The sequence below is a fragment of the Cnephaeus nilssonii genome (assembly GCF_951640355.1).
Source record: "Cnephaeus nilssonii genome assembly, chromosome: 23".
In the NCBI taxonomy this organism is placed as follows: Eukaryota; Metazoa; Chordata; class Mammalia; order Chiroptera; family Vespertilionidae; genus Cnephaeus; species Cnephaeus nilssonii.
In genome coordinates, this window is record NC_137094.1 from 18666243 (window position 1) to 18738055 (window position 71813).

The 71813-nt window shown below is 54.0% G+C and overlaps 1 long non-coding RNA gene across 1 annotated transcript; it reads right to left on the reverse strand.

The window, feature by feature from the left end:
- Positions 1 to 2167: 2167 nt before the first annotated feature.
- On the reverse strand, positions 2168 to 29270 carry LOC307094756. The gene is made up of 3 exons (XR_013813118.1): positions 29040 to 29270; positions 3217 to 3367; positions 2168 to 2353 (listed from the first exon to the last, which is right to left on the reverse strand). It is a non-coding gene; the product is annotated as an uncharacterized lncRNA (long non-coding RNA).
- Positions 29271 to 71813: the final 42543 nt, after the last annotated feature.

Below are 71813 nucleotides of genomic sequence, written 5' to 3' on the forward strand. Positions count from 1 at the left end.
CCTACGAACCCAGAGCATCTCCGGGTCTTTAACACAAAGCCCTCTACAGCCCAGTCTTCTTTATGGTCCCTCAGGAGCGCCTTTAAGTTTTACCTTCATATATATATATATATATATATATATATATATATATATATATAATTATTATTATTGATTTTTTACAGAGAGGGAGAGAGAGTTAGAAACATCGATGAGAGAGAAACATCCATCAGCTGCCTCCTGCACACCCCCCACTGGGGATGTGCCCGCAACCAAGGTCCATGCCCATGACCGGAATCGAACCTGGGACCCTTCCGTCCGCAGGCCAACGCTCTATCCACTGAGCCACACCGGTTAAGGCTAAGTTTTACCTTTCACCTAAATGCCCTTACTTCCATCCACAACCCTTAAGACTCAGACATTCCTATTCTAGCCCGGCCAGCGTGTCTCCGTGGTTGAGCGTCTACCTAGGAACCAGGAGGTCACGGTTCGATTCCCGCTCAGGGCACATGCCCGGGTTGCGGGCTTGATCCCCAGTGGGGGGCGTGCAGGAGGCAGCTGATCCATGATGCTCTCTCATCATGGATGTTTCTCTCTCTCTCTGCCTCTCCCTTCCTCTCTGAAATCAATAAAAATAGATTAAAAAACACACAACAACACACATACGAACAGGCGGAGGGGGATAGGGCAGAAGAAAACAAATTCGCAACCTGGTTTAAGTGATTAATTCGAATAGAAGCCAGCTTGATCAGCTTACCCCGCAGACCAGGGTTAAACGACCATCTGCTCCATTTTTTCCAGCGACGGAGAGAAGCGAGGGCAAGCACAATGGCACGCGTGTTTAGCTGGGACGTCCTGACAGGTCACAACACGGGGTCCCATCAGGCAACGCGTGTTTTGACGGGGCGGCCACGGAAGGCTGTAATTTACATGCCATCGAAGACGCGTGAGCTCTGGCGTGGGGACGGGAGCCCTGTACACATGTCTGGGTCGGCCGTCGGGAGGCAGATAACACGCGGCCTTTGCTCTGGCCCGGCGGGGCCTGCGGGCCAGGAGGGAAACGCTCTGTGCTCCGTCCCAAGCTGAGCGAGATTCCCTTTCCCGTCGGGGCCGCGTCGCGAACGCCACACGGAAAGCCGGGTGTGCTTTCCCGGCGGCGCGGACTCTCCCCGCACTGCTATGTTAGGCGACCCTGTGCCGATGTCCTGCCCCAAACATGTGCCCGGAATACACACCTCTGGGCTTACAGGGGTGAGACGGGAGCTTCACACGTCTCCATCTGGGCAGTCCCGTGGCATTTGTAGCTCCGGCGGGAAGAACACGGTAGTTTTTCTTCTTGAAGAAGAGGGTCGCATTTTGTGTGTAAGACTCAGCAGAACACACACACACACACACACACACACACACACACATCTGACGTCTGGTAGGAACGGACCTTTACGGCTAATCATCGGGAATAAAACACATGCCACGCCGCCCTGGCCGGTGTGTCTCAGTGGATAGAGCGTCGGCCTGTGTACTGGGGGGTCCCCGGTTCAATGCCCAGGTTGCAGGCTCGATCCCCAGTGTGGGGCGTGCAGGAGGCAGCCGATCCATGATTCCCTCTCATCATGGATGTTTCTCTCTCTCCCTCTCCCTTCCTCTCTGAAATTAATAAAAATATATTTTAAAAAAACAACAAGCCCTAGCCAGTTTGGCTCAGTGGATAGAGCGTCGGCCTGCGGACTGAAGGGTCCCAGGTTCGATTCCGGTCAAGGGCATGGACCTTGGTTGCGGGCACATCCCCAGTGGGGGGCGTGCAGGAGGCAGCTGATTGATGTTTCTCTCTCATCGATGTTTCTAACTCTCTCTCCCTCTCCCTTCCTCTCTGTAAAAAAAAAATCAATAAAGTATATATTTTTTAAAAAAACACATGCCACATTGCTCTGGCTGGTGTGGCTCAGTGGATAGAGCGTCAGCCTGCGGACTGAAGGGGGTCCCAGGTTTGATTACGGTCAGGGCCCATGCCCAGGTTGCGGGCTTGATCCCCAGTGTGGGGCGTATAGGAGGCAGCTGATCCATGATTCTCTCTCATCATTGATGTTTCTCTCTCTCTCTCCCTCTCTCTCTCTCTCTCTCCCTTCCTCTCTGAAATCAATAAAAATATATATATTTTTAAAATGTCTGAGGGAGGAGTTACTGCCTAGGTTTAAGGTTACCCACCTGCGGCTCTTCCTGAAGACCTGAGAGCTGTCCCAGCATGCCCTGCACCGCCCCCAGCTCCACCCATCGTCACGTGATCAAAGGCCCCACCTGCTGATGGGTGAGGGGCCTCCCTCCTGGACACCGTTTCCGTGGCAACGCAGAGTCCATCGCTGGCATTGCACCCAAACTTCTGCAAAACAGAAGTGATGGGTAAAAAGAAACGCCATCGGACCAAGATAATTCTGCTTCCTGATTCTAAAAGGCATCTCTCCATGGAAGAATGTCCCGGAACCACCCAAGACGGGTGCGGAATTTCCCAGGATTCCGTGCACAGCGATGACTAGTGAATTATACGTGGCCCCCGAAGGGCAGCCATAGAAAAGGCACCGGGTAGATTGTATCTGATTTCGAAAGAGTCTTTTAAAAAACAAAACAAAAAACTCATATTGCCCGGCCGGCGTGGCTCAGTGGTTGAGCATCGACCTATGAACCAGGACAGCGGTCGGCAAACCGCGGCTCCCGAGCCACATGCAGCTCTTTGGCCCCTTGAGTGTTCTGACGCCACTTCTTCAAAATAGACTCGCCCCGGCCGAAAACCGACTTCCGCGCATGGGCCACGAAGTTTCCATTGCACTGTACGTGCGCGCCCGCACGTGGTATTTCGTGGAAGAGCCACACTCAAGGGGCCAAAGAGCCGCATGTGGCTCGCGAGTCTCGGTTTGCCGACCACTGAACCAGGAGGTCACGGTTCGATTCCCGGTCAAGGGCACATGCCCGGGTTGCGGGCTCCATCCCCAGTAGGGGGCGTGCAGGAGGCAGCCGATCCATGATTCTCTCTCATCATGGATGTTTCTCTCTCTCTCTCCCTCTCGCCCTTCCTCTCTGACATCAATAAAAAATATATTTTAAAAAATATAAAGGACACCTGTCAGTGACAAAGGAAAGGAAGAGAGACGGGAGTGGGGGTGGGGAGGGAGGTGGCCGGGGGAGGGGAACAGTGATCCGTGGTGGAAAAAACCAAGAATCTCAACTGACCCAGGAGGAAGGACCCACCTGAGCCACATCCGCGTCCTGGGCCCGATGGGGACGCTCCTCTTTGGGGCCAACACGTATCTCTTCCACGCTGGGGGGTCCGCCATCAAAGATGTCGATCCACCCGCCTTCGGTGTCCTGGGCGGATCTGCCCGTCACTGTGCCAACATCCCTGCCCAAACACAAGGAGAGCGACGGTGTGACCCAGGCCAGGCCGGGCTCGGCACATGAGCTCCACTGGCGTCGCAGCCTCGGGTGGGAATGTGTTCCAGCCCGACCCTCCACAGACCCCCGCCAGCTGCTCGGACCCCGCGGTTTCCCGTTTGCAGGGGTCCCAGGTGGGCCCCAGAGAACGTGGCTGGGGGCCCGCCCTCATCAAATACGTCTTGTCAGGGACCCAGGAAAAGACGAACCCCGCCATTTGGGCGGCTCCCGCGACGCTCATTAATTATGAGAATATTCGCTTTCCCTTGGATGCGTTTCCCTTGTTTGACATGATGAGACCCGCTCAGTGCCTGGGTTAGATTCACCCAGACTCTATTCCCAGGCCTAGGAAATGCACGTGCCTTGCTTTTTATCATTTAATGTCAGCAAAGGGACTAATGAATCTCTCTGTGTGAGGCGATGCTATCTCCGTTTCACTCCTCGAGCCCAAGATAGCAGGCCTTCCTCCCTGTCAATTAGCCCAGCGGTCGGCAAACTCATTCGTCCACGGAGCCAAATGTCAACAGCACAACGATTGGAATTTCTTTGGAGAGCCACATTTTTTAAACTTAAACTTCTTCTAACGCCACTTCTTCCACATAGACTCGCCCAGGCCGTGGTGTTTTGTGGAAGAGCCACACTCACGGGGCCAAAGAGCCGCACGTGGCTTGCGCGCCGCGATTTGCCGACCACGGGGTTAGGCTCAAGGTAGACAAGCCAATGCGGGCCTTTGCTGTTTGCTATCGGATCCGAGAATCCTGGCGTTTTGTTAAAGCAATCCCTTAAGAGACGCTGTTTAGAACGGTGTCCGTTGACCTTCTCGGGTGGAGGATGCACTTCTATTCCTGTCATTCATGTTTTTTGGGGTTTTAAAAATATATACATATTTTTTTTATTGATTTCAGAGAGGAAGGGAGAGAGAGAGAAGCATCCATGATGAGAGAGAATCATGGATCGGCCGCCTCCCGCACGCGCCCCACTGGGGATCGAGCCTGCAACCCGGGCCTGTGCCCTGACCAGGAATCGAACCATGACCTCATGGTTCACAGGTCGATGCTCAACCACTGAGCCACGTCAGCCGGGCAAAAGATGATTTTAAATTAATACTTCAAACTCCCTCCCCGCCCATCTTTCCTCCTCCCCCCCACCCTCCCTCCTCTCTCTCTCTCTCTCTCATCGCTTGTGGAAATGTTATCAATGAATTCCCTAACTCCTCATCCCATTTTTCCTTTTCCCACATATTTCCCTTTTCATCTCTTTTTAAAATATATATATTTTTATTGATTTCAGAGAGGAAGGGAGAGGGAGAGAGAAACATCCATGATGAGAGAACCACCGATCGGTAGCCTCCTGCACGCCCCACACTGGGGACCGAGCCCGCAACCCGGGCCTGTGCCCTTGACCGGGAATCCAACCCGGGACCCTTCAGTCCGCAGGCCGACGCTCTATCCACTGAGCCACACCGGCGAGGACTCCCTTTTCATCTCTGAACGTCGCCCTGGCACAGGGGAGCTCAGGCAGCCAGACGCACAAGCCCTGCCTAGCGGGATCCCCTTTCTCTGTCCGATCCCCCCCACCCCTTCACACCCTCTGCCCGGCCGGGCGGCGTGGCCAAGCAGACGGCCCTGGCTGTGAGCGCCCCAGCGCCAGCCCACACGAGGCTGAGGTGCGGGGTTTGCAGCCCCATAACCCCCTCGCCGCTGCCTGGCCGATGAGGATGCCCCAGGCCCGTGGTCGGCAAACCGCGGCGCGCGAGCCACAGGTGGCTCTCTGGCCCCTGGAGTGTGGCTCTTCCACAAAACACCACGGCCTGGGCGAGTCTATGTTGAAGAAGTGGCGTTAGGAGAAGTTTAAGTTTAAAAAATGTGGCTCTCCACAGAAATGTCAGTCGCTGTGCTGTTGATGTTTGGCTCTGTGGACGAATGAGTTTGCCGACCACGGCCCTGGGCTGCGGGGAGGAGAGTCTTTTCATAGGAAACCCACTCATTGGGGTTTCTCTCCGAATTCCCGCTGAACCCTCTGCGACAACAGGGTTGTGTGTTTTGTGTGTTTGCTTGTTTTTACCTTCCCCCCTTTATTGGGGGGTGGGGGGGAGCAGGGATGGGAGCAGAGGCAGGCATCCATCTCTCTCCTCAGCTCACTCCTCGCTCCACCCTAGCCAGGTGCTCGAGGAGAAATAAAATCACTCGGGGGGGGGGGGGGGCGGGGGGGGGTGTCGGGTCTGTTTGCAGCTGGAAAGGCTTCTGGGTGAAGCATTTGTTGGGATTGGAGGCGCCTCTGTCCCCCTGCCCCTGAGCGTCCGACTCTCCTCCCTGGCCTTCTGCACACGAACCCCGTTTTCCCTGAGAAAAGCGGGGGGCCCTGGTGTCTGTGTCTCTCAGGCATGTGCTGGCAGGGCCTGGACTGTCGGGGTACCGGGAGTCGGGGGGAGGGCCCTGGCAGCCGCCCGGCAGCTTTGGGGTGCCCTCAGCAGTCTCGGGGGGCCCTAGAGAGGGGGCCCGGATGGCGGGGGGCGGGGGGCTGGTCACACTCTGAGGACTGCCCCTTGCTGAGGACCAGAAAGAGGGCAGCGTCCGGGCCCCGTTCCTGCTCTCGAAGGACAGAGATGTCCTGGAAACCGCTCGTTCCCACAAGGGCGCGGGGTCCCCCTTTTTTCTCAATCTGGGTGGGGGCGCCCCTCTCCGGATTGGGTGACGGTCCCGTCGTCCCGTCGCGCTCAGCTTGGCCGGGGCCCAGGCGACGACTGTCATTTTCCGTCCCTGGCTGCTGGTTCCTCGGGCCTGACTGGCGGCCGCATTCAACATCTGCATTTTTAAACCCGGACACCACTCCCCCCTCCCCCCCTCCCCCCTCCCCGCCCCCTCTCACTACTTCACTTTGCTTCTCAAACTTCCAGATGTGCTGGCTCCCTTAGGATCCGCGTGCCTGCGGGCCAGTGTCCTGGCCGCCGTTTCAAAGGTGGAGAGAGAGGTAGACGGGCGGGCCACATGTCTCCATGGGAGAGGCTTTATATTAGAATAGGCCCTATTACCGTCTTTTTAAAAAAACATATATTATTGATTCCAGAGAGGAAGGGAGAGGGAGAGGGAGAGGGAGAAACATCCACGATGAGAGAGAATCATGGACCGGCTGCCTCCTGCATGCCCCCTACTGGGGATCGAGCCTGCAACCCGGGCCCGTGCCCTTGACCGGGAATCGAACCCTGACCTCCTGGTTCAGAGGTCGACGCTCCACCACGGAGCCACGCCGGCAGGGCTCGTCACTGTGTGTTAGCATGCTCCCGTTTGAGCGGATTCTGAAAACCTTTCTGTGGGGTATTCAAGCGCTCAACCCTGCCCTGGCCGGTGTGGCTGCGTGGATAGAGTGTCGGCCTGCGGACTGAAGGGTCCCGGGTTCGATGCCGGTCAAGGGCATGTACCTTGGTGGCGGGCACATCCCCAGTGGGGAGTGTGCAGGAGGCAGCTGGTCGATGTTTCTCTCTCATGGATGTTTCTAACTCTCTGTCCCTCTCCCTTCCTCTCTGTAAAAAAAAAATCAATAAAATATATATTTATTTTTTTAAAAAAGAGTTCAACCCTTCCTGCGGGGATCTGCTCATTCATTGACTGAAAAAAATCCCCGATTCTGTCCTGTCCACGCCGAGGAATGGGAGCAGGAGCTGCTGGGTTTATTTATTTATTTATTTATTTATTTTCTGTCTTTTATTTTTTATTTCTTCTGGGAGAGAGAAGGAGCTGGCAGCGGGGTGAGGCAGCAGCGTGGCGTTGTCCCCCGGGTTACCCCCTCTGCGCCCCCAGAAAGGACGCACACCAGTCCCAGGCCTCGGAGGGTCCGTGCGCCCGCTCGTTGAAAACGTCTCCCATTTATTTCCAGAAAAACCTGTTTCCCATCATTCACGACAGGAAGCGGGGCGAGCAGACGGCCGCTGACAAATGAAACCCACGGGGTCACGTCCCCTCGGCGGCGGGCAGGGAACAAAGACGCCTTGTGTGGGGAGCCCAGACCCCGGCGCCCGGCCCGGCCTTCCTGAGAGGCCCCCGCAAACCTCCGGGAACAGGGGCGGCCGTGCCCCCCCCCGTCCAGGGCGGCTTCCGACCAGCCGACCAGCGGAGCACAGGCCTGCGGAAGGCGACCCTCCCTCCCTCCCGCCGGCCACGCCTTGCAAGGGACCTGGGGCTGTGGATTCGCTCTCTCACGGAGGCAGACAGGCCTGACCTCCTGGAATATCGATTTCCCCCCCGACGGTCCAGGAAACGTGAAAAAAAGGGACAATCTTTTCTTTATTAAAAAAAAAATGAGGATGAGATTATAGTCGAAGGCCATTCTTGCTGCACACACACTTCCGGAGATGAGAACAGCAGAGAGGGTGGTGTCTGTGTGTGTGTGTGTGTGTGTGTGTGTGTGTGTGTGTTGTGTTTTTTGTTGTTATTTTGGCGGGCGGGAGGGGGCTATATTCACGAGGTCGTAGGCAAACGATGCAAGTCCTTAAGGAGACAGACGCAGAGGGTCCCTGGGCCACCTGACCCACTTGCGCCCAACGCCCCAGACAAAGCATCGCCGGGAAGGAACGCGTCGGCAGCCCCCAGTTGCATCGTGGGCCGGGGACCGCCTGACCTTGGCTCTGACCTTGAAAGCAACCGGCGGGCGTGACCCGGGGGGTCTCTCGACGCCTCAGGAACGCGGAGCCCCCTCTGAACCCGGAGGCTCCTCTCTTCCCAGAGCGAGCTGCTGAACTTGCAGCTACTTTTTAGGGATGAACGGCTGGATCCTCCGAGCGAAGACAACATTTTTTTATGTCTGTTTTAAAGGCGACTCGCCAAGAACTGGTGAATGTAAAACTACGATGAGTCGAGCGCTTATTTCTGGGTTTCTGAAGGATGAACGGGCGCGTGAGGACTGAGGGCAGACGTAAGGAGATGTGTGTTTTAGGAGGCACTAAATCAGTCGTCGGCAAACTCATTAGTCCACAGAGCCAAATATCAACAGCACAATGATTGAAATTTCTTTTGAGAGCCAAATTTTTTAAACTTAAACTTCTTCTAACGCCACTTCTTCAAAATAGACTTGCCCAGGCCGGGTATTTTGTGGAAGAGCCACGCTCAAGGGGCCAAAGAGCGGCGGTGAAAGTGGATTTATTTTGAGAATCTCAAACGCACAAAATCATGGGTTGATCCAGGTCAACCATCAACATCAACTGCAAGGCCAAACTCGCGAGCCGCAGTTTGCCGACCACGGGTCTAAGAGAAACGGGCAGAGAAGATTCTTGGGGAGAAAACATGGACATCGCTGATTAAAATATGGACATTGGCCTCAGGCTCTAGCATTCTAAGTACTAGGTGTACCGGTTAATAATGCGGATTCTTTTCCATAGATGGAATCACACATATGTTGATGTATATGCGCTTTGATATGTATGCTATTTTGTTGTATTGACAACACGCTTCAGAACTTCATATGTCAAATTTTCTGAAGCTGTTAACATTATAGGTATTTTTAACGCTTAAAAATGTCAAATTTCGTGCCAAAAAAAGAGCATTTGCGGGAAGTTTTAATTCATTACTTTATTTTGAAGAAAAAGTTATCCTATACTTCAGGAAGCTTATGGTGAATATGCTCCATCTCAAGACACTTGTGAACGCTGGTTTAAACGCTTTAAAAGGGATGATTTCGGTGTGAAAGACAAAGAACGTCCAGGTCAACCGAAAAAGTTTGAAAACCGACAATGACAAGCATTCTTGGGTGAAGATGCATGTCAAACTCAAAAACAACTTGCAGAAAGATTAAACGTTGCTCGGCAAACAATGTCCGATTGTTTACAAGCAATGGGAAAGATTTTAAAGGAAGGAAAATGGGTGCCACATCAACTGAACGAAAGACAAATGGAAAACCGAAAAGTCGTCAGTAAAATGTTGCTTCAACGTCACGAAAGAAAGTCTTTTTTGCATCGAATTGTGACTGGCGATGAAAAGTGGATTTATATTGAGAATCCCAAATGCACAAAATCATGGGTTGATCCAGGTCAACCATCAACATCGACTGCCAGGCCAAATCGCTTCGGAAAGAAGACAATGCTCTTCGTTTGGTGGGATCAGGAAGGTGTGGTATATTATGAGCTTCTCAAACCGGGTGAAACCGTGAGTACTGACCGCTACCGACAACAAATAATCAATTTGAACCACGCTTTGACCATAAAACCACCAGAATGTTCCAGAAGACACGGCAAAGTAATTTTGCTTCATGATGACGCACCAGCACACACTTCAAAACCAGCTAAAGACACGTGAAAAGATCTTGCCTGGGAAGTATGAACCCACCCGCCGTGTTCACCAGACCTCGCTCCTTCAGACGACCCCTTGTTCCGACCGGCGGCACACGCACTTTCTGATCAGCCCTTCAACACGTACGAAGAAGTGGACAATTGGGTCTCTGAATGGTCTGCCTCAAAACAAGAAAAGTTCTATTGGGGCGGTACCCACAAATTACCTGAAAGATGGGGGAAATATGTAGCTAGCGATGGACATCACTTTGAACAAAGCACTTTTGATGTTTCTCTTGAAATTATCGTGTTTTCTTTGATTACAAAATCCACATTATTAACCGGTAAAAAGTCAATCTGAATTATTAACCGGTATCCGCATTACTAACCGGTATCCACATTTTTAACCGGTAAAGGGTCAATCTGCATTATTAACCGGTACACCCAGTATAATAGCCGCTAACATGCTCCAAGAATACTGACATTGTTATCCAAGAGCAGAAAAGAGAACATGGGCTAGAACCCCAACGTTCGGACCAGGCGTCCTCAAACTACGGCCCGCGGGCCACATGCGGGTGTTTTTGCCGTTTTGCTTTTTAATTCAAAATAAGATACGTGCAGTGTGCATAGGAATTTGTTCATAGTTTTTTTTTAAACTATAGTCCGGCCCTCCAACGGTCTGAGGGACAGTGAACTGGCCTCCTGTTTAAAAAGTTTGAGGACCCCTGGATCGATACAATAAAGCCCGTTAGCTGATTGGTTCCTGTTTTGGAGTACATGCGTAGGGGATTCAGAAACTTTTCAGAATTTAAAAACAAACAAACAAACAACAACAGACCATTGCCTGATATTCCAGAATAAATACACACACGTGTAGTCAGGCTGAGCAATGCCTCATGTTTTTCACTCGTAGAAACAGTCTGTGAAACGGTACCTTCTACTCTCTTAGGAACCCTTGAAGGTTAAACACACGTGTGCCCACGGGGCCACGCGCGGACCACAGCACGCACGGAGGGTGAGCCTCCCTCCCCAGAGCCCGCCTCTTGAAACGGCTCAGCTGTGAATCCTTGCGTTCGTGTGCAGGGCTAAAAAAAAAAACTCGAAGAACTGCTAACAACCACCGCTCTGGTCTCCAGCACCGAAGATGCCAATGACTTTTTGATGAAGCCAGCCAACCATTCCGTCCGCACTCAGCATTCCCCCTGACGCTCAAAAAGACGCAGCCTCTGGCCTCTCGGATCAAAACGCCCCCTGGGTTCGCAGGAGGAAAATGCAGACCAGGGATCGAATGGCTGGACCTCTGGGGCCTGGGGCCTGGGACCTGTCCCCCAGGCCTCTCTGAGAAGGGGGTTCATCCTAACAGATGAGCCCTCACGCCCCTACCCCCCAGAGAGCGAGCGTGAGGGGAATTGTCACGATAAACGTGATACCATGGAGGCCCCTCAGAAAAAGGGCTTGTCTTTGATCTACATCTGGTAGAATCCTGGGTTTGTTTTTGTTTGTTTGTTTGATGTTGTTGTTGATGTTTAATATATTTTTATTGATGTCAGAGAGGAAGGGAGAGGGAGAGGGAGAGGGAGAGAGAAACATCCTTGATGAGAGTCATTGGTCGGCTGCCTCCTGCACGCCCCGCACTGGGGATTGGTTTTCTCGGGACAACGTACAGTGACACCAGGGACCAGGGAGGGTGACTGAAGAAGGGATGAAGTCCGGCCGGAGCAGACCCGGCAGGTGGGCTGGAGCAGGTGGCATTGGAGTGGGGCGACCTTCGGACATCCCGAGACGAGCAGGCAAAGATCATCTCAGTGGGAGGAGATAGCACAGGCCAGGGGTCGGCAACCTCATGAGCCCGCAGAGCCAAGTACCAACAGCACGACGACTGACATGTCTTTGGAGAGCCACATTTTTTAAACGTAAACTTCTCCGAACACCACGTCTTCAACATAGACTCGCCCAGGCCGGGGTGTTTTGTGGAAGAGCCACCCTCCAGGGGCCAAAGAGCCGCCGGTGGCTCGCGAGCCGCGGTTTGCTGACCACGGCGGCCTCGACCTTTCAGGACAGTTCGGCCATGGCGGGCTGAGATTGCATCTGGACACTCTCCAGGGGGTCCCTTCAAAGATATCTCCGAGCGAACGAAACACACACACGGGAGGAGCGCGTCCGGGTGTAGCCTCTTCCGAGAAGACACTCGACGGCTGTTTGTGGAAAAAGGGTTTTTTTTGTGAAATATTTTTTATTGATTTTTATAGAGAGGAAGGGAGAGGGATAGAGAGTCAGAAACATCGATGAGAGAGAAACATCGATTCAGCTGCCTCCTGCACACCCCCTACTGGGGATGTGCCCACAACCAAGGTACATGCCCTTGACTGGAATCAAACCCGGGACCCTTCAGTCCGCAGGCCGGCGCTCTATCCACTGAGCCACACCGGTTAGGGCTGGGATAAGGAGTTTTTGTAGCGAGGCTCGCTCCCTGACATAAAAAAAAAAAACAAAAAAAACGATATTTTCCTTTTTTATATATATTTTATTGATTTTTTACAGAGAGGAAGGAAGAAGGATAGAGAGCTAGAAACATCGATGAGAGAGAAACATCGATCAGCCGCCTCCTGCACACTCCCTACTGGGGATGTGCCCGCAACCAAGGTCCATGCCCTTGACCGGAATTGAACCTGGGACCTTCCAGTCTGCAGGCCGACGCTCTAGCCACTGAGCCACACCGGTTTTGGCCGATTTTTTTTTTTTTTTTTAAACAAACTGAAAGCCAACAGGAACCTTTTCGGGCACCGACGTCCGTGTCTCCCCTCGGAGAGAGAGACGTCGATTTGAGTCAGGAGTGCCACATCCAGAAGCCGCCCGCTGGCTCGGGCCTGAAGAGTCGCGGGGCCGTCTCAGGAGGTACCAGCACGGCTCCCACTGCACCCCCGTCTAGTGGGGGACAGACGTTTCTCACAAAGAAGCAGCATACGCGGCTTTCCCCCCAGGTGCTTCTCTCTGCGCGTTCCACCGCGACCTTCATCCTAATGGAGCTCGGGCCCCGGCCGGTGTGCCTCAGTGGGCAGAGCGCCGGCCTGGCGGACGGAAGGGTCCCGGGTTCGATTCCCGGTCCAGGGCACAGGCCCGGGGTGGCGGGCTCGATCCCCAGTGGGGGGCGTGCAGGCGGCAGCCAGTCCGTGATGCTCTCTCCTCATGGATGTTTCCATCCCTCCCTCTCCCTTCCTCTCTGACATCCATAAAAATATATTTAAAAAATAATAATAATAATGGAACTCATTAGCGAGGGTTGGGCCGCGCCTCCGGGAACGCATCGGCCAGGATAATGTGAGGTACGGCGGCATGCCTTCCAAGATCAATACCCTCTGCCGCTCATAAAAGGCTTCGTTACATTTATGCTCCCCCCCCCCCCCACACCCACTCCACTCCCGTAGCTCAGCACGATGCTCGGGGGAAAGGCCATACGAGGCACCAGGGAAGAGTCGGGCCTGGGTTCAAATGCTAGCCCCGCCCCATCGGCATGATGGCATCTGGAATGTATTCCGTAGCCCCCCCTCCCCTTCCTGGGTCTCCTCATTCCCCCCAAAAAACAGGGATCCTAAGTGGCTCAGTGGTTGGGCATCGACCTACGAACCAGGAGGTCAGGGTTCGATTCCCGGTCAAGGGCACATGCCAGGGGGCGTTGCAGGCTCCATCCGCAATGAGGGGCGTGCAGGAGGCAGCCGGTCCGTGATCCTCTCTCATCATGCATCACGGATGTCTTTCTCTCCCTCCCTCTCCCTTCCTTTCTGAAATCAATAAAGATATATACGTCTTTAGGTCAATAAAGACGTAGGTCACAGGAATTTTAATATCTGCAGATTAGCTGCAAGGCGCGCACCCAGGGCTGGGATGGACAGGGCGGGGAGGGAGACGGAGGGGGGGTAAGCACGTCATAAACACCCCCCTATTCCGCGATGTGCCGGCCACGTGGGGAGGGTTTGCCCACGAGGAGGCCGAGGACAGAGGGGTGAGCGCCTCCGGGGCAGGTCGGGTGTCTCCTGTTGAAACAAGAGGGCCCTGTCTCATCCTCAGCGGGACTTTCATCGATCAGAGCGGCCGCGATGAACAGAGGAGCGATGAGGCTTTCATCTCTGGGTGTCTCTCTCTCCGCCCGGCGGGTTCTAAAGAGCAACTGAGCGAGGCCTTGGCGTCCTTCTAGAACACGGACCCCGTGGCCAGGCACGCCGCGTGCCCCCCGGCTCGGGCCTCGGCGTCCGTGCCTCGGGGAGCAGCCCGGGAGGCCCCGCTCTGGTTGACAATGATGTCATGTCACGAACCACATCACCGAACTCTCACTCTGAGGTTTGGCTCTCATCGGTAAAGGCCTCAAAGGAAAAGACGGGGATTTGCATTTCGATCATACGATTTCGTGTTAGGCATAGCATGGAGGCTCTGCTGCTCCCTAGCTCAGATCTTCCTTCGCTATCATCCCATTTCAAAAAAAAAAAAAGAAAGAAAGAGAGAGAGAGAGAGAGAGAGAGAGAGAGAGAGAGAGAGAGAGAGAAGAGAGAGAGAGAGAGAGAGAGAGAGAGAGAGAGAGAGAGAGAGAGAGGGAAGAAAGAAAGAAAGAAAGAAAGAAAGAGAAAGAAAGAAAGAAAGAAAGAAAGAAAGAAAGAAAGAAAGAAAGAAAGAAAGAAAGAGGCCGAAACCGGTTTGGCTCAGTGATAGAGCGTCGGCCTGCGGACTGAAAGGTCCCGGGTTCGATTCCAGTCAAGGGCATGGACCTTGGTTGCGGGCACATCCCCAGTGGGGGGTGTGCAGGAGGCAGCTGGTCGATGTTTCTCTCTCATCGATGTTTCTGACTCTCTATCCCTCTCCCTTCCTCTCTGTGAAAAATCAATAAAATATATTTTTAAAAAAAGAAAAGAAAGAAAGAAGAAAATTCAGAGGCAGGAACTCCACGGAGCATGGACGGCACTCACGGAATTAAAGTTTTTCCTCCTGAAACCAAGTGTCTCGGGGACAATGTCCCGTGTGCCTGTGGGACAGTGTGTCCCAGCTTCACGCAGCGACAGACGCGCCCAGATCGGATCTCTGTCAGGCTTTCCGAGCGTCTGCATGATTTTCATTCAATCCCGCCACGTTTCCCGGGGAAGAAGCTGCTTCCTAGATTTCCTGGGAGCGGCTGCTGCGCCTCGGATCTTTCTCCCCCATTTCCTCCTAACGCGCAGGCCTCTCTGACCGACGGAGTAAAACAGCAGCTTCGTCTCAGAAGGGTGAAGAGAGCCACAGGCAGACACGTCTTCGATTCCACGTGACGGGCACTCTGAGGGCGTTGGGCTTTTGTGTGCCGTGGGCATCTACAAAAGCAGTTTACTGTGGACCTGTCTGTGTTCATGCAATACTAGAGGCCCGGTGCATGCATTCGTGCACGGGTGGGGTCCCTCGGCCTGGATGGCGATCGGGGCAGATGGGGGCTGGCTGGCTGGGGGGGATGGATGGCGGGAGGTTGGCTGTGGGAGTGCACTGACCACCAGGGGGCAGCTCCTGTGTTGAGTGTCTGCCCCCTGGTGGTCAGTGCATGTTATAGCTACTGGCCGGTTGCTTAGGCTTTTATATATATATACACGGAGTGGCCAGATGATGATGATCTCTGAACGCATCATCATCTGGCCACTCAGTGTCTCTCCTATAGAATAAAAGGCTAATATGCAAATTGGACCCTCGACCAGGAGTTCGACCAGCAGGCAGGCCGGCCAACCGCCCATGTCCCCTCCCCCTGGCCAGGATATCTGGACCCCACCCATGCACGAGCTCATGCACCGGGCCTCTAATATATATATATATATACTGAGTGGCCAGGTTATTATGCGTTCAGAGATCCTCATCATCTGGCCACTCCGTGTAGATTCTAGGGGCAGAGATAATTCGGGTGGACACAAAGGTTTAAGAAATCAGTTTGCAGCCCGGCTGGTGTGGCTCAGTGGTTGAGCGTTGACCTATGAAGTGTAAGGAAGGAGAGTAGATCGCTGAGAGGCCGTGGGGGAACCCCAGCAACATTTTCCCACCCGGGATCGGAGCCACGCAAACCCACGCCGATCTCTCGCCCACGAACCACCTAGGGAAGTCGCCCACGCCCTGGCTCACCCGGGCCGGGCTTCAGGCTGGAACCGGGGCGGGACGGCCGCGTCTGTGTACCGAGCAGCCGCAGCGGGTGACGGGAGGAATGCAGCGTACAGGTTTTCCAAATGTCAGGAGCAGGGGCAATACTTTAAGAACCCCAGGAGCACGGGGGAACGGGAGTCCGGGGAGGGAGATGTCACGGCGCGTGAGTTAAATAACAAATATAAAGCGGATGACAAGCAGGCCGTTGACCTATAAAGATTTCTCTTTTCCTACGAAAGTCCACCCAGAAGATGGAACGTGTTCTCTGAAGAAATTGTCATCGACCGCTATCCAGATCACGTGGCAGAGGAGACAAGTAGAAACGAATTTCTTTTTTTTTTTAATGTATTTTTAAAAATATTGATTTCAGAGAGGAAGGGAGAGGGAGAAACATCAATGAGGAGAGAGAATCATGGATCGGCTGCCTCCTACACGTCCCCCACTGGGGATGGAGCCCGAAACCCAGGCATGTGCCCTTGACTGGAATCGAACCCGGGACCTCCTGGTTCATAGGTCAACTATCCACCCCTGAGCCACGCCGGCCGGGCGTTGGGCTTGGCTTTAAACGGACTGCCCGCATCCCTTTGGCGGTTGCCGCCCAGACCGTTAGCACCTGCAAGCGCACCTGGATGTGGTTCTGCAGCTTTCTCTCCGAGGAGTGGGTTTGAGGGGACATGTGACCGTGACCGTGACCGCGAGGTGCCCAGGCCGTGACCCGGGAGAGCGGCACGCGGACCACGAGGGCTCGGTGGCCGCCCGCGACCCCGGGGTTGATGCGAACGCTCAGTGACACGGTTCCCGTAAGGGTCTCGGCCACGTGTTCGGACATGGATTTGCTCCTTTTTTAAAAGAAATCTGACTCCAGCCCCGGCCGGTGTGGCCCAGTGGATAGAGCGTCAGCCTGCGGACCGAAGGGTCCCGGGTTCAATTCCGGGCAAGGGCATGGACCACGGTTGCAGGCTCCTCCCTGGCCCGGGCCCTGGTCGGGGCGCGAGCAGGAGGCAACCCATTGAGGTGTTTCTCTCCCATCGATGTTTCTCTCCGTGTCTCTCTCTCTCTCTCTCTCTCTCTCTCTCTCTCTCTAAAAATCAATGGGAAAGTTCGTCGGGGGAGGTTGAACACAAAAAGAAGTCTGACTCCCGGTGAAGAGGCCGAAAGAAAACCTCCTGGTCGTGCTGTTTCTTTAACTCGGACGTGGCTGGGACTTTCTGCACAAGGTCAACCCGAAGGGAACCTGTTTGGCGCCGGGGGTGGGGGGACGCTCTGAAACGAGCTCACTTACAAAACGCCGGGGGCGTGTTCACCGTGAGGGCCCACACCCAGAGGGAGCCGCCCGTCACACCATGTTACCGTTTTTACCGTGTGCAAACGGTAACACGAGAGCCGCGGAGATCACGGCAAACGTTTTCAAGTGCCGGCCGTACGGCCGACCCCCCGCCCCGTCGCGTGGAAACAGTGAAAGGGCCAACAATTCTAAAGCCTTTCACGAAAAGGGGGGTCGAGGCCTACGTTCTCGATCGGTGCCACCCAGGCAGTTGGCTACAGCAGGGCAAATGCGTCTTTGGGCTGTCGTCGGAAATACGTCTACGTTAAAAATAAAGTGTTGTTGTTTTCTTCTTACTTTTTCCTTGTCGCTCAAGGGACATGTTTACAAATGACCCCTTTACTGACATTTTAAAGCCCCTCTTTCCCTCCTAAGTTAGACATCTCACTGTCTGCAGAGTTAAAGAATATACACGGAGTGGCCAGATGATGAGGATCTCTGAACGCATAATAACCTGGCCACTCAGTATATATATATGAGAGGCCCGGTGCATGAATTCGTGCATGGGTGGGGTCCGGCCAGCCTGGCCAGGGGGAGGGGACATGGGCAGTTGGCCGGCCTGCCTGCTGGTTGAACTCCTGCTCAAGGGGACAATTTGCATATTAGCCTTTTATTCTATGGGATAGACACTGAGTGGCCAGCTTATTATGCGTTCAGAGATCATCATCATCTGGCCACTCCGTGTATATTGAAAGGGAGCAAATGTTTGCAATTTAGAGAATTGCTACAGAAAGCATGGAGCAGAAAGAGACAAATCAGAGGTTTAGGGTGTTCTGGGATAAAATGCCAGGGCGTGTTCTGGTTTCTTCTCGCAGTGCATGCGATTTTTAAAAGTCAAATTTGTTTAAAAAAAAACAAAAAAAACTAGGACCTGAGGGCGCCGTGTATATTTTTAGCAGCGTCTGGGTGAACATTTAAACGAAGTCGTTATCTGTGCTTGTCTGCATTCACGCCCCAGAGCATCTGTGGAGGCAGAAATCACTGCTCTCGCCACAGTTCATCCTCACCGCCCGGGGACCCAGCTTGCCCGTGGAGGAGAACTCTCCTCGCCCAGATTCATCGTCAAAGGAAGTGGATGGAAGTTTCCAGATCTTAACTTTAAAAAAAAAAATTTTAAAAATGCGGGCATCCTAACCGTTGGGCTGTTCTTTTAAGCCCGGCATCCCTGTCTGGTCAGAGTACCCGATAACCCAATAACGCCGGAGCATTTGCAAAAATGTGGCACCTGGACCAGGGCGGGGCCTGGCGGGGGGGGGGGGTCAGAGGTCAAAGGGGGGGGGTGCCTTAATCAGCACTGAAGCCTCCGGACGGACGTCAGGCCCCGATGACCCCTGCCAGGTCCCGATGGAGCCTAACCCGTAAACACAACCGCACCGGCAGCAGCTCGGTCTCCGCTTTGGTTTTTATCTGTCTTCTCGCCCCCCCCCCCCACCGCCCTCACCCCTCTCTCCCCACAGGGATCTGAGACGGGAACGCCTTTCTGTCCTCACACTCACCCACGGCCCCGCTGTCGGCTTCACTCCCGAAGTCCTTTCGGGACAAGAGGCACTTGGGAAAGCGGCCGTCGCGAACGGCAGCCGGCGGGGTGCGGGGGGGGGGGGGGGGGGGTCCGTTTTCTCCCCAATATCCATGGAGCAATGTCCTGGCCAGTGGCTCCCAGGCAGGAGCGAGGCGGCCGGACCACCATCCCCGTCGGGAAGCTCTGCCTCCTTTATGCACGTGTCGCCCCAACACCCTCCACGCTGGGAACCTGGAGCGGGTTTCTGTTGTGTTCGGTTCTCCCCCTGCACCAACACACACACACACACGCACACACACACGCACACGCACACAGATACACGCACACGCACACACAGACACACGTATACACACAGACAGACCCACACACACACACACACAGACGCACGCACACACACACACACACACAGAGATGCATGCACACACACAGAGACACACACGCACACACAGACACACACACACACAGAGACGCACACACACACACACACGCACACACAGACACACACGCACACGTGACACGAACAGACAGGTTTCTAGAGAATCCGCGAGTGCATGGAAAATGCCTAAAATCAACCTTCTGACCCGGCCTCCTCCTTCTGGATGGTCTGACACGGCTCACACTCTCTTATTACTATGGACACCATCTCTCTCTCTCTCTCTCTCTCTCTCTCCCTCTCTCTCTTCCTTTTTTTTGTTAATCCTCACCCAAGGATATTTTCCCGTTGATTTTTTTAGAGAGATGGGAGGTGAGGGAGGGAGACGGAGAGAGAGAGAGAGAAACATCGACGTGAGAGAGCCACAACAATGGGTTGCCTCCAGCGTGCACCCCAACAGAGGTACCGGCCCCTGAGGGGAATCGAACCCGGGACCCTTCAGCCCGAGGGCCGATGCTCTATCCACTGGGCCGACCCAGCCGGGGCTGGACGCGATCTCTTTTGACAGGGAGGCTCCGTGGCTTCCTGCAGTCCAGCCGCGGCTGAGGGTGAAGCGTGGCCCTTTAAGTTAAAACAGCCACGTCCCTGCAGGAGGCGGGGGGCGTGGCTCAGAGAGGGCTCCACCCCAGGTGGGCTCCGTCCAGTCAGGCCAGTGCCGGCGCATCCTCCCCTTGGCCACGGGGCAGACTCCGGGACGCCATCGGCCCCTGCACTTACTCCTCTGATGTGACGAATGCCCGTTAGCACCACTTCCTTCACCGTTTAAAAATACACAATTAAAAAAAAAATTACACACACACACACACACACTCTCTCACACACACTCACACACACACTCACACACACACACACACACACACACACACACACACAGCCGTGACTGCGAGCCGTCGCTGCATAATTAAGGGTGAGGCCAAGTCTTACCTAAGCAGAAACCGCTGAGCGAGCGGGTGGCCATGAGCAGATGTGTGCTGTCGGGGAGGAGGGGAGGCGGCCGGGGGGGGGGCGGGGGGAGGAGGGACCCCCTGCAGAAGGAGCGAGAGCACAGACAGGGTGAGCCGGGAGCGCTGAAGGGGACCTGGGTGTCTCCGGGACCAGTCTCTGACTGACTGCTCCTCGCCGCCCTACCTACGGGACAAAGAAGGGGGACCCCCCCCCTCGTGAGGACAGAGGCCGCCCACAGCTGCACCCCCACCCCCACTCATCCCGGTCACGTCAGGAACCAGGATAAACAGGAAGGCGTAGCATAGCAGACCTCCCGCGGGGACCCATAGAAATACCCAAACCCGTGTAGGATGTGTGGTGATCTGTGGTCCCGCGGGTTCAAGACCCCACGCAGGAGAGGAGAACGGCGGGTGCTCCGAGCGCCCTCTCCCCCTGGCGGGTACCCGGGTGCTCTGAGCATCGTAGCTGCAACCCTCCGAAAGGGAAACGCCGGTACGATTTTCACCATCTTCCCAGGATCCCAAGATCCATCGCCCGCTCCCACCTCCAGGGCCAGACCCGTGGCTAATGAGCATCCCTCGTCGCTCACGCAAACCTCAGCTGAACGTGTGAGTCGTTCAATGCCTTAGCCTCGGTGGTATGCTCGGGTTTTCTGTTTATACTTAGACTAGAGGCCCGGTGCACGAAATTCGTGCACGGGGGTGTGTGTCCCTCAGCCCAGCCTGCACCCTCTCCAATCTGGGACCCCTCGAGGGATGTCCGACTGCCTGTTTAGGCCCGATCCCGGTAGGTAGGATTGGGCCTAAATGGGCAGTCGGACATCCCTCTCACAATCCAGGACTGCTGGCTCCCAACTGCTCGCCTGCCTGCCTTCCTGATTGCCCCTAACCGCTTCTGCCTGCCAGCCTGATCACCACCTAACCACTCCCCTGCCAGCCTGGTTGCCCCTAACTGCCCTCCCCTGCAGGCCTGGTCACCCCTAACTGCCCTCCCCTGCCAGCCTGATCACCCCCTAATCACTCCCCTGCCAGCCTGATTGCCCCTAACTGCCCTCCCCTGCAGGCCTGGTCACCCCTAACTGCCCTCCCCCACAGGCCTGGTCCCCCAACTGCCCTTCCCTGCAGGCCTGGTCGCCCCCAACTTCCCTCCTCTGCCGGCCTGGTCACCCCTAACTGCCCTCCCTTGCAGGCCTTGTCCCTCCCAACTGCCCTCTCCTGCTGGCCATCTTGTGGTGGCCATCTTGTGTCCACATGGGGGCAGGATCTTTGACCACATGGGGGCAGCCATCTTGCGTGTTGGAGTGATGGTCAATTTGCATATTACTCTTTTATTGGATAGGATTTCTTTTGGTTTCTCGATAGGATCGATTCCCTTCGGGGCAGAAGAACAGGAAGTGACTGGATTACGGCCGCCTGTCCATCTTCCCGGCGGGTTCTTATCATTCACACACCGGTGGGGGAAAAAATCACCCCAATACGAGATGCATTCACCAACGCGCTCACGTCATGGCGCGACGAGAGCGCTCGCCTTTTGGTAACACAGACGGACTCACAGATGAGAGATAGCGTGTCCCCCAAGCACGGATACACACACGTTGCATAAGGATAAAGGCGGTGTCGGTCCAAATACATGTCATTTTCCAAGTTGAGCTAGCCGCCGTGGAAGCGTGTAGACATGTTGGGGGTCACCCTGTCGACAGGACGATCTCAGAAATTTAAATTCTGCGAGGTCTCTGAAGAACTGGCTCCCTATGGTGGGGACTTAAGAGCATGCCTTCACAGTTATGAATTTTACTTTTTGTGTAGGTCTTGTTTTTTTTTTAACTATGGGGGGGAGAGAGATCCATCAATTTAAAAAAATATGTATTTATTGATTTCAGAGAGGAAGGGAGAGGCAGGGAGAGAGAGAAACATCAAGGATGAGAGAGAATCAAGGACCGGCGGCCTCCTGCACGCCCTCTACTGGGGAACCCGGGCGTGTGCCCTGATGGGTAACCCTGACCTCCTGGTTCACGGGTCGACACTCAACCACTCGCCATACCAGCCGGGCAATTTTTGCGTAGTTCGGATGCAAAGACATTCTACTTGATCTTAGGCATAAGATGCATTTTTCAAAATCTGCCCCAGCGGGGCTCCTGATGGGAGACCTTATTTTTTAAAAAATATATATTTTATTGATTTTTTTTTACAGAGAGGAAGGGAGAGGGATAGAGAGTTAGAAGCATCGATGAGAGAGAAACATCCATCAGCTGCCTCCTGCACACCCCCTACTGGAGATGTGCCCGAAACCAAGGTCCATGCCCTTGACCGGAATCGAACCCGGGACCCTTGAGTCCGCAGGCAGACACTCTATCCACTGAGCCAACCCGGTCAGGGCTCTGTTATATATTTTTTAAAATAGGCAGCTCTGGTACCGTGTCTGTCTCCGTTCATCAAAACGGGGTCGTATCAGAAGGCTGGCGTGTTCGCCTCTCACGCGTTCCCGATTCTAAAATTAAACGTTTACAAAGAGAACACCTTTGACCCTTTGCGGGAACACACGGCAGGGGAAATGATTTGAGTCAAGAATGCGTCAGAAAGAGAAAAAGGGTAAAAACCTCCGTGCCCAGCGCTCGTGCAGACACTGACCGTGTCAATCATCTTAAATTCTCTCTCTCTCTCTCTCTCTCTCTCTCTCTCTCTCTTTTTTTTTTTTTTTGACTGATCTACGTCCAAATAAAGTATCCAATAAAAACATATCTATTTATGTTATGACTACACAAATGACGAACCCAGAATTTTAGGTAGTGGGGTTTTGTTTTGTTTTATTTGGTTTGTTTTCATGGCGTATCTAAAAGTACACGCATATTCCAATCATGACGATGTCTTTGGTCAAGCGACAAGGAAAACAAATTTAGGGTCATCTTCACTCAAGCATGATGCCCATAGGTTGTTGTGTTTTTAACCGAGGCACAGCTGAGCTGACTACCTAGCTGGGAGGCGGCGGGAGGGCGTGATTTTTGACGATGATGATGCCTTCCGACGACAGACGGAAGAAACAGCTATTAATCTACACCCGTGGTCGGCGACCTCATCCGTCCACAGAGCCAACCATCAACGGCACAACGATCGAAATGTCTTTGGAGAGCCAGATTTTTTAAACTTAAAACTTCTTCGAACGCCCCTTCTCCCACATAGACTCGCCCAGGCCATGGTGTTTTGTGGAAGAGCCACACTCCAGGGGGCCAGAGAGCCGCATGTGGCTCGCTCTCGAGCCGCGGTTTGCCGACCACGGGATTCTACGCTCAACGATTTCCACGCGTTCGGGTCGGCCAGTCGGGAGAAAAACACAAAGACGCAACTGAGGCAGCCGGCCTTACAAAGCTCCCCTCTGATTTCTACCCCCCCCCCACTTCCCCCCCAGCTCCCCCGCCTCCCCCCCCCCTCCCCTCTGCACATGGCCAATTAGCATTGAAAACCCGGCGCTGATTTCATTCGCCGCCAGAATGTTTAAGCAGGTCGGGAAGAAAGCTGGGATTGAAAGGAACCGTCTCATCTCAATAAGAAAAGGGGGCACGTGGCCGCGGGGTGGGAGCTGGGCTCCGGGTTATCGCAGCTGAACTGCAGGCGGGCTTGATGTCCAAAAGGGTGTGCCCCAAGTCCCCCCCAAATCCGTGGACGGGGAAAGAGCCCAGAAGTTTCTCTGGAAACCTCCCCACAGGCAACCCACAGTCCATTTCCCGTGTGTGTGTGTGTGTGTGTGTGTGTGTGTGTGTGTGTGTGTGAGAGAGAGAGAGAGAGAGAGAGAGAGAGAGAGAGGGAGAATCCTCATGCGAGAATATTTTCCCATTGATTTTAGGGAGAGGAGAAGAAAGAGGGAGAGACGGAGAGAACCATCGTTGGGAGAGAAACACATCGACGGGCTGCCTCCTGCACGCGCCCCGACCAGGAGGAGCCTGCAACCGAGGTACATGCCCTTGACCGGAATCGAACCCGGGACCCTTTGGTCCACAGGCGTCGGATGCTCTATGCACTGAGCCACACCGGCCAGGGCCACCGTCCACTCCCTCTCTGTGGTCAGCGAGCCCCTGGACCCCAGGGCCTGGCTGAGCGGCCTGAGTTCCAGGCAGTGCCACCTGCAACCACGCCCAGCACCCTGCTCCTCAGAACCCCGGGGGTCTCTGGAAAAAATTGGGGAAAATACGTCACGTGGACAGTGTCCGCTGACGTGAACGCTGGGTGTGGGTTTGGGAGGGGCCGATGTGAGGCGTGAGGCCGCCACGCCGGCCCCTGCCCGGGATCGGGGCGTCGGCTCAAAATGATTTCAAGGCCGCATGCCTCCGGGCTGAGTTTGGGGGGGAAACACACCCCGATCTCACCTCCCATCACGGGAAAACAGGAGTGCGAGTGACGTTTAGAAACCAGCCTCATGCTAGGAAGGGGGAGGGGGTCCTGTCGAAATCCTATTTTATTCACTTCGCCCAAGGAGACTCGCGGCTTTGGAGAGGATTCAGTGCTGGGGAGGGGAGGGGTTGGCAGGAATTCCATCCTTCGCCCGCTAATTTCGCCCCAATCTCTGAGCCTGGCCCTCACGGGCATGCCGGGGACATGGCGAGCTGGCAGGGCCCCCCAAATCTCATTGTATTAAAATGTGTTAATATTCTAACTCAAGGCCCCCCCCCAAAAAAAAAAACACAAAAAAACCTCCGGTTATAATACAATGCCAACAATTACTTTGGGCCATAAGACTATATTCAGAAATATATATATATATATATATATATATATATATATATATATATATATATATATATATACATATATATATGATACTATATGTACTACACGCATGTCCAAGAATATATGGTTTTATCAACATATGCCAAGCGAGAGTGCCGTTTGAACTCAAGCCCTCAGAGAAAGAAATCGCCGATTAAGAACATTCCAATTACTCCGTGCCACGGGAGCATCTGAGATGCCCCTGGCAGAAGCTACGTTGGGTTGTTTTTGGACCTCGGCGATGTTTGTTCTGCCGCGGCGAATCAATCCTCGCCATTGTGCGAGGCGGAGAGCGGGACTGTGGCAAATTGTTCCTCCCCGCGAGGGAGGCTCTGAGGGCCGGCCTGTTCCGGGATCGGTCTTGGCCTTACGTCCTCATTCAGCTGTTTCAATCGAGCGCATTATCATCCCCTTTTCTTTGAAAGACGCCTTTTTAGTAACGTGCCCCCCCCCCTCCCTCGCCCTCCACCCTCCCCCACACTCCCCCAGCGGGCAACGTCTTGTTTTGATTTCGGAAAGTCGGTGAAATGGAAGACCCACGGTGCGTTCACTTTGGATCTTTGATAAAACAATTACATAATTCATCCTCGGGCCAGGCCCCCCCCCTTCCCCACCCCATATGTCCGTCGGGGAGGGAGGGCGGGTTCTGTAGGAATGATAGCTTCAGGCCCAAGAACGGCTCCGAGGTCCCGGTTCCGTCTTGTCCTGGGGCTCCTGGTACCCGTAGAAGGCCACCGGACTTGTGCAGCCTGGTGGTGTGTTTTGTTGTGTGTTTTTTTTTCTAAGTACAAAGCGGGCCCGTTCTTGAAGTGAAACACTGTTCTCAACAATAGGGACGCGGCAGCGAAGAGGGACAAAACGCTTTTCACGCGCGTCACGGCCACCACACGATCCACGGGCAAAGCCCATCTCATTAGCGTGTGTGTGCGCGTGCGCGTGTGTGTGTGCGTGTATGTGTGTGTGTGCGTGTGTGTGCATGTGTGTGTGTGCATGTGGAAGTGAAAATACAGCCGCTCATGTACAGATGCCCCCGAAAACCCTTTCAAAATTACTCCTTTTGCAAGAAAGGGGGTAAGAAAATAACGTATGGGGTCCTCGGTAGGTGGGTACTGGTAAGTGCGCGCAGCCATCTCTCGTTAAGGAAGAACCGGTGACGTTACAAACTCAAAACTGCTCACGCAGGGACACTCCGTGGACACGGTGGTTCTACACGGACCTCCCAGACAGAGCGGTGTGTTTGGGTGAAATGATTGCACTAGGTTCCCCGTGAGTGAAGCAAAGGGACACGGTGGACTTACATCTGCAGAGCATGAGAAAGCTCAACATCCTTTATGAGGACCGTTTCGTGCGGGACCCACAGAACAGACGTGAAATAAATCCACGCGGCGTACGGTTTTAGCCCAACCATCGGCCGTCGAACCCCAGGGCCCGCGAGGCGAGCTGCACTTGGAAATCATTTGTATAGAACCCCTCCTTAAGTTCACAGCGCGAAAAAATAATAATAATAATAATAATAATAATACATTTTAGAAAGATGTAATGGTCACACACATTAAAAACAGCAAACCAGAACCCCCAAGGCACCCCCACAGGCCGGCACCGTGGCGTTTTAATCCTCGGGGCTTCGAAGGGCTCCCCCTTTCTCCCTCCTCTTCAAGGCTTTGAAACTGGGCCACCCGCACCCCGCCCCGCATCATCGGCCCACCTGCATATTCATAAGTCTCCCTGGACCCCGCCAACTCCACCCGGCTACACACACACCCCGGCCCTGGGCCCCTCCGGCTCACCCCGTAAACACAGCTTCCAGAAAGACAGAGCGAGCGACCGAGAAAGCAGCATCCCCCCCCCCATGGGGTCCGGGGCGCCCCCACGGACACGTGAACTTGCTAGGGGCGCACCCCCGGCAGGCAGACCCCGGGCGGGGAGGTGACAGCATGCGGTGCCCACAAAGGCGGAATTTATTATTTTATCGGGGATGACATCACCCGCCGGCCCCGGCCGCCTTCTCCGGGATACAATGATGTTCTGGCCTGCCTGAGCGTGGCTCTCTCCCGTGTGCGTGTGTGTGTGTGTGTGTGTGTGTGTGTGTGTGTGAGAGAGAGAGAGAGAGAGAGAGAGAGAGAGAGGGAGAGAGAGAGAGAGAGAGAGGCCTAAAAGCACAGCGCAGCCATCTGCCTCCCCCAAGGCTTGCAACAATGTTTCCAGGGACCTCCGACTTTGGCTACATGGTAGACAGCTCAAGTTCACCGGGCATGCACTTCCCCGCGCAAGCGCATTGGGCCTCCCTTCCCGGGCCCACGGCGTGTCCCCCCCCCCCCCGCCCCCCAATGTCCCGGGTGGGTGGGGTCCGTGGAGCCGAGACAACCTTTGCCCAGGGAGGCGTGGGCCTCGACCACGGGTGCAGCCCACCCCCCCCCAACCTCCCGCCCCCCAACCTGCCCCGGGGCGGAGAAGGGGTCTCGGGTTCCCAGACCAGGGAAGGGTTAACCCGGGGCTGTCTGGGGCCGGAGAAAGGCGATATTGTTTTCTTTAATCTTTCCGCAGTCGGAGCGGGGCTGGCCTCGCCTCCTCCCCCGTCCCCACCCGGCGGCCGGCGGGGAGCAGGGGAGTGGGCTGGGCCGGCCGGCAGGGTGGGGGGCTGGCTGGAGGCCAGACGGGCGGGGGGCTCTGGGGATCCTTAGGGCCAAGCCTTCAGGTGTCTCCAGATCGGGGAGCGGGGCTGGGGGGGGGGGGGGCCGCATGGGGGGGTGGAGGGGAGGGGCAGGGGAGATGCCAGGAGAGCAGACAAAGAAAAAGAAATGGTGTGTTTCACAAAGATTCGGTGAAAAGGGGGGTCGGGATCCTCTTTCCAAAAAAAAATAAAAAGGAATCCCAGCGTCTGGGAGGTTTATCATCAGACCGCAAGCCCTGCCCCGGGCAGACCTGGGGAAGCCCTAATGAGCGGTGTCTGGAGCCTGATAATCCCTTCCGATAATTGGGGGGAGCTCAGATCCCCCCCACACACACACCCCGCCTCGGAAAAGGGGGGGGGCTTCCCCGCTCGCTCCGGGCTGGCGCTTTTGTGGCTCCCCGTCGCCATCCGTCAACATCACACTCGAGCTGGTTCGCCTTTTCCTTTCTTCCCGGGAATTAGCGGGCAACTTTGGCAGGTTTGGGGCGATTCCAGAAGGAAAGGCACAATGCATGCTCCCAAAAGGAGGCCGTCATGTCTAAAATATTTGTTTCCAATTAAAAAAAAAAAACAACACACACAAAAAAACTGCTTTCTTTGTCGGTTGCTTCTGTTTGAAACCTCAGCAAAAAAAAAATAAAAAATAAAAAAATAAATCGTAGTCTGACCGGACCTCGGATGCTAACCTTTCCCTTCCGCCTGCTCCTAAGATGGGGTCCCGCATTCTTTTATCCTTCCCGCATTCTTCCATCCAGAAAGCTTCCGTGTGCTGGCTCCCCACCCCCACCCCCTCACCCCACCCTATTAGGAATTTCTCTCCCCCCCCCCCCAAAAAAAAAAATCTTGATCCGCGGAAGGCTGGAGGATCCGGAGACCAAACGCTGGTCTCCCCGCTCCGTCTGCACCCCGGCCACCCCGCCCTGCCCTGCACCCCCGCCTGGACCTTCGGAGTCCACCTTTGGCGGACAGAACCCACACACCCGTCCAGCCCCCCTCCTCGTCCTGGCGAAGTGCAAAGTGGTGGGTTTTTAAAAAAAAGAAAAAAGAAAAAAAGAAAAAGAAAGAAAGAAAAGAAAGAAAAAGAGCGCCCTGGCTCGAAGCCATTGTTCGCAATGGGAGAACTATTTGCCCCGAGTGGCTCATTATAATAACTGTCAGATGTCGGGGAGCCGCCGGGGCTGAGGTCCGTGGAGCCAGCAAAGTTTGCCTTTTTGTTTTTTTTTCCGGGTGTATGTGTGTGTGTGTGTGGGGGGGGGGGGGGAGGGGGGTGAAGCGGGTCCGATCGGGTCAGACACAGCGAGCGCCCAGGGGTGCGCCGGGGACCCGCGCGCGTGCCTCCGCGTTTTCTCCGGAACAAAGCCGCGCGCGGGAGCGGCGTCCGGGCCCCGTCCCCCGCGGCCGCTCGGAGGGTCCGTTCTTCCTCCCTCGCACCGTCCGACAGGCAACGATGGTGCCTGGCACAGGCCCCTGTCGGCCGAATACCCCCCCCACACACCCACCCACCTCCCAGGCCACCCCCGGGAAGAGAGCGCCCTCCGAACCTGCAAAGGTTCCGTGCGCCTCGGGACGCACGGATGGAGAGGAACTGGACACTTACGGTTGCAACACGGTCATCCGTGCCAGCGCGCCTGGTCCCCCGACGGGCAGGGCTTGGGCCGGCCCGGCCCCCGCCGCCGGGCAGGTGCAGGACCCGAGCTGGGCAGCAGGGAGGTGGAGGTGGTGGTGGAGAGGGGTTGGGGGGGGGGCTCCCCGAAGTCCCTAGAACTCAGCCCCGCGCGCGCGCGCGCGCGCTCGCTCGGGCACCCCAAGCTCCAGCGAGGGCCGGACTTAACTCCCTGCAGTTCTGAATTGAACTAAATCGCAGCCCATGGGAGCGACCAGGGGCGGCCGGTCATGTGGGGGGCACGCGGCCTCCCCATTGGCCAGCCGGCCCCGGCCCCAGCCGGCTGCCTGCTCGCCGATTGGTTGGGGAGTGGAAACTGAAAGCACCAGGGCCCGCCCCCCCGGGTGTGTGTGTTCTGGGTGTGCGAGAAGGGCTGTAGGATTTCAGGGTGACAGGCGCCCCAGAAAGGGGCTGGAGGCTGAGCTTTTTTGTGAGACGGCTCTGCCCGTTCCGACCGGGAGTCCTCAGTGTGTGTGCGCGTCAGAAAAGCGTGTTTGTGGGTTTGGGGTTTTTTTGGGGGTTTTTTGGGGGTTGTTTTTTTCTTGCCCCGGTGAACTTGGTAGGTGACACAGAGCCAGTGGGTGACGGGCGCATTCCTTTGCGGAACTCGGAACTCGGTCGCCTCGGGAGGCTCCCAGGCAAATGCTTTTTTTCCTTTTTTCCGTTCCAGGATGAATGGTCAACCCTTAACGTTGATGTCGGAAGAAGCTTGATGTCAGTTCTAAACGGCACAGACCCAACTGTCCATTGGGGACGCGAGAGAGAGACTGAATTTAACTTTTTTTCGAGGCACGATGGCATGTTGCAGAAAGCGGGGCGGGGGGGAGACAAGGAGGGAGGGAGCGGGGAGGGATCACAGGAAAATGTTAAAAGGCGACAGTATCCCAGAAGTCAAACCGAGGGTTTCGGGGAGCAAGGATCAAGAGGAAATATAATTTTCCAAAAGTCTTTCTTAATTTATATATATTACACGGAGTGGACAGATGATGATGATCTCTGGACGCATCATCACCTGGCCACTCCATGTACATCCTATAGAAGAAAAGGCTAATATGCAAATTGTCCCCTCGACCAGGAGTTCGACCAGCAGGCAGGCCGGCCAACCGCCCATGTCCCCTCCCCCTGGCCAGGCTGGCTGGACCTCACCCATGCATGAATTCAGGCACCGGGCCTCTAATACACACACACACACACACACACACATACATATATATGCATATATATACACACACACACACACACTGAGTGGCCAGATACGTCAGAGATCATAATAATCTGGCCACTCAGTGTATACACACATGTGTACATATGTGTGTATACATGTATATATATGTAATGCAAACTGTCCACAAACGTGGCAGCCAGAAGGCATGCTTCACTTACTTCAGGATTATTCGATTCGCTTGAGTGGTAACCATCTCAGGTGCATTTGTGAGGTTTGGGGGTGCATCGGTCCCTCATCCCCAGGGCTAGAGGTGAGGAACACCCCCATTCATCGGCGCCCGTCCACAGTTACCCTCAGTGAACCGAGGGGACACCGAGCAGCGCAGTGGTGAGAGGTCTCCTGCCCCCCTGCTCGGAGCTCACGGGAATCGTTCAACACCCTGCGGCGTCAGTCTCGTGGCTTCCATTCCGTGGCGGCAAACCCAGGCTCGGGCACTTTGCGCCTGCGTTGCCGCATTCGAATCCATACGACACGGGTTCCACGTCCACGTGGCCCACCAGGAACACTGCCTCCCAAAGTAATCACGCTCTGCCCGGCTGGTGTGGCTCAGTGGTTGAGCGTCCACCTGTGAACCAGGAGGTCAGGGCACACGCCCGGGTTTCGGGCTCGATCCCCAGTGGGGGGGCGTGCAGGAGGCAGCCGATCCGTGATCCTCCCTCCTCATGGATGTTTCTCTCTCTCTCTCCCTCTCCCTTCCTCTCTTCTCTAAAAATCAATAAAAACATTTTTGAAACCAATGTCGCTCCCTCCCAACACGGACACCGGGGATGACCGTGGACACACGGGGTCTGTATCCTGGACACGCCAGCGATTCCGGAGGCTCCCAGCGCGGCCTCCACCTTGTGTTGGGAAGGGAAGGGTGCATACAGCTGGCTGCCTTCCACACCTTTGCATACAGACCGTTTTCCTTAGAAAATCAGCTCTTGGTAGTCCTGTTGTGCTTGTCACGGGTGGTCTGAGCCTCGGGTGGGGAAACGGGGGTCCGAAGGAAATGAGGGGGGTCCGCCCAGGAAGTCCTGAATGTATAATGAGCACATGTTGGGGGGTGTGGTCAGATCTCAGGACGACGGGCCATGCATGCCGAAAAGGTGGTCTCTCCGTCTTTGCTTTTTCGAAGAACTCTGTGAGAGGCGAACCTTCGGATGAAGTTAGGTTTTTACAGCTTAAGGGGCCGTAGATTTTTCTCGGTTTATTATCCTGTCCTGAGCAGATAGGCCGTATTTCCTACAAGTAAGTAGAAGTTAAACACTGGGACATGAAGGATTTCCCAGATGCATATGATTTATGTAGAAGAAAGAAGAAGAAGAAAAAAACCACAACTCACTATTTTGGTTTTAATTTTTCACGTGGAAAAAGGGGGGAAAGTGGGTTGAGCTACTATGATCTTAAATCTCCCAGTTTCCAATGCCTTCATTCGTGAAAGGCAAAATACAAGATCTGTTTCCTTCCGATCACAGAAAAAATAATTACACAGACAGCACGAGTCTAGGAACAGAGAGTCGAAATTTTAGAATTAAATTAACCAAAACGAAGCGTTGTTATCAGTTAGTCTCGGATTGAAAGAACGCAATTATATCAATTTGTGTTAGATTATCTTATTAGAGTTTGGGGTTTTTTTTTGAAATAATTTTTCAATTGATTTCAGAGAGGAAAGGGGAAGGAGAGAGAGAGAGATAGATACATCCATGATGAGAGAGAATCATTGGGGATCGAGCCCACACCTGGGGCATGTGCCCTTGACCAGACTCGAACCCGGGACCCTTCAGTCCGCAGGCCGAGGCTCTAACCACTGAGCCAACCCGGCCAGGGCCCAGTTCTGTCACATCCTGCTATCACTGGACGGCATGTCCTAGCTCCTGCAGAGGCCGGATTCCAGAATCGCAGGCACCCCTCTCCGATCCTCAGCCGCCGCCTTCCAGCAACACAGAATCTACAAAGAGGCACCGAACCCGTCCACCGCCCCGAATCCACGCCCCCCTCCCTCCGTCCTCCCTCCTCGGGGCTCCGTGCCTTCTCTTCCATCTCACAGCTCCACCTCCGGCCGGCTTCCCCCTGAGCTCTTGGGATTCCTTCCTTCCTTTTCTTTTCTTGGCTCAAAAAATACAACGAATTTTTTTTTTTTGCTTTGTTTCGGTGCCAGGATGCGTTTGGAAATAACCTGCTGTTTTTTTTTCCCCTGAAACGTTTGCTCAGCGTGCTGCTCGGCTGGCTCGGCGAAAAAGCACGTGTTCTAATAGCATTGTCGCCACAGGACAGCGCCCGGGCGAAGACGTGCGTTCATCAGTTCAGGCCTTTATTCGTTGGGTGATCTGGGCGGCGGAAATGTCAGGCGATGACTACGTGGAGGGAAACATTGTGATAAAAGGTAAGATTATTCCGGGATCCTCCAACCACACCTGTGATTAACCTGAGCGGCTGTAGCTTCCTTGGTATCAATTGCGTATTCAGGTCGTCGCCACATCGGGACACGCGTCAAGGTTGGAGTGCTTTCAAACAGTATTTGGAGGATGGTAAGAATTTATGGAAACTTCTGCCGAATAGTCTTCTCGACTTGCTGGGTCTTCCTCGTTATTTCTGTTCTTTCTTTCTTTTTCTTTTTCTTTAATCCTCCTGTTTCTTTCTTTTTCTTTAATCCTCCCCCCGAGGACATTTTTTTCCTATTGATTTTCACACAGAGTGGAAGGAGGGGGAGAGAGAGAGAGAAACATGGATGTGAGAGAGACACATCGATGGGTTACCTCCCCACACGCGCCCCCACCGCGCCCAACCAGGGCCGGGGATCGAACCCTTGACCAGAATCGAACCCGAGACCCTTCAGTCCGCAGGCCGATGCTCGAACCGCCGAGCCACACCGGGCCAGGCCAGTTTCCGTTATTTCTTACTCACCGTCCAAAACACACTTCAGGCCACGAACACGACGGACGTGGCCCTTGACGTCGTCAAGGGAAGTATCTTACAGGCGATTCGTGTTCAGAAATAAACGTTTCTGACCCTCGAAAATAAGATCGAGGACAGAGGCATTCACGGGGCACCCCACCCCTTCCCCAGCCTCTCAGCCTTGGTACGTAGGTGGCTGCCACACACACACACACACACACACACACACACCCCAAACTGCCTGTGCAGGCCTTCAATTATGGAAATTGTCGGGTCTACCAGACGTCCCGTTCCTTCTGAGTGGTAGTTACACTCTCCACGCCAGCGCCACCTCCAGCGCGCGGGTGGTCCGAAATGGAGATAATTAATTAAAACCCTTTGAAACGCATCTGCCCTCCACATCTCTTGTCTTGGATGAAAGGCAGGATTTCATGCTTTGCTCCAAGGAACGCTAGTACCCAAGGGCTGCACGTTAGCGCGGTCTGGAGTCAGAGCGCCGACCGCATCTGAAACGTGGCCGCTCGCATGCCCTCGCCCTCCGACAGCCAATGAAAGTTTTAAACGACGTGAATAATTCACGCAGAAAGTTTTGCAAGGGAAGCTCCGGGGTTGTGTGTGTGTGTGTGTGTGTGTGTGTGTGTGTGAGTGTGTGTGTGTGTTTCAAGGTTTTTAGAACAAGCCGTGCAAGTACCAGTTAGAAAAAGGAGGTGAGGCGTGGACGCTTTAAAGATGGTTTTGAAAGACGTTAAAAACAGGAACGACAGTGCTTCTTGGGGACCAGGAACATTTTTTTTTTTAATTTTGTTTATTTTTATTGATGTCAGAGAGGAAGGGAGAGAGATACAGACACATCCATGATGAGAGAGAATCATGGATCAGCTGCCTCTTGCACACCCCCTACTGGGGATGTGCCCGCAACCAAGGTACATGCCCTTGACCGGAATCGAACCTGGGACCCTTCAGTCCACAGGCCGACGCTCTATCCTCTGAGCCACACCGGTCAGGGGATTCGTATTGTTTTAGACTCTTTCTCTCTCTCTGCCAATCACCCACGCATCCCAGAATGCCCTTCTCCTGCTCCAAGGCCCTCCTGGTTCCCTGCCTCCCGGCACAACCCACGGAGTCACGTTTCCCTGATGCCCAGGGTCTCTGGTACCCGCGTCTTCCTCGGGGGACGCAACACGCTGTCCAGTCTCATCTGCGTTCTCTCTAATGCGGTCACCGCTGCTCCACCGGCCCCCTGAATACAGGCCAGTTTCAACCGCTTCCCCTTGACCTTCCTCCTCCTTCGTGTGTGTGTGTGTGTGTGTGTGTGTGTGTGAGAGAGAGAGAGAGAGAGAGAGAGAGAGAGAGAGAGAGAGAGATGCCGTTACCCCTCTTCGCCTCGTCCCTTTCCTCAGCCTTCAAAGGCGGCAGAGCCTTCTCCCTCCAGCCTTCTCTCACGCCCAGGATAACTGTCACCTTCAAAAATAATTCTTGCGCATGCAGGCCCACGGGTGGCTCACCAGCTAGCATCGAGCTCCCTATACACAGTTTTCTTGTGACCGTAACTTGTCACGAAAGATCATTTAAATAGAGCGGCCGAGCACGAGAGCATCCTCCCGTTATTTTCCAAGAAGTGTGCACGGAGTGGCCAGATGATGATGATCTCTGAACGCATCATCACCTGGCCACTCAGTGCCTATCCTATAGAATAAAAGGCTAATATGCAAATGGTCCCCTCGACCAGGAGTTCGACCAGCAGGCAGGCCGGCCAACCGCCCATGTCCCCTCCCCCTGGCCAGGCTGGCCGGACCTCACCCATGCACGGATTCATGCACCGGGCCTCTCTAATACACACACACACACACACACACACACACACACACACACACACACTGAGTGGCCAGATTATTATGCGTTCAGAGATCATCATACTCTGGCCACTCCGTGTATACTTCCTCCGTGTACCTTGCTATAGCAGGCACCTATTGTGAAATGATTTCTTTTTTTTTTAATGGCATGAGTTTGTTGTTTTTGGGGGGATTTTTTTGTCTAGGAATTCTCCTCACTGGGCATCTGTCGCTGAGGGAGTGGACTTCCCAGCTGACGTTTTCTGACATGCACGCGTTCAATTATCTCGGGGGGGGGGGGGGGCAGGGAGTGCACTTTCTCATGCTTCTCGCCGGGTGGTCACGTGACCCGCTGAGCACGCGGTGGGTCGTTTGCCCAGGAGGACTGGTCTGGTTTCCCCATAATTGGATCTCATCCCGTTCATGTCTGACCCCTTTTAGCCCTTGTAATATCTGCTCCATAATGAGCAGGGGGGGAAGAAGAAGAAGGAGAAGAAGAAAAAAGATGGTGAGATGCTATTTAGTAGTAACGGTACCAAGAAGAGGAGATGGCTCGGTTGAGTCTGTAGCACACCTCACCAGCCACCAGGAACCTTCCGGGGACCCTGCGTGTCCTCCCCATCCCACCCTGGACTCCTCCCTCCCTCCCTCCCTTCCTCCCGCACCCACGTCGGACAATAAATCTCCGGTGTTCATTCCACGGAGCATGGGAAAGGCTGGGAAATTGCAGGTTAATCTGTATTTCGTAGTCCTCCTTTTGCTGTGTTCACCGTCTGCAGTGGCGGCCAAGCAAACACGGGTTCATTTGAGCCCCTTAAAATCCCGTCCTGCGTTGGATGAGAGAGAAGCGATGGACAGGGGTCGAGAGGAAGCGACAGAAGGGCACGGGATCCCTTTTCCTCCCGGCAGGACTGGCATCCTCCGGGCATCCTCATGCCGGACCCATTAGCCCCCGAGACATGGTCTGGATCTGGTACATGCCGGCTGGGCGGGCGGCCCGGGGACGGAGACACGGAGAAACATCCATCAGCTGCCTCCTGCACACCCCCTACTGGGGATGTGCCCGCAACCAAGGTACATGCCCGTGACCGGAATCGAACCTGGGACTCTATCCACTGAGCCAAACCAGTTAGGCCATGGGGAGCACTCTTTAAGCTTTGAAAGACAGATGCAAACGTTGTGATGTATTATTTTGGAGAAAGAAAGAAAAAAAAAAGAGTCATCCACATTTTTGCCTGTCCCGAGAAAGATGCCATGATTTTGGGGACGAGTTATAAATCATCACCCTGTCCCCTCGGGTCATGAATGCATTAATCGCACTAAGACGTGTTCCCATTTTCGGAGCAAAGAGATAAATTAATAATGCGCCTTCGAGTTAAACAAGTACGGGTCTCGGCTTCCACTCCCTCTAGCAGCCTGAGCTGGGCCGCAGCTTAGCAAGCGGTCCAAGACCATCACGACCATTCGGGCCAGGGCTGGACACAGAGACCGCTCGGCGGGTCCGGGAGGCCCTCGCGAAGGGCGTGGACAGCGTGAAACAGCGTGAAACGAACCACCTTCCTTCATCACCCTCGGCCGGAAGGGTTAAGGCGAGGACATCACGTGAGAGCCCAGCGAACTCTTCTTTTTGTAACCCTCCCCCGAGGACATGTTCCCATTGATGTTTAGGGAGAGGAGGAGAGAGGGAGAGACAGAGAGAGACATCGATGGGAGAGAGAGACACATGGATGGGTTGCCTCCTGCACACACCCTGACCAGGGCCCGTTATGGGGAGGAGCCTGCAACCGAGGTACGTGCCCTTGACCGGGAATGGAACCCGGGACCCTTCGGTCCCCAGGCCGACGCTCTATCCGCTGAGCCACACCAGCCAGAACTAGAAAGTTGGATTTTATCTTTTTGGATAAAAATGGAGAGGACGAGGGGAGAAGGGTTGCTGAGAAAGCTTGCTCTGCGGCTCCCATAGACTCTGCCTTCCGAGCAAAGAATGTTGGAGCCATTTACTTCAGAATGAAAAAAATTTTTTTCACTCCGGGGGAAATAAAACACAAAAAACAAACAAACAAACAAAAAAACCAAGCCTAGCCATGGTGATTGTATTGTTTACATAATGATACATAGTGGCTCCTACCACGCCTCACAGTGACAAGGTCAGGTATCTACACTAATAAAAGAGAAATATGCAAATTGACCGAACCTCCGCAATGCCCACCAGCCAATCAGGAGTGAGTATGCAAATTAACCCAACAAAGATGGTGGGGTGATTTGCATATGCAAGCCAGAGCGGCTGGGCAGGGCAGGACGCCTGCTATGAGGGGAGGGGGGTGGAGGGAGCTACAGGAGTGGCGCTCTGGCCAGAGCAAAGATGGAAGATGGTGGCCAGAGTGAAGGCCTAGGTCCCGGGTGCTGGAGGAAAACCGGTGCCAGCAGCCAGGGAAGGAAGGCCTATTGCACGAATCTTCGTGCAACCGGACTCTAGTTTCGTGAATAACGAACTAGCACGAGGAAGCCATAAATGTCGCAGGGACCGTGAATTCGGCGGTGGCAACAGCCTGAGTCTACGTCCCCAGACAAAGCCCATAAAACGGCGTGAAAAGACAGGGTGGCGGTCTAGAGCTGCACCGTCGTGTAGGTCTGGGGGCTCGGACTCTCCACGACTTAAAGGCGGAGGAGAGAGAGTGTGTGGATGCTGCGGCCAACAGACACCCATCGCCAGCTCTCCGGAGGAAAGAGAGGCCAGAACTCATGGTCGGGCGTCCAGAGGCAAGTCCCCAGGGGATATGGGTGAGGGTGACTCCTGGGTGGATCTGCAGGGAAGGCAGACGCGGTGTTAGCTCAGGCCGTGCTTATCAGCATGGGTGCGCTTAGCTGGAAGGCAGCCTGGTGGTTAGTGCAAACTACAAGGGCTTCGGAAATCACCAGCTCGTTTGGTTTAATTCAAAAGTGGATGATGCCCGACGCAGCTGAGATGCCACGAATGGGTTCATCTCGTGTAGAAAAATAACCCCAGCCCGGCCGGCGTGGCTCCGTGGCTGAACCTCGACCTATGAACCAGGGGGTCACGGTTCGATTCCCGGTCAGGGCACATGCCCGGGTTGCGGGCTCCATCCCCAGTGTGGGGCGTGCAGGAGGCAGCCGATCCGTGATTCTCTCTCATCATGGATGTTTCTCTCTCTCTCTCTCTCTCTCTCTCTCTCTCTCTCTCTCTCCCTCTTCCTCCCCCTTCCTCTCTGAAATCAATAAAAATATATTTAAAAAATTACACGTGAATGGCAGCCAAAAGAACAATTTGCCAAGTCTGACCATTTTTATAGCACGGATGCACACGTTAGCACGCGTTACAATCGCAGCAGTATTTATGATGTGATCAGCATACATTAAAATGTATCCACGGATACTGATAACTAGACGAGCATTTAATGAATAGACTAAACCTATTCACGTTCGTTACATTAAACGCAAGAATGAAATTAGTCCTATTAGAAGCATAACTAGTGGCGACTTTGAGGAGCCCACGAAGCTGACGTAACAGTGGAGCGTGGCCTCTACAGCGTCACCATATATGGCCCTGTTTAGGCTACCATCACCGCTAATTAATGAGCAGTGAACAGCCGCCATTTGATCGCCATATGGCCAAACTAATCGCGTTATTTCAAGGGGCCGAGACGGTGTGAAGAGCCGTTTTCTCTCTCCGTTTTCTTCATCTGCCCAAACCTTGCGTACGAACTCGATCAATAACGCAGTCAGCCGGCTCTCCAACTTCCGACTCACGCTTGCGGGGCTATCTATCGATTCTGGGGGGGTGGGGGGGTGGGGGGGGAATAGGAACCCTAAATGACGTAAATGCTCCGCTCTTTCTATCCAAGGGCGGAGTGTGGCTGCCTTCCACACTGGTGTGCCCAGGGTGCCGTCTGCCCGCCTGGGGAGGGGGAGGCACATCCACATGCAAGCATATGCTGGGGGTAGATGGAGCCCACCGACACCCCGAAGGCAATGTTCTCTGGGTTGAAAAGTGAACAGGACTCTCCACAAAGAGAACCCCACGGAAGCAGGAGAATGGGAGAGGAAGGGAGAGGGGAAGAGAGAGAGAAAGACAGAGAGAGAAAAAGAGAGAGAGAGAGAGAGAGAGAGAGAGAGAGAGAGAGAGAAACATCCACGATGAGAGAGAATCATGGACCGGCTGCCTCCTGCACGCCCCCTACTGGGGATCCAGCTCACAACCCGGGCCTGTGCCCTGACTGGGAATCGAACCGTGACCTCCCGGTTCATAGGTCGACGCTCCACCACGGAGCCACTCCGGCCGGGCGCAACACACCTCTTACCACAGCTCCAAGTCTCGTGGTTTTCATCTTGAAAACGAGGCAAGGGGACGAAATAATTGCTCGAATCTTTTTATCGGCGATATTTTCTAGGAGGCGTAGGGCGTGCCGCGTGCCCGCATCCAAGACCGTCTCTGCGTGCTTTTCCATGCCTCCCCCTCTTGCCCCATCAGGACGATTCCCTCATGGGGGTCCCCACAGTACGTTGTCTATAGACCTCGTAGCGACGTCGCCACGCGATGGAGTAAATGTATGTGTGTTTAGGATCCGTGTCTGCGTAACATATTGGGAACGGCTCCAGAGCAGCCACTAAAATGTGTTTTCATCCACGATGCTTAACACAGCGCCTGGCATAGAGCATCTACCCGATAGATATTTATCACAGCAAACACGGGTAGACACGTAAGTGTGCAAAACACTGAAACACTAGCAAGTGACTTTAAAAAAAGAACATAAAAGCATGCCCTGAACCAGTGGTCGGCAAACCACGGCTCGCGAGCCACGTGCGGCTCTTGGGCCCCTGGAGGGTGGCTCTTCCACAAAAGACCACGGCCTGGGCGAGTCTATGTTGAAGAAGTGGCGTTAGAAGAAGTTTACGTTTAAAAAAATGTGGCTCTCCAAAGAAATGTCAATCGTGGTGCTGTTGATATTCGGCTCTGTGGACGAATGAGTTTGCCGACCACTGCCCTCACCGGTTTGGCTCAGTGAATAGAGCGTCGGCCTGCGGACTGAAGGGTCCCAGGTTCGATTCCGGTCAAGGGCATGGACCTTGGTTGCGGGCACATCCCCAGTGGGCACGGACCCAGGTCATGCCTTTTTGAGCCTCCGGACTTCTGTCCGCTGAGCGTTCTTTCACCAGACCCGTGGGATCTAGCCACCATCGTCCGCAGCACTGGCAACAAGCTCCCTCGCGTGGCATTGCCTGCGCCTCCTCCCTGGGTATCTCGCCGCCTCGGGTTCATGAGGAGAAACAGGCATCGGACGTCTCTGAGCTTCAGGCCGGTCCCGCCTGGAGAAGGAGCCTGGGGAGACGGTGACGCTCAAACGCCGAGAGGGATTCCCGGGGGCGTCGTTCAAGATGCAAGGGGTGGGGAGAGGGAGGGGAGGGGAGGGTCAACGAACAACTCTCCTTGGATAAGAGAATAAAATGTGAATAGATTCCCAATGATTTCCCGGAACAGCATAATGAACAGATGGAACCGTGCTTGCGTTTCCTAAATAAATATTTTATGAAACGTTCTCACAAGCCTTTCCCTTCGGCATTGCGTGCTCCTCGAGGTCGGTCAGACGTTGAATCGTCAGCAGTCATGGGGCCTGTGGTGCAGGATGGCTGTTTTGCTGGAAGTCATGTTGGTTTTTGGGTTGTTTTTTGTGTTGTTTTTTTTCTTTGACAGCCCTCCCATATTTAAATAGGCTCACGGATCTGATGCTAGCCTTGCTCTGTATTATTTTTAACTTCACTTTTTTTTTGTTTTTTGATGGAAATGATGTAAAGAGAATTTCGTCGGCCAAATTATAAGGTTGTGCGGTCCAAGCCTATCATTTCGGTCTCACCAAATTTTTTTCTTAAACAGACACAGTCTGTAACCACGTCGGCGCCGTGGGATCTTTTAAAAAAAGAGAGGAACAGAAAACACGAGTCTAATTCGAGCGTTGGCTCAGCCTCTGAGGTAAAATGTGGGGAAACCAGGAGTAGGCCCATTACACGAGAGCCTGAACCTCAGCTGGAAAACACGGGTTCCTTCAAAGGAAATATCAAAACTGCAAGCAAGCAGATGTCACGGAATCTAAATAGTCTCAATGTAGTTATTAAAAAAATAAAAATAAAGAGCCCTCGCCGGCTTGGCTCAGTGGATAGAGTGTTGACCTGGAGACTGAAGGGTCCCAGGTTCGATTCAGGCCGAGGGCACAGGCCTGGGTTGTGGGCTCGATCCCCAGTAGGGGGCGTGCAGGACGCAGCCAATCAATGATTCTCTGTCATCATTGATGTTTCTATCTCTCGCTCCCTCTCCCTTCCTCTCTGAAATCAATAAAGAAATATATTTTAAAAATAAAGAAAGAAAGAAAGAAGAAAGAAAGAAAGAAAGAAAGAAAGAAAGAAAGAAAGAAAGAAAGAAAGAAAGAAAGAAAGAAAGAAGAAAGAAAGAAAGAAAGAAAGAAAGAAAGAAAGAAAGAAAGAAAGAAAGAAAGAAAGAAAAAGAAGAAAGAGAAAAAGAAAAAATGGAAAAGTCTATGAAGGCCTTTCCGGAGGTTTCCGGGAGAAAGAGGTACCTTGCTTTTATTGTCTTTGCCATTAACACCACGGCGCTGCGCAACTACTTATTAAGCGAAAATATGCCTCCTGGCCCGTGGCGTGTAATTTCCCAGGTACGACGGGAATGTGGGCCGTAGGCCAAGACATTCATGTTGTTTCCCAAAATAGCAACTTCCCCCCAAAAAATCTCTGCAACGAACCCTCAGGTCGTTCCCGAGCACAAGGGCCACCTTCGGAACGACTTGGAAACTTCCACCCATCTCAGAAAACCACGGCGGGGATCTCGGACGGCTGGCACGCCAATGTCACCGAGAACAGGCCGGTGCGCGCCCTTGAGAGGGACGTGAATATTCTCGTTGTGCAGATATGAACATGAACCCACGTAGGGTTCCTCCTTCTAATAAAACCCCCGGCGAAAGCAAATGACATGGAGATGTGTCTCCGTGCCTCTAACGTGCCGAAGAATCCGGTAGCTCAACAAAGCACCCGTCGAAACAGGCCCAGGGTCTTTGGTGAGCGTGTGGAGTGATGCTCGGGATTTGACTGGAAATGGGTTTCTACAGCCCTTGTTCATTTTTTCCCCAGGGTTGTTAATTTATGGGGGGTGGGGGGTTCATTTTCAAAGAGATTTGATCACCCCAAGCCTGATTAATTTACCTTCCTCTCATCAGAATGCTATTTGGCAAGCGTCGGATCGTTGATCTCCATGTATCTATTATGAGTCTTTTTTTTTTTTTTTAAACGGGGAAATACCTATTTTGCCCCAAAGCAACTGGAAGTCAAATAGCAAGAGTATGTGGGTTTGGCATGAGGTTTGGGAGGTCCCAGAGGTATTTAAATACCATCCAGCGGCCATCGCAAACTCATTCCGACTCCCCATCCTCCAGGCATCCCTCCGGATAATCGCTGAGGGCGGGGCCCACGTAGACCCCAGGAACGGGGGGACACCCTGTTGGTCTGAATCAACGGGAGAGCCTCTAGGGGGGGTCCTTTGCAGACTGACATCCTTTAAAATGCGTGAAGACCCTTTACGGCGGGCCGGATACGCTTCCACATACGTTACCCATGCTCCCTTTCACGTTCCCACCAAGATTGCGATGGAGATCTCCTCACAAGACCCGCGTCGTAGACTGAAAAGCGTTACGTTGCTCCAGGCCATCGACACTGACAGAGCTGAGTTTTATACCCAGGCAGCTGGGCCCCCGGGAGCTGTGCTTTTCCTCGTGTTGCTTCACCTGTGCTGGTTCAGGTTCTTAGATCAGGTACCATCGTGACGCCCACCTTGGCTTCTGCAGAGATGGAGGGACCGGGGGAGGGGGGCTCATGACTGCGACTCAGCAACGAGGAGCTGCTCGCTGGGCCTGAGGGATGCTCACGCGTGGAGAGTGAATCCAGAGAAGCTGAGTGGCACGGGCTCCGTGGCATCCGCCTCACCTTCACACCTGGCCCTGGGGGCGCCTGCTCTCCGACCCGTCGTGTATGCCGCTGCCCGTCATTGGGTAAGCAGACAGCCTGACTTACCCCAAATCTTGCCCACGTTGGGAATCCAGCCACTCTAGGTCTGCCCACCGAGAGAAGGATGTGCAATGTTCTCAGGTTCCTTCTCAACCGCTCGCTCTCAACTCTCCATCAAGTCTGCTTCTTTCATCAATTCTTTTAAAATATTAATTTTATTGATTTCAGGGAGGAGGGGAGAAGGACAGAGGGAGGGAACCAGTGATGAGGAGAGAGAACCATGGATCGGCTGCCTCCTGCACGCCCCCCACTGGGGATCGAGCCCACAACCCGGACATGCGCCCTGACCGGGAATCGAACCGTGACCTCCTGGTTCCTAGGTCGACGCTCAACCACGGAGCCACGCCGGCCGGGCTGTTTCTTTTATCGTTTAGTTTCCTTCTTTTACTTTTGCAATCTCTGAGGTTTTGTGATAGAACATATGTTCTGACATAACCTTCTCTAATTCTGTGCAACGTATCCCTGAAAAGCAGTGGGAACTGGCAGAAAAAAAGTACACGGTGATGTGAACTCTGGATGAATTCTGTTTCATTTTGGATTAAGCTCAAACGGTTAAAATTAAAAACTTGAACTGTAGGTATGTAAGGAATTGCTTTCACAATTCATAATTTTGTTTTGTTTTGTTTTTCCTAAATGGGAATAAAATAACGTGATAGAGAAACATTTGAAATTCATTGCACGTACACTGGGCCAATGGAAGAACATGACACAATGAAAAAATAATTGTCTCCTCAGACTTTTTCTCCACACAGTGGCTACCACAATCATATTACCCATTTTAAGGAAAACAGAATCTCCACGAAGAATAACAATTTAGAAGAAGAAGAAGAAGTGGAGGAGGAGGAGGAGGAGGAGGAGGACGAGGAGGAAGAGGAGGAGGAGGAAGAAGAGGAGGAGGAGGAGGAGGGGGAAGAGGGGGAGGAGGAGGAGGAGGAGGAAGAGGAGGAGAAGGAGGAGGAGGAGGAGGAGGGGGAGGAGGTAGAGGAGGAGGAGGAGGAGGAGGAGGAGGAGGAGGAGGAGGAGGAAGCTGGAGAATCCGAGGTTTGGATACATGAACGTTAGTTTCGGTGGGTGAGTCTGTTCCTCGTTTCCATGCATCGGGCGCTCATTTTCTCGGCCCTCCCATTGCCCCGGGAATTCAAATGTGCCTGTTCTTCGGGATTTTGCATTAAACCCGTGTCCGGTTCCACTCCCTGGGCTGGGGGTTGGCGGAGCGGGGACCTACTACCCCTCTGTCCACACCCCACCCCCCCCCCAGGCCTGGGTCCTGCCCGAGGCATTTTCCTCCGTCCCTCCTTCCCGCATCGGTAACGGGGCCACCCCAGACGGAGCGAGCTCCCCCCCATCCAAGAAGAACCGCGAGCCGTGGGCGGCCCCGCCACCGAGGGCTCCTCCCGCCGCCTCCTCCCTGGCCTCGCCCCCTCGGCGGCCAAGGTCAAGGCGAGGTGTCTGCGCTCTTTCTCGTGAGAACAGGCGAGCGTTTATTTATGGTTCTCGCTTAATGCATTCCACATTACCCAAGGCCAAGAGGACAGCGGCTCTCTACAAATTTCAGATTTCCTGGGAAGCAGGGAGGTGGCGGGGAGGAGGGCGAGCCGGCCGGGCAGTTCACCGTGTTTAGAATATTTTGCGAAAGGGCCCCCCCCCCCCCCCCCCCAGGAGCCGTCCATTAAACTCCCACCATTTTTTGCTGTGAGAAGTGGATGCTTTTTCTGGCTGGGAATGGATGTGGTTCTTCAATGATCTCACAGGTCAAAGGTGAGAGGGGGAAAAAAAAAAAAGGAGAGAGAGAAAAAAAGAAGGAAAGAAAGAACGGTTTCAATGTCGGCATGACGACCCACGGCGGAACTGTTCATAATAAAGAGAAATGTGTTTTTGGTCTTTCTTATAGAAAGCGTCACCTATGGTTGGGTTTTCTCAATGTGCTAAGAAGACCGAGAAGGGACCTCCAGTTTATGCCACGAATTTGCCCCCTGGTTTGCATGCACTTGATTTTAGGGGGGGGGCCGGTCACAGGCTCGGGAACGCACTAGCCCAGTGGTCGGCAAACCGCGGCGCGCGAGCCACGTGCGGCTCTTGGGCCCCTTGAGTGTGGCTCTTCCACAAAACACCACGGCCTGGTCTATGTTGACACCACCGAGTCTATGTGGAAGAAGTGGCGTTAGAAGAAGCTTACGTTTAAAAAACGTGGCTCTCCACAGAAATGTCAATCGTCGTGCTGTTGATATTTGGCTCTGTTGACTGATGAGTTTGCCGACCACTGCACTAACATCTTTGGGGGAAAAGTAAAAAAGGCACAAAATAAATTCTGGCCCTGACCGGTGTAGCTCAGTGGATGGAGCGTCGGCCTGCGGACTGGAGGGTCCCGGGTTCGATTCCGGTCAAGGGCATGTACCTTGGTTGTGGGCACATCCCCAGTAGGGGGCGTGCAGGAGGCAGCTGATCGATGTTTCTCTCTCTCATCGATGTTTCTAACTCTCTATCCCTCTCCCTTCCTCTCTGTAAAAAATTAATAAAATATATTTAAATAAATAAATTAATTAATTAATGAATTCTGTTCGCCGGGTGGGTGATCGTCCAAGGTCCCCCCTCCACGGTCCTTCTCTGCATCGTTGGAACAAGCCGCTCTTCGTGGCTCGGGGATGTGAACGGATCTTCCAGGACGGGGCACATTTCGGGGAGTGTCAGGAGGGATGACCGGGCGGTGCGTGGCGCCCCGTGGCAACGCCGCGGTCCCAGCAGATGTCCCGTAATTACCGTGTTTGAGGAGCCTCTGGCTCCCGCTCAAATGACAGCTTTCGCGGCGGCGGCGGCCTTCAGAAGTCCTGTTTGGGATTTGCGCCACGTGTTCCCCCGCCCGCTCCCCCTTGTCCCGGTTCTGCGCCCGGCTCTTCGGCGTGCAGAGCGCCTTCCTGTGCGTGAAAGTGAGGCGGCAGAGGGCAGGCACCTCGGTGTGTGCGGGGCAGGCAGAAGGGTGGCAGAGCCATTTAAAGTGATGACGGACGCGTAACTGACAGTGACCGGTGACTCCATCCTGAGTTTCTGGGGTGCAAATGCTTGCACGCCTCAGAGAGTTCACGATCCGGTGGTTCTGAAAGCGTTATCCCAGTCTGGTCATGCTTTGCGGGCGGTAAAAATCCCTCCAGGAATTGTAGCCTTCTGTGTCATCTAGAATTCCGGATCGCGTCCTAATTTTTATTTGTTTGTTTGTTTGTTTTTTCATTTTATTTTTAAAATATATTTTAACTAAAGGCCCAGTGCATGAAATTCATGCACTCCGGGGGTTGGGGGGCAGAGGTTGCCGGCCTGCACCCTCTCACGTCCGGGAACCCTCAGTGGATATCGGCCTAAGCTGGCAGTCAGACATCCTTAGTGCTGCTATGGAGGTGGGAGAGGCTCCCACCAATGCCGCTACGCTCGCCAGCCATGAGCCCAGCTCAGGGCTTCTGGCTGAGAGGCGCTCGCCCTGTGGGAGCGCACAGACCACCAGGGGGCAGCTCCTGCGTTGAGCATCTGCCCCCTGGTGGTCAGTGCGTGTCATAGCAACCAGTCGTTCCACCGTTTGGACAATTTGCATATTAGCCTTTTATTATATAGGATGGATTTCAGAGAGGAAGGGAGAGGGAGAGAGAGAGAGATAGAAACATCAATGATGAGAGAGAATCGTGGATCGGCTGCCTCCTGCATGCCCCACACTGGGGATGGAGCCCACAACCTGGGCCTGTGCCCTGACCAGAAAATTGAACCCTGACCTCCTGGTTTATAGGTCAACGCTCAACCACTGAGCCACGCCGGCCAGGCAAAAGGAACAATTTCTAAAGTTAATGTACTGGTGGGTAGGCAATAAATGCTACCTGACAGAAGAGAAAATATTATCTTTTCGATGTTTTGAAATACGCCTCTGTGTGCATTTATATTTTTTATAAAATATCTCATTTTCATTTCTCCTCCGGGAAAGTTCATTATCTCAGATTGAGAGTTTGCTATGGTTCCACCGGAGCCTTCTGTCTGGCAAAATTATTGGAAACATATTCTCTTGGAATCTTCATTTCAAATGTTGATTGATTTATTTTTTTTAATTGCAAAAAAAATCTACCCACACAGGGGCGGCTTTTAGGTAACCTCGGGGCGGGGGAGGGGGGGGTCGTCGAGGACAGACAATGGACGAGAAGGAATGAATTCACAAGATCCACAGACAGGAGATGACACGTTGCCTTCCGCAGGCCACAGGCTGTTGGGAGCCGTGGGGGTCCCTGTGACAATGTTGACCCAGTAGATGGGGCCAGTCTCCCCCTTCCCCCCGTCCTACACACCCCCTCCCCCAACTCCCACCCCAGCCGGCCACGCGCAGCCTGAAGGTTTTAGGAGGAGGTGAGTGGGGTTTCGGGCTACTTGCGAAAAGGCAAAGTCATCGCCCTTTTAATATGGCGTCGACGGTGTTCTCCAGTCCACGTGCAGAGCGACAGCGAGACGCAGAAGGACGGATGTCCATTCGCGGACGCCTCTAGACGCGTCGGGGAACGGGACGTCGGTCGTTTGAGGAAAAAGCACAGGCTGGTCTGAGAGGCACCCGCCTGGCGTTTCGGCCTCCTGCGCTGCGCTCCCGCCAAAGGAAACGCGGGAGGGTGCATTGACCAAAATAAAGAGCAGAGGGAATGTGTTCGAGGTTTGCTGATGTTCTCTCCAAGAATTCTGTTTCTCCTCGCCACGTCGAAAGAAGCGTGTCGGCTCAGTTCGCGGCATTTGTGTTTTTTTTTAAAATATATTTTATTGGTTTTTTACAGAGAGGAAGGGAGAGGGATAGAGAGTTAGAAACATTGATGATAGAGAAACATCGATCCGCTGCCTCCTGCACGCCCCCCACTGGGGATGTGCCCGCAACCAAGGTACATGCCCTTGACTGAAATCGAACCCGGGACCCTTCAGTCCGCAGGCCGACACTCTATCCACCGAGCCACACCGGTCAGGGCAGTTCGCTGCATGTGGGATACAGTGAGATAGATCTTTCCAAAGCAGGGAAGGAAACGAACGTAGAGTTAGAAAACACACAGCTCTTGAGATTCAGCCCGGCCGGCGTGGCTCCGTGGTGGAGCCTCGACCTAGGAACCAGGAGGTCACGGTTCGATTCCCAGTCAAGGGCACAGGCCCGGGTTGCGGGCTCCATCCCCAGTAGGGGGCGTGCAGGAGGCAGCTGATCCATGATTCTCTCATCATGGATGTTTCTATCTCTTTCCCCCTCTCCCTTCCTCTCTGAAATTAATCAAAATACATATTTAAAAAAAAAAAAACAACTCTTAAGACTCAAACCTGCCACCACCATGCTATGGTAAGAATACTCATGTATCAAATATTCAGAGGTGGTTGGTTTATAGGAGGAATATTCAAGGAGGAGCTGTATTGCATATTAGTCATAAAACTGTGGAAACGGCCTTCAGGTGTCCGTCGGGGGAACGGATTCGAAGAGCAAGGATGAGAGAGAGAGAGATGTTTGGGAGAGTTTTTCCCTGATGTCCTGTTCCGGATCTGAGACGGCGAAAGAGGTTCCATATGGGCACACACGGCGGTAATTAAAGGCTGCGTGATGTCTCTACTTCGCTCTGGTCCCGGAACCATAATTACCGTCGGACTCAAGAGAGCCCTCGTCTTCCTCCAGCCCAACCCTATCATTTCACAGCTGAGGAAACCGAGGCTCCCGAGGATGCGTTTGCTCACCCAAGGCCCCTGGCGCGTCAGCGGCGGGAGAAGAACGGAGCCCATACTTCCTGCCCCTCGGAGGAGTCCCCGGTCCTCCAGGGCTGGGCCTCTCCTTGTAAAGACAACGGCCTACACTGGAAGCCTCTGATTGACATTCTCCTACTCTGTAAGCCTCTGATTGACATTTGCCTACCCTGTAAGCCTCTGATTGACATTCGCCTACCCTGGAAGCCTCTGATTGACATTCTCCTACTCTGTAAGCCTCTGATTGACATTTGCCTACCCTGTAAGCCTCTGATTGACATTCACCTACCCTGTAAGCCTCTGATTGACATTCACCTACACTGTAAGCCTCTGATTGACATTTGCCTACCCTGTAAGCCTCTGATTGACATTCTCCTACCCTGTAAGCCTCTGATTGACATTCACCTACCCTGGAAGCCTCTGATTGACATTCACCTACCCTGTAAGCCTCTGGTTGACATTCACCTACCCTGTAAGCCTCTGATTGACATTCACCTACCCTGGAAGCCTCTGGTTGACATTCGCCTACCCTGTAAGCCTCTGATTGACATTCACCTACCCTGTAAGCCTCTGATTGACATTCACCTACCCTGTAAGCCTCTGGTTGACATTCACCTACCCTGTAAGCCTCTGATTGACATTCACCTACCCTGTAAGCCTCTGGTTGACATTCGCCTACCCTGTAAGCCTCTGATTGACATTCACCTACCCTGTAAGCCTCTGATTGACATTCGCCTACCCTGTAAGCCTCTGATTGACATTCACCTACCCTGTAAGCCTCTGATTGACATTCACCTACACTGTAAGCCTCTGATTGACATTTGCCTACCCTGTAAGCCTCTGATTGACATTCACCTACCCTGGAAGCCTCTGATTGACATTCGCTTACCCTGTAAGCCTCTGATTGACATTCACCTACCCTGTAAGCCTCTGGTTGACATTCGCCTACCCTGTAAGCCTCTGATTGACATTCACCTACCCTGTAAGCCTCTGATTGACATTCGCCTACCCTGTAAGCCTCTGATTGACATTCACCTACCCTGTAAGCCTCTGATTGACATTCACCTACACTGTAAGCCTCTGATTGACATTTGCCTACCCTGTAAGCCTCTGATTGACATTCACCTACCCTGGAAGCCTCTGATTGACATTCGCCTACCCTGTAAGCCTCTGATTGACATTCACCTACCCTGGAAGCCTCTGATTGACATTCACCTACCCTGTAAGCCTCTGATTGACATTCTCCTACCCTGTAAGCCTCTGATTGACATTCACCTACCCTGTAAGCCTCTGGTTGACATTCACCTACCCTGGAAGCCTCTGATTGACATTCACCTACCCTGTAAGCCTCTGATTGACATTCACCTACCCTGTAAGCCTCTGATTGACATTCACCTACCCTGTAAGCCTGTGGTTGACATTCACCTACCCTGTAAGCCTCTGGTTGACATTCACCTACCCTGGAAGCCTCTGATTGACATTCACCTACCCTGTAAGCCTCTGGTTGACATTCACCTACCCTGTAAGCCTCTGGTTGACATTCACCTACCCTGTAAGCCTCTGATTGACATTCGCCTACCCTGTAAGCCTCTGATTGACATTCGCCTACCCTGGAAGCCTCTGATTGACATTCGCCTACCCTGTAAGCCTCTGATTGACATTCTCCTACCCTGTAAGCCTCTGGTTGACATTCACCGTGCCTTTGTTTTCTCTACAATGATGGCCCCGGAGGTTTGTCATCAAGGTGGCGACGGTAGAGAGCTGGATTCATTTTTCCTTTTTTTTAAATATATATTTTTATTGATGTCAGAGAGGAAGGGAGAGGGAGAGAGAGAGAGAGAAACATCCACGAGGAGAGAGAATCATGGATCGGCGGCCTCCTGCACGCCCCACACGGGGGATGGAGCCCGCAACCTGGGCCTGTGCCCCGACCGGGAATCGAACCGTGACCTCCCGGTTCCTAGGTCGACGCTCAACCCCTGAGCCACAACTGCTCACAGTCCTGGTGGTCACCGCCCTGAGGCACCCCCGTACCTTGAAGAGGGCCTCTCGGTCGGCAAACGCCGCGGTCGGCAAACTCATCAGCCCACGGAGCCAAGTATCAACAGGACCACGCTTGAAATGTCTTTGGAGAGCCACATTTTTTCAACGTAAACTATATAGGTAGGTACGTTGTGATGAACTTCATGAGGGTCCTCCTCAGCTGGCCTTTGCTAAACACTCAAGGGGCCCAAGAGCCGCCTGTGGCTCGCGAGCCGCGGTTCGCCGTCCACTGGGCTAACGGATGGCATCCGCCGTGGAAAGTCAAAGTAACTTTCGAGAGCCTCTTAGACGGGAGCAGGCTTCCGGGGGGGCGGGGGGTTGGGGGGAACATGAGCTGACACGACGGACGGCTCCCCCGACACGGAGCTGAGTAATTGAAGCGTGGGGGGTTCCCTCTCCTCCCACACCGCTCCCCTGATGGCCCGGCGATTGCAACGCCTTTAGACAGAACGGACGGCTACCCATCGGCGTGCCGCCCGGATGACGTCGATCGCGACTGTCCTAAAAGTCCACACGGGCCCTGACCGGTGTGGCTCCGTAGGTGGAGCGTCGGCCTGCGCGACTCGGGGGTCCCGGGTTCGATTCCAGCTGGAGGCGCATGGCCGGGTTGTGGGCTCCATCCCCAGTGGGGGGCGTGCAAGAGGCAGCCGATCCATGATTCTCTCTCATCATTGATGTTTCTCTCTCTCTCTCCCCTCTCCCTTCCTCCCTGAAATCAAGAGGAAAAAAAAACACGTTTAAAAAATGTATTAAAGCCCTGACCAGTGTGGCTCAGTGGATAGAGCGTCGGCCTGCGGACTGAAGGGTCCCAGGTTCGATTCCGGTCAAGGGCATGTACCTTGGTTGCGGGCACATCCCCAGTAGGGGGCGTGCAGGAGGCAGCTGATCGATGTTTCTCTCTCGTCAATGTTTCTAACTCTCTCTCCCTTTCTGTAAAAAAAAAAAACAATAAAATATATTGAAACAAGAAAAAAATAAATAAAATAAAAGTCCACACGGTTCTGTCACGGGTGCCGTGGGGAGAGGCCGGGCTTCCTTCCCCTCGCTGCCTCTTCTTCTGCGTCCCTTGTGCCGACGCCAGGCACGCGCCCCCGCCTGCACCTGCCCGGCCAGAGCGACAGCTGGCCCCTCCGCAGGTGGCCAGGGACGAACGGGAGCGTGGCGTCACTCACAGGTTCCCCGTGCGTCCTGCTCTCAGCCGGGAGGTGATGGACACCCCCCCCTCCCCCGTGCTGCTCTCAGGGTTGAGTTGAGCCTCCAGGAAACACTCCCTACGCTAGGAGGTTGCCTTCTGGATCGTAGGTCCCCGTCTTTGGGTAACTCATCCTTCATGACGTTGGCCGTGAGAAAAAGGTCTATTTTGAATGCTCTCTCCCCGCCCTGCCCTGTCTCTCTCTCCAGAAACCATTCGTCACACCATCCAAAGCAGACACGCCGGCGGGATGGGGCCCATCGGCACTGTTCCGGGGCCTCTCTCCGCCGTGGCCAAGCCCAGCGTTCTCAGCCGATCCGCTTGACTTCCATTCATGTCCACTTCAACCACGCGGGCGGTCCGTCCATTTCATTTTATTTTTTTTAAATATATATATTTTATTGATTTTTTTACAGAGAGGAAGGGAGAGGGAGAGAGAGTTAGAAACATCGATGAGAGAGAAACCTCAATCAGCTGCCTCCTGCACACCCCCCACTGGGGATGTGCCCGCAACCAAGGTACATGCCCTTGACTGGAATCGAACCCGGGACCCTTCAGTCCCCAGGCCGACGCTCTATCCACTGAGCCAAACCGGTTTTGGCCATAGCAGCACAATTTACAGTAGCTAAGATGTGGAAACAGCCTAGGTGCCCATCAGCAGATGAGTGGATTAAAAAACGGTGGTACATCTACACAATGGAATACGACGCTGCTGTAAAAAAGAAGGAATTCCTACCATGTGCAACAGCATGGATGGACCTGGAGAGCATTATGCTAAGTGAAATAAGCCAGTCAGAGGAAGATAAATATCACATGATCTCACTCATCTATGGGAAATAATGAACAGCATAAACTGATGAACAAAAGCAGATCCAGAGACAGAGAAACATCGATCAGACCATCAAACCTCAGAGAGAAGGTAGGGGAGGGTGGGTGTAAGGGGGAGAGATCAACCAAAGGACTTGTATTCATGCATATAAGCCTAACCAATGGACACAGACACCAGGGTGTTGAGGGCATGAATGGGGGTGGGTGGGAAGGTAATGGGGGGATGAGGACAAATATGTAATACCTTAATCAATAAAGAAATTAAAATGCAAAAAAATACTAATAATAAAAGAGAAAAACAGGAAAAAGAAAAAAAATAAAATATATGTTTATTGATTTCAGAGAGGAAGAGAGAGAGAGAAAAACATCAATGATGAGAGAGAATCATGGATCGGCTGCCTCCTACACGCCCCCTACTAGGGATCGAGCCCACAACCCGGGCATGTGCCCTCACCCGGGAATCCAACCATGACCTCCTGGTTCCTAGGTCGACGCTCAACCCCTGAGCCAGGTCTGGTCACAGTGTACTCATCTGTGTATTCGTGGGTGTAATAGACTGAAATCAGTCACTAAAATCTCAAACCACAGGGCGTATTTCCTCCCCCAGCGCGCCCACACCTCCTGCCTCTACCAGGAGCTGAAGATTCATTCATATCTCAGTGAGAACCACGTGTTTATTCATAGCCATCGGAAACATTATGAGCCAACCGCAGTCCGAATTTCGAAATAAAAACCGTATTTTCGAAGATAATATGTTTATCAATAATGCCCTTCTCCAAACAGGAAAAGTGTGTGCCATGGATGTTCTAAAATCCTAGGAACACTGAGCAGTACTTGAAGTGTAACCCCGTCCATGAAATAGCATGCAGACACTCACTGAACGTACAAGGGAGATAGACTTAAGATTTTCAGAATATAACATCATGAAATAAAAAAAACACAACATGTAATAAAGTTTAGTGATGTCAAATCAAGTGAGTACAAAGCAACACATGCATATGTTCTGACTTACAGTAGCGATGGCTCATTTGTCTTGTAGAATTGAAATATATGCTTATTGATTTCAGAGAGGAAGGGAGAGGGGGAGAGAGAGAGAAACATCCACGAGGAGAGAGAATCATGGACCGGCTGCCTCCTGCACGCCCCACACTGGGGATCAAGCCCATAACCCGGGCATGTGCCCTGACCGGGAATCAAACCGTGACCTCCTGGTTCATAGGTCAACGCTCCTATAGAACCTCGTTCAACCGGCCCAAATCTTCCAAAGTTTGCATTAGAACGTCCCTTTCAAAGCTGGAAAGACAGGTGCTCCGTGACGGTCATGAAGTTCCTTACATTCAGAGACATAGAAAGTGGCTGCCCTGGCCGGTGTGGCTCAGTGGATAGAGTGTGGGCCTGTGGACTGAAGGGTCCCGGGGTCGATTCCAGTCAAGGGCACATGCCCAAATTGCAGGCTAGAGATCTCTCTCTCTCTCTCTCATCATCATCTCTCTCTCAAATCAATAAAAACCATTTTAAAAAGGGGGTGGGGGGGGAGGAACCCATGAAATAGGCAAGAATGCGCACACAGCTCTTTGTGGGTGCCGATGGCACCTCACGTTCGAGGTCCCAGGTCAGCGTGTTTGCCTTTGAGATTTGTCCCCACCCCCGTCACGGTCCCTGAATCGCGTGAGCAAATTCCCAGTGTGTTGAAACCCACAGGACATCGTGAGAGACCCCCACATCCGCGGTCAAAGAGTCTAACGTCCACCCTGCCCGTCATTGTCTGCTTCCTGCTTCTTCTCCCCCCCCCCCCCCCCCCCGCCACACACACACATTCCATGCACAAACACGGAACGATTCCGTGTGAGTGAGGATGGGAGCGACAGACGTCAGATGAGGAGGGTGGACGCACACGTCGTCTCCAAGGCTTTAGAAGGAAGTGACTGGCATGTCAGCCTATGGTGGGAGAATAAGAATTAAAATAAAACAGAGTTTCCTGGAGATCGTTTCTAACATTTTCTCCGGCGGTAAAACATGGGGTTGTATGTGGAGAAAGAAAAAAAATAAATAACTAAAAAAAAAGAAGAGAGCACTACACAAAATTACCGGGCTGGAACTATTTTGGCTGTGGACCAAACTATTGGGGTGGACGTAGCCCTGAATGTTCAGCAAACACAAGCCCAGCACACCTGGGTCCCCAGCGGAGCCCTGTGGGAGGTTGGTCAAGGACCTCGGCCGCTCTCCCGGTCTGTTGGGTCTAGGCCCGTGGTCGGCAAACCGCGGCTCGCGAGCCACAGGCGGCTCTTTGGCCCCTGGAGTGTGGCTCTTCCACAAAATCCCACGGCCTGGGCGAGTCTATGTTGAAGATGTGGCGTCAGAAGAGGTCTAACCTTTTGCACTCGGATGTCGAGTGTGACTCGACACGGTTAGCATCGGTAGCAGCTCGTATGTCGAATTGTATTGAATGTATCAATAATTTGAAATACAAAAAAAATCCAAATAAATAAGTTCGTATGAAAAGAAACTCCAGTTTTTTATTCTACTGCCGCGCTTTGTAAAATCTGGGGTATTTAAAAAATTAAATCCCGAGTAGAATAAAGGAATCGAGAAAAAAAGCAAGCGAGTGCAAAGGGTTAAGTTTAAAAAATGTGGCTCTCCAAAGAAATGTCAGTCGTTGTCCTGTTGATATTTGGCTCTGCTGACTGATGAGTTTGCCAGCCACGGGTAAGCCATCCGGACAGTTGTGCGAAGCTCACGGAATTTTCAGAATAAATCCGCGAAAGCAAAACAGTGCTTAGTCAGTGAACAACACACACACACACACACACACACACACACACAAAACGGCAACTCTGATAAATATCTGCATGTATTCGGTTTTTAACATGTATTACATAAACATCTACCACATAACATAGGTACAAAATAGCATTTTCATTATGCACCCCATAAACATTCCCATTTCGAGGCATTCGGCGCTAGTTAACATGTCACATGCTCCTTTGCCTTTCGTTGGTGTAAACTTTCTTTTTGTTGTTGTTAATCGTCCCCCGAGGATATTTTTCCCATTGATTTTTAGAGAGAGTGGAAGAGAGAGGGAAAGACAGAGAGAGACATCCATCGATGTGAGAGAAACACATTAATGGGTTGCCTCCTGCACACACCCCAACCAGGGCCCAGGCCAGGGAGGAGCCTGCAACTGAATTTACGTGCCCTTGACCGGAATCGAACCCGGGACCCTTAGGCCCACAGGCCGACGCTCTATCCACTGAGCCACACCGGCTGGGGCTAAACTTTCTTTTTTTAACCTTCCCCCCGAAACTCATCCAGCTCTTCCATAGGATGAAAGGCCTGGGTGGGGGGCAGGGGGTTGACTTTAAACACCTTTCCGGGAAGATCTGTCCTTCTGGGACTTGGAGAAGGCACGCCCAGGAGCCCTTGTGCCTTGAACACGTCCCCGGCCCCCTCTCCCCGTCCCCATCGCACGTCGCCCGCCAGCTGAGCCGTGCACACGCGGGGGCTGGGGAGGGGCGCTGTGCAGACTCCTCGGCTGCAGCTGGCCACGTCCTCTCGGGGGGGGGGGGGGGGGGGGGGCCTGCGCTTCCTGTGTGGGAGGCAGCGTGGCCCTAACGACCGTTTCCCATCGGCACCGCAGAGACCTACCTGCCTAACCACCGGCTCAACGGCCCTCACCACTTCCACCTTCTCGAGGACACCGCGCCCCCGAGGAGGCTCACCCCGACCGGCTCCCTGGGCTGCGGAGCCCGATAGCATCTCCTGGGACGCACGCTTTGATGTTCAGCTCTCATTGGGGGGACTGGGGGGGCGGGGGGGGGGGGGAGTTGCAACTGTCAAACGTGAGCAGCTGACGCCCAAGACGAAAACAAACTCTCTCCGCTCGCCAAGGCACGGCGCGGTGGCTGTCTGGGAGGCTCGTGGGGAAAACAGAACTCTTCATGTTTTTCTGGTTTTTTACACGAAAAGGAAACCTTTCAATGACGGACCTGTTGGCTAAACTTGAATCAACGTTCAATAGAACCAGATTCTAGCCGAAACCGGTTTGGCTCAGTGGATAGAGCGTCGGCCTGCGGACTGGAGGGTCCCGGGTTCGATTCCGGTCAAGGGCAGGTACCTTGGTTGCGGGCACATCCCCAGTGGGGGGTGTGCAGGAGGCGGCTGATCGATGTTTCTCTCTCATCGATGTTTCTAACTCTCTATCCCTCTCTCTTCCTCTCTGTAAAAAATCAATAAAATATATTTTTAAAAAAATAGAACCAGATTCTAAATTGTGCGTTTTATGGATAAACTAGAGGCCCGACGCATGAAATGTGGACTAAGAGTAGGCCTTCCTTCCCCCGGCTGCCGGCACCGGCTTCCCTCTGGCACCCGGGACCCGGGCTTCCCTCGCGGCCCCGGCTTCCTCTGGAAGGTCATCCGGAAGGATGCCCGGAAGGACGTCCGGTCTAATTAGCTTATTACGTTTTTATTATTATAGATGTATTCTTTTTTAAGTAGCCACGGTAGACCTAAGGATAGAAGATAAAAGCAGGGTGGACGAATGTGAAGACATAGACTTACATTTTTTCATAAGAGAGGATTCCGATGCCTTTATTTTAGAAAAACAAGGCCTGTGGACATGCCCCCCCCCAAAAAAAAAAAAAAAACAAAAAAAACAGTCCCCTAAAAATGAAACTGCTAACTGAACAAACAGATGACTAACATTAGGCCTCTGTGTGCTCCTTAAGGATATTTTAATTTTTACTTTAATTCTTTATAAAGGAGTCTTTTAAACAGTCCTTGGGCTCTATCGTTCTTTCGCCTGCTGCTTTTTAAAATGCGAAGTTTGAGCCCTCGCCGGTGTGGCTCAGTGGATAGAGCGTCGGCCTGCGGACGGAAGGGTCCCGGGTTCAATTCCCGGTCAAGGGCACACGCCCGGGTGGTGGGCTCGATCCCCAGTGTGGGGGTGTGCAGGAGGCAGCCGATCCATGATTCCCTCTCATCTTGGATGCTTCTCTCTCTCTCTCTCCCTCTCCCTTCCTCTCTGAGATCAATAAAAATGTATATATTTAAAAAAAAATAGTTGACGATTCAAAACCGATAAGGCTCGAACTGACCCCCTCGGCCAAGACGCACACACCGGGGAGGAGCATCCTGGCAGGTGCAGCCTCGGAAGGGTCCTCGAAGGGGGACGTGGGTGAGGGAGACGCGCTCCTGAGTCCGCTGACGGGCGCGCCGCACACACGGCAGACAGGCCCCAGGCGCTGCTGCCTGATCAACTCGGGAATTTCTCGCCGAAACAGAAGCCAGCAGGGCCCCGGGAAGACCTTCACGGGTTCACACGGAGGACATTCCAGAGCGGCCTGTAACCCGGACCGCTCGCCGCGCCCCCGAAAATGGTAAAACCTGCGTGGGATCCACTTGATCGTTCAAGCCCCGACTACGGGCGGTCGACGCCGGGTCCGCTCACACAGGGAGGGGCTCACGTACGTGTACAGCCGTGCGCACGCGGGACACCGTGCATCCTTGTGTGGGGACGGGAGCTCGTGTTAGGGTATTATTTTCCTTTTTTAAAATGTAGTTTTATTGCCCTGGCCGGTGTGGCTCAGTGGATAGAGCGTTGGCCTGCGGACTCAAGGGTCCCAGGTTCGATTCCGGTCAAGGGCGTGTACCTTGGTTGCGGGCACATCCCCAGTGGGGAGTGTGCAGGAGGCAGCTGATCTATGTTTCTCTCTATCCCTCTCCCTTCCTCTCTGTAAAAAATCAATGAAACATATTTTTAAAAAATAAAATATAGTTTTATTGATTTCAGAGAGGAAGGAAAAGGGAGAACGAGAGAGAGAAACATCCATGATGAGAGAGCATCATGGATCGGCTGCCTCCTGCACCCCCCCCTCCCCGACACTGGGGATCCAGCCTGCAACCCGGGCATGTGCCCTGACCTCCTGGTTCATAGGTTGACGTTCAACCACTGAGCCATGTCAGCTGGGGCCATGCCGGCCGGGCTATTCTCATTCTTTAAAATCAGAATTCCACCTGAGAGTCCAACTCGCTTGTCTCATCACCATCTGTTTTCTTCTTTAGAAAACAGAGATGCAATGGCATGTCACTGCCCCGGAATGGAATTGTGAGGGCCGCTCGCCATTCTTCTGAAATAGGGAGAGAGGCAATGTGTCTTCCGGAACTGTTTGGACAAAGTACGATATATATATTTTTTTAAACCTCAAAGTCCTGTTTTATTAAAGGTGACGTTTGCCGTCACCATCTCTTTCCTCGGTGGCAGCTTCTCGTGGCTTACCATGTCCAAGGCACTTGGGGCGGCAGCCATGACGAGCAGGATACGTCTTAACAGACAGGAACCACACCCTCGCCAGGTTGGCTCCGTGGATAGAGCGTCGGCCTGTGGACGGAAGGGTCCCGGGTTCGATTCCCGGTCAAGGGCACATGCCCGGGGTTCGAGCTCGATCCCTAGGAAGGGGCGTGCAGGAGGCAGCCGATCCGTGGTTCTCTCTCCTCGTTGATGTTTCTCTCTCTCTCTCTCTCTCTCTCTCTCCCTCTCCCTTCCTCTCTGAAACCCTTAAAATATATTTAAGAAAAAAAAAACAAAAAACCACTGACAATCCCATCCTGAGAAGCTTGCCCGGAGACCAGGCTTACGGACAAGACCGCCTTTAAATACTAACAGCGGCCCTTCATTAGGGAAATGGATTAAATTCCCCTCCGATTTCCCAAAGGCTGCCGTTACCATCATCCTGTTTTGGTAATGAGCCCGACCAGGTATTTTCCCTCTTTGATTCTAACCGCTCTCCCCGGAGAAATGGCCCACGGGGAAGTAATCTTCGCAATCCGCATTTCCTACGCCAGGACGGCGGGCAACGCTGGCGTCTCAGGCCCTTTAAAATCATTAAGTCCGATAATGGCTATTTATGCGAAGTTCAGAAGGTTGGGGAATTGGCTCCAGATGTCTACATCATCTGCATTTCGCATCGGCGGGAAGCCGATCAAATATACATGCCCGGGGCAGGGCCCGGGCCGGTTTCAAAGTGCAGCGGTGAGTGCGAGAGACTCAGAGCCGATTCTCGTGCCCATTGATTACTGCATTCGATTCCGTACACACTGCTGGAAGCCTGCGTTTGCCCCCGCCCTGTCGTCGTTCCCTTCTTTTTAAAATATTGTTTTACGGATTTCAGAGGGAGAGAGAGAAACATCCGTGATGAGAGAGAATCATGGACCGGCTGCCTCCTGCACGCCCCCTACTGGGGATCGAGCCTGCAACCCGGGCCTGTGCCCTTGACCGGGAATCGAACCGTGACCTCCTGGTTCACAGGTCAACGCTCAACCACCGACTCACGCCGGCTAGGTCACCCCGTAGTCTCTTCAACAAACGGTGGTGACACCGCTGGGCATCCACGTGCGAGAAATAAATCGAAATGTAGACCCCACGCCTCTCACGGAAATGAACCCAGAATGCATGGCGTCCTAACGTAAACCGCGCAACTGGAAAATAATGTAAGAGAATACCTGGATGACCTTGGTGTCACACTGGGGTTGCGTCCTGATACGCCCAGGATACGTTAAAAACAGCTAAGTCACCCGGCCGGCGTGGTTGAGCGTCGACCAGTGAACCAGGAGGTCAGGGTTCGATTCCCGGTCAGGGCACAGGCCCGGGTTGCAGGCTCGATCCCCAGTGTGGAGCGTGCGGGAGGCAGCCGATCCGTGATTCTCTCTCCTCCTTGATGTTTCTCTCTCTCTCTCTCTCTCCCTCCCCGTTCCTCTCTGAAATCAATAAAAATATATATTTTTAAAAATAGCTACGTCAAGACTGCATTTAATACACTTAACCTACCACCCATCACAGCTTAGCTTAGCCCCGTGGTCGGCAAACCGCGGCTCGCGAGCCACAGGCGGCTCTTTGGCCCCTTGCGTGTGGCTCTTCCACAAAACACCACGGCCTGGGCGAGTCTATGTGGGAGAAGTGGCGTTAGAAGAAGTTGAAGTTTAAAAAATGTGGCTCTCCAAAGAAACGTCCATCGTGGTGCTGTTGACATTTGGCTCTGTGGACTAAGGAGTTTGCTGACCACTGGCTTAGCCGGCCTTACACTGAACCAGCGACCATCACGCTTGAGTTTCAGCTCAGGTGTCAAGAAATGCCTCCTCTGCTTCCCACGCGAAGGAAAAGACACGGGTGGACGTGTGGTAGACACGACGGGAAACGTAAACACGGGAAATTCCGGGAACCCCGGCAACCCAGCACAGAACGGGTGCTGGCTGCCCGCCCTCGCCATCCCGCACCTCGCCGCGGCTCCCACCGTCACGCCACCCAGCCGTGCAATCCAGGCCGCCACCCCCAGTCTCTTTGGAAATAAAAGGATAGGGCTTTTCCGCTCTGTTCGTGCCCGAAGGGTTTAAAGGTGTTCGGTGCAACGGACAGAGTGTGAACGGGGGACCAGCCGGCGGCACTGCAGCTGGGGTTTTGAACAATCCACGGTTTGAAAGAAAAACAGGAAACCCTACGGCTGGCCGGCCGGCCGCGGGTGCGTGTCCCTGTGGTCACAAACAGGAAAGCTGTCGTCAGCGTGTGTGACCGGCCCTCCGTGGGGGGCCACGCCTCCCAGCTGCCCGACTCCCCGTCTCGCTCGGGGACACTGGGGCGTCCCACCCACCTCTGCCACTTCGCCCCATATGCACAGATGGCCCGGCTCACTGGGTTTCCCAAGTCTCACCTGTTCCTATGGAGATCTCACACACAAACATCAGTATTGTTTAAGCGTGCGTTTATTGCTTAGACACCAAAAAAAGGACATTGATTTATTTTTTAAAAATATATTCTATTGATTTTTTTACAGAGAGGAAGGGCGAGGGATAGAGAGCTAGAAACATCGATGAGAGAGAAACATCCATCAGCTGCCTCCTGCACGCCCCCTACTGGGGATGTGCCCGCAACCAAGGTACATGCCCTTGACCGGAATCAAACCCGGGACCCTTGAGTCTGCAGGCCGACGCTCTGTCCACTGAGCTAAACTGGCTAGGGCAGTGATCTGCAAATTCATTAGTCCACAGAGCCAAATATCAACAGCACAACGATTGACATTTCTTTGGAGAGACACATTTTTTAAACGTAAACTTCTTCTAACGCCACGTCTTCAACATAGACTCGCCCGGGCCGTGGTATTTTGTGGAAGAGCCACACTCAAGGGGCCAAAGAGCCGCATGTGGCTCGAGAGCCGCAGTTTGCTGACCACTGGGTTAGGGAAAAAAAAAAAAAAAAAAGGACATTTAAAGCCACTCAAAATGCTATCTCTATCTCCCTCTCTCCCTCGGAAATTGATTAAAAATATATATATTTTTTAAATGGTCCAAAAAAAACACTTGAACCCCAGCGCAGCGAGACGCTCACGTTGTCTGATATCCTAGCAAACGCCTCCCCCCCAGGCCACTGACGCGAGGGAACACGTTGGCAGTGTGGACGGTGGACACGAGTGTCCGAGTGACTTAAAGCTCCTTTTTCTCCCCCATTTCCCCCTTTCCATCCCTGCCCTCAGGTTTCCTATCCAAGGCGACTCCCCGGGCAGCTGCTCCTGAAGCAGTGCCTTCGACGTTTAAAACCAAACCACGCGCCTGTGGTCCCGACCGCACGTCGGCGAGGTCCCTTTTTTTTTTTTTTTAAATATATTTTATTGATTTTTTACAGAGAGGAATTGAGAGGGATAGAGAGTCAGAAACATCGATGAGAGAGAAACATCGATCAGCTGCCTCCTGCACACTCCCTACTGGGGATGTGCCCGCAACCAAGGTACATGCCCTTGACCGGAATCGAACCCGGGACCCCTCAGCCCGCAGGCCGACGCACTATCCACGGAGCCACACCGGTTTCGGCGAGGTCCTTTCTGTATATTTCCCATCGCTCCCAGGTCCCTGGGAAATCGCAGGTCTGAAGCCCTCGCTGCTCCCAGGGCACCCGGGGGGAGGGGGACCTGGGGGGCGGGGGGGGGGGCCTTCTCTCCACAGGCCTTTTCTGACCTACATTCCTCCATCCGTCAATCTCATGGTTTGCATCGCACTTGGTTTGAACATCTGATGCCGTGTTTGACCTTCTGTCTTTCTGACTCCGGTGCTGGGGGCTACACACGCCCGTGAGACGCCCACCCGAGGCCGCCGGGGTGGCTTAGACACGGCCCGTCACGCGGCTTTCTCCCCACGTCTCGCTGATGGATAAACAAAGGGAGTGTGAGTGCGGGAGCCTGCCAGCCCGGAGGTGAGGACAGGGCGGGGGCGGGCGGGGGCCGCCTGGCACGCCCTCCCCTCGCCCGTCATTCCGCCGACCTCTCCAAGCCGCTCGGAGGGGAGCGGGACGCGGGACCTGAGACTGTTCTTCTTGCAAAACCACAGCGGCTGAGTGCCGACCTGTGGATCCAGGAGGTCACACTTCCGTTCCTGGTCAGGGCGCACGCCCGGGCTGCGGGCTCCATCCCTGACATCAACAGAAACGTTTTTAAGCTGTTAAAACAACAACAATGAAGTCCTAGCCGGTGTGGCTCGGTGGATGGAGCGTCGGCCTGCGGACGGAAGGGTCCCGGGTTCAATTCCCGGTCAAGGGCATGGACCTCGGTTGCAGGCTCGATCCCTGGCCCTGATTGGGAGGGCGGGGGGGGGGGGGGGGAGCATGCAGGAGGCAACCCATCAATGTGTCTCTCTCACATCGATGTTTCTCTCTGTCTCTCACCCTCCCTTCCACTCTCTCTAAAAATCCATGGAAAAAATATCCTCGGGTGAGGATTAACAATGACACGCGCGCACACACACGCACACACACGCACACGCACACAAACCACAATGGAAAAGGAAGAAAATAAGTCCCTGTGTTGTGTGCCAGTCGGGAGAAACCGCTTTATTCCAGCAGAGGCACAGCCCCCACGACCACAAAGACTCCCTTGGCATCGGCCGCGCCGGACCGCGCCTGCCCACCGTCCCGGAGACAGCCCGGAGTCCCTGCACCCGCCACGTTGCCAGAATAGACGCCCAGGCCACTGGGAGGCCCCAGATGAGTAGGAGGACTAACCAGAAGCCACCGACCGGGCACACCTAGCCATTTCCCACCCCGCCCCACGCTATTTTTAAAATGTTTACCGGTCACCAGGCTCCGGCGTTTCACCACCCTCTGCTCCCCACGACACGGGGCTACACGTCCCGATTCCCATTCACCCAAAATAAAAAATAAAAAATAAAAAGGTACGGACCGATCATAACAGAAATACTACGAGATGTGTAAGGATCTCCGTGGTCGGCAAACGGCGGCTCGTGAGCCCCATGCAGCTCTTTGGCCCCTGGAGTGTGGCTCTTCCACAAAATACCACGGCCTGGGCGAGTCTATGCTGAAGAAGTGGCGTTAGAAGAAGTTTAAGTTTAAAAAACGTGGCTCTCCAAAGAAATTCCAATCGTTGTGCTGTTGATATTTGGCTCTGCTGACGAATGAGTTTGCCGACCACTGGTCTAGATGAATTCTCCAGGGAACGCACCCGGAGAACTCCCCCGGGAGGTCGGTACCGCCTTTGGGGTGCCTCTCGCCTGGCGGGGGCACATCTGGAACATCTGTGTCCCGGGGGCGGGGGGAGGAGAGAGGGCAGTCCGAAGCCACATTTCCCAAGAGCCCCCTGGTGTGTGTGGCCTATGATGTCATACCTGGGGTCTTCCTGGTTTTCCCAACACCCCGCCCACGATTCTCCGACGGTGAATTCGAAGTCCCCTGGCACATTCTCGCCCCCACTCTTTCCTCGCGCTCTGCGCGTTGGGGGCGCCTCTGACAGTTTGCATAATCATCCCCCTGTCCCTCCTCCTCCAACATCACCCTCCATTTCTTACCCTCCTGTTTTAGATTTGTCATCTCTTTTCTTTTTCTTTTTTAAATATATATTTTATTTTATTGATTTTTTTACAGAGAGAAAGATAGAGAGTTAGAAACATCGATGAGAGAGAAACATCGATCAGCTGCCTCCTGCACACCCCCTTCTGGGGATGTGCCCGCAACCAAGATACATGCCCTTGACCGGATTCGAACCCGGGACCTTTCAGTCCGCAGGCCGACGCTCTATCCACTGAGCCAAACAGGCTTCGGCAAGATTTGTCATCTCTACCCATGTGTCTGCCACGTAGGGGAAGGGACTGAACCTTTTGGAGGGTTTTTGTTTTCCCCCCATTGGCTTAAAAAAAAAAATGTACTTCATCGTACCTGAGTGATGAGGTTTGATGCAGAGTAGGGGGGAGAGGAGATGATGTGCTAGAAGGCAGGAAGCAGAACACGGGGTACGGATCTTGCAAGGGTAACGATATTTCCTTAGCATCGTCTCCCCTCCCTTTCTTTCACTTTTTTTTCCCTCCCTTGCCGGAAGCCGATTGTTTGAATAATAGAGAGCTGTGGGCAGGGAATCCGGAGGGCTGGTCAACCTTAACTGCTCTAACGGGTCAGAGCTAATAATCACTAGGTATTGGTAGTTGAAGACGCCCCCACCTGTTAGTCCTAAACTCAGACTGGCTTTGATTGGAGCTTCCTGCCCGGGGGATGAGGGTGTGTCCTATCATTTTAATCTTAATCAAAGGGATGGAAAAGCCAGAGCGAGGAGTCGTCCTCCCACCGGAGCTGGACTACCTACCGCCGGGCCCCCATTTCCCAAATTTAATCTTTTCTAAAGTCTCTTTTTCACTTGTGTGCGGCCTTCTCCAGACCCCAAACCCTGAACCGGAACCCTGAACCACGCGGGACGTGGAAGAGGCTCCCACACTCCCTAGGGAATATTCCCTTTTCTCACACATGATTTAAACGTACACGTCTCATTGGTGCAAAACAGACTCAGATCCACTGGGTTACACTCAGAGTAACTGCTTATAGTTCTCCTATTTCTTCCCATGTCTGTGGCCTTGTTTTGTTCCAGCTACTAGACATTCCAGGGGAGCCGTGTATTTATTTTTTTAAATATATATTTTATTGATTTTTTACAGAGAGGAAGGGAGAGGGAGAGAGAGTTAGAAAGATCGATGAGAGAGAAACATCGATCAGCTGCCTCCTGCACGCCCCCTACTGGGGATGTGCACGCAACCAAGGTCCATGCCCTTGACCGGAATCGAACCTGGGACCTTTCTCAGGCTGACGCTCTATCCACTGAGCCAAACCGGTTAAGGCAGGACCAGTGTATTTATTTATTTTCATTTTTTAAAATATATTTTTTCTGATTTCAGAGAAGAAGGGACAGGGAGAGAGAGAGAGAGAGAGAGAGAGAGAGAGAGAGAGAGAGAGAAACATCCATGATGAGAGAGAATCACGGATCAGCTGCCTTCTGCATGCCCCAACTGGATATCGAGCCCGCAACCCCGGGCATGTGCCCTGACCGGGAATCGAACCGTGACCTCCTGGTTCCTAGGTAAACGCTCAACCACTGAGCCACCCAGGCCGGGCAGAACTCACCCCCTTGGCACAGAGATGACTTTGCCCTCGGTCTCTCCTCTGGCCTTTCAGGACGCGGGGGGGGGGGGGGGGGGGAGGGCCTGGGCCCGATTCATCTGTAAAAAAATGACTTGTTGTGCGTAGACACTCAGTGCGTTTTCTCAGGAACACTCTGGTGGAGGAGTGATCACAGAAGCAGGGGAGCTGTGAGGGGAGCAAACCAGGGGACACGCACCGGTTATCTGATAAAATGTGATTGGGACGGAGAAGACGGAGAAGCCATCAATTGAAGGAGGGGGAGGGGGAGTGTGTTTAGGGGTCAGGGAGAGGCGGGGGGGGGGGCGGTCAGTGGAGGAGGAGGAGGTGGTGGCCGGTGGGAAAGCCGACGTGGGTGAAGCTCAGTGAGATGCTGGGAAGGCTGTAACCCGACACGGTGGGAATTCAGTGGAGAGGAACCACTGGTTACTGCTGCGTAAGGAGAAGGAGAAGGAATTCGTGGGAAAACGCTGACGGCTACCCCCAAATGCTGGTTCTGAAAGGAAGGTGTCAACAGCGGTGGATGAGTAAGAGGCTGCTGGGCGGGGCGGGGCGGGGCGGTGCCAGGGAACGGACCGCCAGTCAAGGTGAGAAAACGCGAGGACGAGTGGGAATAAGAAGGTCACAGAGCCCGGCCGGTGTGGCTCCGTGGTTGAGTGTCCACCTAGGAACCAGAGGGTCATGGTTCCATTCCCGGTCAGAGCACATGCCAGGGTTGTGGGCTCGATCCCCAGGGTGGGGCGTGCAGGAGGCAGCCGATCCGTGATTCTCTCTCATCGTGGATGCTTCTATCTCTCTCTCCCTCTCCCTTCCTCTCTGAAATCAATGATATATACACGGAGTGGCCAGATGATGATGATTTCTGAACGCATCATAATCTGGCCACTCAGTGTCTATCCTATAAAAGGCTAATATGCAAATTGTCCCCTCGACCAGGAGTTTGACCAGCAGCAGGCAGGCCGGCCAACCGCCCATGTCCCCTCCCCCTGGCCAGGCTGGCCGGACCCCACCCATGCAGGAATTCATGCACCGGGCCTCATATATATATACTGAGTGGCCAGATTATTATGCGTTCAGAGATCATAATAATCTGGCCACTCAATGTGTGTGTATATATATATATATATATACTAGAGGCCCGGTGCACGAAATTCGTGCACTGGGGAGGGTGTCCCTCAGCCCAGCTTGCACCCTCTCTAATATGGGACCCCTCGGGGGATGTCCAACTGCAGGTTTAGGCCCGATCCCTGTGGAATCGGGCCTAAACCTGCAGTTGGACATCCCTCTCACACGGATCGCCCCAGGCACCCCCAGGGAGCGGCCACGCCCCCATGCCACGCCCCCTGGGGTGCCGATCGCCCCAGGCACCCCCGGGGAGCGGTGGCACGGGCGCGGCCACGCCCCCCCGGGGTGCCGATCTCCCCAGGCAACCCCGGGGAGCAATGGCAGGGGCGTGGCCACGCCCCCCGGGGTGCCGATCGCCCCAGGCACCCCTGGGGAGCGGCCACGCCCCCTTGCCATGCCCCCAGGGGGTGCCGATCGCCCCAGGCACCCCTGGGGAGCGGCCATGCCCCTATGCCACGCACCCCGGGGGTGCCCATCGCCCCAGGCACCCCTGGGGAGCGGCCACGCCCCCATGCCACGCCCCCCAGGGTGCCGATTGCCCCAGGCGCCCCCGGGGAGCGGCAGCATGGGCGCGGCCACGCCCTCCGGGGTGCCGATCACCCCAGGCACCCCCAGGGAGCGGGCACGGGCGCGGCCACGCCCCCCCCCAGGGTGCCGATGGCCCCAGGCAACCCTGGGGAGCAGCGGCACGGGCGCGGCCACGCCCCCCCGGGGTGCCGATCGCCCAGGCACCCCCAGGGAGCGGCAGCAGGGGCGTGGCCACGCCCCCCGGGGTGCCGATCGCCCCAGGCACCCCCGGGGAGCGGCAGCATGGGCGCGGCTATGCCCCCCGGGGTGCCGATCACCCCAGGCACCCCGAGGGAGCGGGCACGGGCACGGCCACGCCCCCCCCGGGGTGCCGATCGCCCCAGGCACCCCCGGGCAGCAGCGGCACGGGCGCGGCCACGCCCCCCACGGGGTGCCGATTGCCCCAGGCACCCCCGGGGAGCGGCAGCAGGGGCGCGGCCACGCCCCCCGGGGTGACGATCACCCCAGGCACCCCCAGGGAGCGGGCATGGGCGCGGCCACGCCCCCCCGGGGTGCCGATCACCCCAGGCACCCACGGGGAGCGGGCACGGGCGCGGCCACGCCCCCCCAGGGTGCCGATCACCCCAGGCACCCCCGGGGAGCGGCCACGCCCCCATACCACGCCCCCACCGGGGTGCCCATCGCCCCAGGCACCCCTGGGGAGCGGCCACGCCCCCATGCCACGCCCCCGGGGTGCCGATCACCCCAGGCACCCCCGGGGAGCGGCCACGCCCCCATACCACGCCCCCCCCAGGGTGCCGATCACCCCAGGCACCCCCGGGGAGCGGCCACGCCCCCATGCCACGGCCCCCCCGGGGTGCCGATCGCCCCAGGCACCCCCGGGGAGCGGCCACGCCCCCATACCACGCCCCCCCTGGGGTGCCCATCGCCCCAGGCACCCCTGGGGAGCGGCCACGCCCCCATGCCACGCCCCCCGGGGTGCCGATCACCCCAGGCACCCCCGGGGAGCAGCTACACGGGCGTGACCACGCCCCCCCCGGGTGCCTATCACCCCAGGCACCCCCCGGGAGCGGGCACGGGCGCGGCCACGCCCCCCCGGGGTGCCGATCGCCCCAGGCACCCCCGGGGAGCAGCTGCACGGGCGTGGTCACGCCCCCCGGGGTGCCGATCACCCCAGGCACCCCCGGGGAGCAGCTGCACGGGCGTGGCCACGCCCCCCCGGGTGCCTATCACCCCAGGCACCCCCGGGGAGCGGCAGCAGGGGCGCGGCCACGCCCCCCCGGGGTGCCGATCACCCCAGGCACCCCCGGGGTGCGGGCACGGGCGCGGCAACGCCCCCCCGGGGTGCCGATCACCCCAGGCACCCCCGGGGAGCAGCGGCTCGGGCGCGGCCACTGGGCACCGCCATCTTGATTTTATCAACGGTCGACAGGCCACCCGGAGTCCCGCCCTCAGCCTCCGCTGGCCCAATCATGGGCATAGCGGAGGTGCGGTCAATTTGCATGTTTCTCTATTATAAGGTAAGATATATATATATATATATATATATAGAATTTGGCATTAGTTCTGCTCATGGAACCAATAGCTTTAGAATATGTTCCATATCATGACCAATACAATAAACCAAAGCTGAGAATTAAAATACGCCGCCAAGCACAGCTAGAATTCAGCAGCTTCTTAATCAGTATTTACGTGAGGACGCATCCCGTGGGTGTTGACAAACATCGCTACCCCACGCAGCCTGACTTCAGAGGAGCTACCCCAAATTTAATCTTCCAGGAGCAAAAAGGTTTCAAACTCTACGTCATCACTCGACCATCTCTAAGATACTCAGCGCCCTCAAGCATCCAGCGTGTTCCTAACCACGTGTTTAAATGAAATGGTATGGCGAGCGGTACTCCAAATTATTTCTATGTCTTTAACGTGCCCCTCGTCAACCTGTCTGGCCATGGTCACGGCATGCACTTGGGAAACGTGGAGACTCGTAAAAGGAAACACGTGACGGAGGGGAGGGTGGTTCGTGAAGACAGACGGAGCCTCGGGGTTCAAGCTCTGCCCCACCCGCTCGCTCTCTCTTCCCCCCATTCTCTCTGGGAAAAGGGGGCCCCCCTCTCCGGGGGAACACCGAGAGCCTTTAAAATTAAGTTATCTCGACTCTTCTCACATATTTCTCGGATTTGGAGACATAATTGAATCTACACAATAATAGAGACGACATGTCGTTTCATACGCTGTCACAATTGAATTATGCAAGCATGAAATGAGAAAAGTGTGCGGGAGAAATCACATCGGAGCCGTTTACACAGAATCCAGCGCCATGCCACGTTGCCGAGTGACCGCACCTACCCCTCCCCCCCAAAAAAAAAAAATCAAAACGAGCAAGGCACGCTGAAAGAACGTATTTAAAAAACGAAAATGAATCGTTAACCCTGAGCTCAAATGTATACCTAAGGACTCAACAGCCAAGTAAAATATGGATGCGCTCCTGAGGTTGGCGAATATTAAGAGATTGAAACTGGATGGAGGTGTGTACGTTACCAAGCGGACACATGCACCGGGCCTCTAATATATATATTAGAGGCCCGGTGCATATACACACTATGTACCGTATATGCCGGAAAATAGTATATTATTCAGTTTATATGATGTTGTAGAACAAGCAAAGCTATTACCGTATTTCCCAGCATATAAGACAACTGGGCATATAAGATTTTCCTGGGTTAAAAAGGTCGTCTTATACGCCAGAAAATACGATACACACACACACACACACACACACACACACACACACACACACTGAGTGGCCAGATTATTATGCGTTCAGAGATCGTCATAATCTGGCCACTCATTGTATTTGCATTTCTTCTTGGGCTGGTTTTTTTCCAGCCAGTGACTACAATAGCTAGCGTCGTCTTCATTGATCTCCATTTACCAACAGACATGGCTCCGGGCGACGGCCATTCGTTACACGGATTTGATCCGTGTGCCACCAGAGCCGCGATTTTGAACACGATCCCCTGCTAAGTACGTCGTCATCGATACAGAGTTGACTAGTTCATCTGACCGCCGGGTCTGGATGGCTAAAATGCCCATTTGACTAATTCAATGTGGCCGTTTATGAGGTGACCCGTTGCTTCAATTATCGACCTGTAAATGACCCCACCGGGAAATCGCGTACACTGAGTCTCGGGCTCTTTAGAACAGAATTCAGATGTGGTTCCAGTGAGCTATGCCGGCGTAGACTTGGGCCACGTGAGTAAGTAAAAAGAGTTAAAGTGTGAGACCTGCCGTTTGTCCGTGACGGTGGAAAGGACAAGAGGAAGGTTTTCCCTTTAATTGCTTATAAAAAGGATTTTAACCGAAACCCCAGGGACACAAACTCACCTTGTTTGGGTTTCACAAGGAAACTCAAAGTCACTCCCAACACCGGGAAAACCTACATGTCCATCCCTATCTCTATTTTCGTATATATTTTTACTTATTTCAGAGAGGAAGGGAGAGGGATAGACACATCAATGGTGAGAGAGAATCGTTGACTGGCAGCCTCCTGCACGCCCCTTACTGGGGATCGAGCTCCTAACCCTGGCACGTGCCCTGACCGGGAATCAAACTGTGACCTCCAGGTTCATAGGTCGACATTCAACCACTGAGCCACGCCGGCCGGGCCATCCCTGTCTTTAGATTGTAGCAGACGTTTAGGTGTTTAATTAAAAATCCTGTATGCGCTTTTTAAAATTAAATGTTCAGTACATTTGATGGTAACTGATCATGAAATAAGCAGGAACATTCTATAATTCCATGGAAC